The sequence below is a fragment of the Saccostrea cucullata genome, unplaced genomic scaffold, assembly GCF_032062105.1.
Source record: "Saccostrea cucullata isolate Sc308-1 unplaced genomic scaffold, CSIRO_AGI_Scuc_v1 ctg3302, whole genome shotgun sequence".
Taxonomy (NCBI): Eukaryota; Metazoa; Mollusca; class Bivalvia; order Ostreida; family Ostreidae; genus Saccostrea; species Saccostrea cuccullata.
This window is the reverse complement of record NW_026938348.1, coordinates 48,976-116,284: the sequence shown is the minus strand read 5'-3', so window position 1 is coordinate 116,284 and position 67,309 is coordinate 48,976. Positions and strand designations below refer to the sequence as shown.

Below are 67,309 nucleotides of genomic sequence, written 5' to 3'. Positions count from 1 at the left end.
GGATGTCCTAGATATTGACCCGCCTATCTAGGCCGTTTATACTACTTACACATAACTGGACTTACATCTCAGTGTATGGTTAAAAAGTGCCATCACATTTACATTGTAACAAGCCTCTTTCGTTACTCGTCACTAAGATATTGACAGAAGTGAAGGAAAAACTTTAGGAGTACTGTGCAACAATTTCATCAGGAAGTGGTGTGAATCAGATGTGTATCTCAAAAATTCCAAAGAGCTTTTGGATAATTTGAAATAACAAGATTTTACCAAATCAACCGTTTAAAAACATACGACTTTTCAAAGTTATATACCTCATTCCCCATTATAGATTAAAATCCAGACTTTGTGATATAATTGACAGCTGCTTTTTCAATAAAATTGAATTAACAACCGTTTTTCCGTTATCTCCCAATCATGACTAGGAGCACATAGCAGATGTGACCGATCAGCAGGGGATACTCACTCCTCAATGGCACCTGTTCCCACCTCTGATATTTCGAAAGTCCGTGTTTGTTCTGCTCGTATGTTGTATTGTTTTATGGACTTTGATACTAAATACTGTTCGTTTTCTCCATATCCTTCTTACACTGCGGACCGGAGATATTTTCAACACTACTGACAATGTCATTGCATCCAAACGGAAAGGTCCATGTGTTGTTTGTTTATCTCTAAGTAGAATATTAAAAAATGTTTACTAAAAACTCAAGTTAATAATGTAAAAGTATTTCTTCCTCTTTTTCAAAATAATAAATATACATTAATGAAAGTCGGAATTGGCTGTTTAAGATTCGTCATAAATCAAAATAGAGGCACCAAACTTCGATGAATATTTCATTTCGTGTATTGACTCAAAAACGAAATCCATGAAAATTGGCTTTCGGAAATAATGATGAAACCAAAGGAATCAGCGTAAGCGATATTGTGTATCTTTCTGTAATCATTACTGAATGCAATTTTAAGATTAAACATAAGTTACATTAACCCTTGAAAACCAAATTACATGTTTGAAAACATGTGAATCAAATGTAAATTTCAATGAAATTGATGAAGAAATATTTTCTATTAAAAAGAAAAATATATAAAGACTTTGTAAAAAGAGACCCAGGTAAGAAAGAACACGATGATGTGTACTGATTTTTATGTGAATTTTCATTTTGAGGGTATATCATCGCCTTCACACATTGCTTTTAAGGCTGATCAGATATTTGTATGTAATTTACGTAATATCAAATCGAAATATGCATTATTAATTATGAATTAAAGAAATTACTCATTTACCTTCTAAACCCTTAATTCCATTGTATCGTGGTACGGAAAAACACGGAAGCTTGCAGGTGAAATGGACCTCAATTTTTATATTTAAATTTTAGCTTGAAAAAAATGTCGGGAAAACTTTAAGAAAAGAAGTTCCAGACGGACACGATATCACTTCGGACGTATGCTAGCTGATAATGAGTTGATAATGTTGATAATGATAATAGTTGCTAACAATCTATAATGTTAAAAGGGCCAAAAGTAAGGGAACTGCAATCGTTTAACTGGTGTCCTATTTCTCTTATTCCCTCCGTTCTTACGGTCAATGAAGTGTACACATTGCATATCTCGTCACATGGTCCTCGATGTCCCTTGCAAATGCATAGTGCTGATTAGAAATCCAGGAAACAACGTGTTTATTATTCGGTCTCGGTCTTGTGTAATCAGTCCTCAAGGAGTCCTCTAGGTCACCACTACTGACAGCACCAAAGTATCACCATGTTATCACAATCATGTTTCTACAGGAACCTTCAACAATTGGTTAAAGACATATAGCAACAGACTGCCCCATAATACACTAGAACTGTCCAAACGGGACAAAATACCCCACGCTGGGTTTTTCAGAAGTAAGTTTTTCCATAATAAAGAAATGTATCAAAAACAAATAATGAAATTTTTATTCCAGTGACCTTGAACTTTCCCAAATGACCTTGGGTCAAGGTCATGACACACCCTTGGGTCATGGGCAATATTTGTGTGAAATGCGAATCTACCAAGTTTATCTATAAAAGATATGTATCAAACATGATTTATGTAAATTTTCTTCCAGTGACCTTGAACTTTCCCAAATGACCTTGGGTCAAGATCATGACACACCTTTGGGTCATGGGCAATATTTGTGTGAAATGAGAACCTACCAAGTTTATCCATAAGAAAGATATGAACCGAAAAACGAATTATGAAATTTTTCTTCCAGTGACCTTGAACTTCCCTGAATGACCTTGGTTCAAGGTCATGACACACCCTTAGGTCATGAGCAATCTTAGTGTGATGTAGTAGATTCTAATGTCCCTCTGTAAGAAAGATATGGACCGGACACGATTTCACAGACAGACGGACAGACAGACAGGAGGACAGACAGACAGACGGACAAGGTGATTCCTATATACCCCCCAAACTTCGTTTGCGGGGGGTATAATAAATGCGTGAAAAATTAAGTGTTTAATTAAGTGTTAAAATATTCATCAGTTTGAACTAGTATAAATCACTCTGTTTCGTACGCTAAAGCAAAATAATGTACATGCCATAATTTAATTAATCAAAAAAGTAAAAAAAATGATGTTAGTTTGTAACTAAGTGCTAACTGTTATAAAGATTAAAAGAAAAACATAGCTTTTACGCATATATTTCTTCATTACATTTCCAGAAGTAAAATAATGTGATTTATTCATTGAATGTAGATTATGTTCTGTCACAGAAAAGGGATATCAAATTGATATCCTTTTACAGAGTGACAAATATCAGAAGTGCGGAAAAACTTTCAATTTCCCTCCCGTAACGAAGAATGTTTTTTTTAAATATCCTATTAGCCTGTTATAAGATAAGCAGAGAAATTTAACATTCTCCCCGAATATGTCGTTGGAATCCATGTTTACAATGTAAATCTTACATCACGTAGTTTTGATGTCTCACCCGCTCATCTATGACTTAATAAGGCCTAAACATACAATGTATGCCGCTCTATTACAAAAAAGAGGCAATGCAAAATCAAAGAAAATGTAAGAAACAGAAAATTAAATGTTTTTGTAGTTAAATATGTAATTTATTTCACGAGTGGACAGGATTTGCACTCGTAAAAAGATATTTTGAGAAAAATCTTGTCTTGCTCGTGAATTAAAAATCCATATTCAGTTACATAATAATGAAAATCCTCTATTCATGTAAGCTGAAACAATCAGTGATGTTAAAAAAAACCCAGAAATTTAGCTTAACAACTACAGAACGCTATTTACTTAGGATCCACAATTCAATCAAACCGGATATACCCTGTATCAGCAGAACACTGTCTTCTAAAATTGTTTGAAATTAAAACTGTTTTATAGATGTTAATGGAGACGTACATGTACATCAGAGAAGTGTTTTGAAGTCCATTTAAATATTTAAAATTTTTCATTTTTGTTTCATCGAATCCAAGCTTTTCTTTCTACGGTTTACAACAAGTGAAATGTGTCTGATTGGAACAATTTTCTACATAACACTTACTCCTATTTCTTTTGATTATTTATCTTTTAAAATTCAACTGAAATGGAATTTTAAATGTTTGTTAAGTATGGCATTAGAGAAACAAAGGTTCAATGACGTACTTTGGATTTTATTTTTTAATATTTTCAATATTCCTTTAAAGACACTTTAGGTATCAAATGATTAATGCAAACAGTAGTCATGTAAAGAATTAGTAAAGTCATCATAAACATTGTCATAATTTAAAAAAAATGAAAAAAAAAAAAGAAAGACAAAACTTTCTTCACCGAAAAAGCTGATCCCTATCTTAAATATTAGTTAATGCATATTTTTGGTATACATGCAAAATCTTTTTCTGTCTGACCAAATAAAATTGTTTTTTTTTTTTTTGTAAAATTCATTTAATGTATTGTTAAAACGATCTTTCTGAATTAGTTAAGGCAAAACTAACAACATAAATATGTAGTGTTTCGGTTTATTGTAAGTGTTATTACATCTGATTGTGTCATTAAAACAGCAAAAAGATTTGCTTTTTCAACAAACATTCTGAGAGTATTGCATAAGCAATACATGTCCACTACCGGTATCCCCCTTTTTCTTCAGGATGTCATCTTATAATATGCAACAAACTGCTTGATTTTTAGGTTGTGAATGCCTTTAACCAAATAAAATAATCCAGATAAAGACGAAGATCCAATTCATTTTTCCAACGTCTTTTTCTCGCTTCATATTTATGTCGACCATCGAAAATTAGGCCCCGTGGGGATCCGAGTTAGAATAGGTCCTCAGTACCCCCTTGCTTGTCGTAAAAGGCGACTAAATGGGGCGGTCCTTCGGATGAGACCGTATAAACCGAGGCCCCGTGTCACAGCAGGTGTGGCACGATAAAAATCCCTCCCTGCTCAAAGGCCGTAAGTACCGAGCATAGGCCTAAATTTGCAGCCCTTCACCGGCAATGGTGACGTCTCCATATCAGTGAAATATTCTTGAGCTGGACGTTAAACAGTATACAATCAATCAATCGAAAGTTAGCGCAGAACGAACCCAATCTTCCGAAGAATTCAAAATGCCATAGTTTTGTCAAAAATCAATGAAGCGATACGAAATTTAAACTTGATTTGTAACTCATCAAGATACACATACATACCAAAATTTATCTCAATGTCTGCATGCGTTTAGGAAAAAGTGCGAAAAATTAAGTAGGACAGACTAACAGACAGACGGGGACAGACAGATGGACGGGTGGACGGACGGATAGACGGACAGACAGTTAGACAGACAGACGGACGGACAGACGCAGAGGAAACCTAAAGTTCCCTCCGGTTTCACCGGTAGGGGACTAATAAAAGATAAAATATCATAAGTGGTTTGATTAAGAAAATAGAATTAAGAGAATGCAACATTTTTCAGATCAATTTCATTCATTGTCAGCTTTCAGAAGTGGTTAATTATCTGATATGAAAGAATGTAATGGTTTTGTTTGTTTATTTAACATGCCTTTCGAGATTTATACCTCATGCTGGTGGAGCGCAGAACATTTTAAACAAACCAGTTGAAATCCTGCGCAATTGCTGATGAATTAATAATTTTTAATGTGACAAAACTATTCAAAAACTATCTTTCTGATTCTACTGGAAGTTTTTTACACTCTCACAGCATGACGAAATACTTCAAAGACCCGCAGTTAGTTGAGGAACAGAAATACACACCCTTATATCTCTTTTTTTTTTCCTGGAGGTTAAGTGTTCGCTGTTTTCAAGGTATGAAGAGACACCAACAATCTATGTACAACATGAAATGCAATTTTTTACTCATTTCTACTACAAAAAAAAACTTCAAGCACGAAATCAAATCCCTGTGGTTTTTGACCCTTCCAAAATATGTGATTTTACAGTATTATTACATATATGTATTCTTTCTGTAGATTTCTAATTATACACGAGGAATAAATTATAACGTAGTTTCTCGAGAAGCAATACTCACGAAATCAAATTACTCACTTTTATTTTTATGGTACTAAAATCCATGCAAAATTTCTGAATCTACTGTCCATTTGCTAATTATTATTCTCGCAATTTGCCGTAAAAGAGCCATTTTGCGATAAATACTTCCTAAAAAGTAATCTACAGTACATTGGAATGTTTATTACAGAGTGCCATCATAGTGTAGTGAGGGAGCTTATTTGTAGGTAAAAAATTCACACGGTCACTGTAGCCTAAAATGGTAGAACGTTCGCTTCGTGATCGGGTGGCCCAGGTTCGATTCTTGTTCGCGGTGCCACATCAAATCTAAGATGTAAATATTGGTAGTGACTGTTCTTCGCCAAGAGCTCGGCAGTAGAAGTGAAAGTCAGGGTTTTTCGGATATGAACTTAAAAACGTAGGCCCTGTGTCGCAGAACACGTTGGCACGATAAAGAACCCTCAGCCGAGTATAGGTCTCATTTTAAAGTCCTTCACCGGCATACGGTGACGTCCTTATATGAGTGTAAAATTGTCGAATGGGATGTTAAATTAAATGCAATCAATAAATCTAAGATCACAAAAAACATTAAATTTCCCCAGTGCTCCATACCTATTTGATCGATTGTATGTATGACAGGAATATATTTGAAAATATACGTTAGTTAATTTTTTTTCATCAATGGTCAATTCTTCTTGTTTTTCACATTTTTTTTAATGTAAGTGTCGGTACTTAATTTTACAAACATGCGTACTAGCTCTGTTTTCTGTACAGAAAATATATATTAGATAATAAAATTAGTACAGATAAGGAAAATATTTATTATCATTATTTTTCTAAATAAGACAAAAAATATTTTAATATGAATAACTGTAAAAATTTCAATCGACAATGTTTTTAGGTTACCTAACAATTTATCCAATGCAACACGAACGATACTATCACGTGAGACTTCATCAATCATAAACAGACCTTTGCATATAGGTATATATGATATGGGAGTAAAGAGAACTCGCATAGAAGATTATATCTAGTAAAAGCCACCGACAATTCTTACAGAACACTGTTAAAATGAAATTAACAGTGGACACTAATGTGATCTATGTTTTCCACATTGGACAAACATTAAGCCTTTTACAGACATGCTACTCTCAGTGCTTCTTTCCTAAAACTTTAATCGTCAGCAATTTTGAAAGTTCCTCAGTACCTGGCTTTAACCTTTTAACTAATGCTGAAATGGGAAGTTGCATGAGGGTTTGTCACAAGTTTGAGTTGTGTCGCTCAGTGGATTGGATACGAGAAACAAAGACATGTCGGCTAAACACGAGATTTGGCATCAATACTGTTAATAGTCTTATGACCGGTGGACGCATCATTCATGTTGACCGGGAAAGTTTTCCGAAGGTAAGCAACATACAAGATAATAAAGTATTTAGATAAAAGGCAATTTGGTTAAATATTAAACTAGGTGCCACTTTAGGATGAAATACTTTCAGCACATGACGGCCGATTGTCACAAGCTTGCCTGTACCGAAGATGCAATCTGTCTTGGGGGTAGTTGTATGCCTATTTTAAAAGGTAACATATAATGTGTTTAACATATTTCTTTGAATGATTATTACAACAGCTAGGTTCAAATCAATTTATTGGAGTTCAATATAACGAGCTAACGCCGCCGTGTAAAACCTAAGATTGTTAAAAAATACAGTGTATTTTCATCCCCAAGTGGGAATTGAATGCCCGACGCACTTGGGTTAGACTTTAGAATCCGAGGTACTTATGCACGGAAGGCATAAAGCAAAGCAATTCCTTCAATGCTACGGTCGAATGAAACATCCATTCGGCAAACTTTTTGGTACATCTTCTAAATCAGTTGCTATATGTATATGAGCTATTGATCTCAATTAACAGACATTAAAATTTAAAGATTTTTAATTGTGGTTCCGCAAAATATGTAAAATCAAAACTGAAATACGGTGAGTCATTTAATATTCGTTGAGCACCAATTTTCGAGCATATCGTTGTTGATGAGATCCACGAATTTAAATCTTCATTGAATTAAGAAATACGTATGTCATTCATTTATAAAGGCGAGGCTTTTGTCCACGAAATTACGCAATAACGTATGCTCGAAAAGACTTGTATTACAAAATCACGAAAATTGATGCTAACAAAAATATATGAAACAACAGCACGTACTAATTGAAGTTACATTCTCATTTATAAAATTCAGTTCAGTTCTTCAATCCGTGGACGTACATCCTATAAGCATTATAAAAGCATTCATAGAATTTATCTTTTTTATACAAAATAGAAAAAATATATAAAGACTGTTCAGATATTGTAAAAAGAGACCCAAGCAAGAAAGGACAAGATGGCGTATACGTAATCTACCCTGACACCCGGAGAGAGGTGTTCTGTGACATGACAACAGATGGAGGAGGGTGGACGGTGAGTAGTGTTTTAGATTTTGCTTACGTGTGGAAAAGACCGTAACACATGTTAAGGATCTTAAACACACATACCAAAAATCTATCATGATAACATTATGGCTATCCTGGAACACTAGCACCTGAATTAGTAGATGTAATATAGAAAGAACTATTATATTTTACTGTAGCATTGACCAAGCATTGAGTGACAAACCCTAGCATAACAAAGGGCAGTAGAATTTTAATCTGAAGTTCTTCGATTTAACTGTACTAAATAACAATCTTCGCTAGCCAAGGGTTTCTGATACGCTCCTCTCCTCATAAACTCTTGGCATACGGTGAAGTCTAAAGCCGGGATTATTTTCCGTCACGTGATCTCGAATCTACCAGGTACGCACATATTGCGTCATCGCCAGAAATAAAGACACGTGTTAAAAAATGAAATCAAAGTGTTTTCAAGAGAAATAAGAAGCAATAATTGAGTTATGTTTATTCATTATTTATAGAACAAATCTGAAGCTTCAATATAGATTCACAATCACATATTTATAAGATATTGGATGACACCATGGATATTCATAGAATTGAATGTTATCTTACGGATCGTTGTTTGCTTGCGTTTTTCATTTCCGAGATTAAAGAGTGAAGATGTATCCCGAACGCAAATATCGTCATTTACAAAAAAACAATTGCTGATTGGTCGACCTGGGTGAATTGAAATCCAATAAGAACTCTGGAAAAAAAAATCCCGATTTCTATGAACACCGTAGGCCAAGGGTTTATGAGGAGAGTAGCATATCAGAAACCCTTGGCTAGCGAAGATGCTAAATCACGGACAGGGGAAAATTAAGTAACTTAGCAAAATATTGATTCGGATTTAGTTTCTAAACCCCTTTGAACAATGATATTCATAGATGTTAAGACATTTCGATATTACCCAGTTTTATCCAGTAACGCCTCAGTATCACAATATAGTATAATAAACTGGCATATATTCTAACTTGCGTTGAGTCAAATGCTGATTGACGTTTTTCATACTAAATATTAATCCATTCTTTATACACTAAATTGACCACAGATTCTTTTTTGTTATTTCCAAATCACGACAATGATCACACGACGAGTGTGACCGGTCAGCATGGGATGCTCACTCCTCCATGGCACCTGATCACGCCTTTGATGTTTCGGAGGTCCATGTTTGATCTGTTCCTGTTTTGTATTGTTTTATTGACTTTTGATCTTAAAGACTGTTTATTATACCCTAAAATCTTGAAAATAAGACGGATTTAGTAATAAGCCGGTTTTGAAAATAAGCCACCTATTTCTTGCATTTAAAATTACTCGAAAATAAGCCAGTTTTGAAAATAAGCCGGTCATGACAATGCCATTAAGGAAAGATGTTGAACGTTTGACGATTTCCGCGTCTTGAAAATTTGACGAGTGAAAACTTTGACGATTTTTTTTTTTACTGTACAAATACAAATGAATTATCTTTCTTTAATTCATTAATTAACCTTTACCAATTTCTGCATACAACATAGTACGAGCGAGTACGAGTAATGACGACATAGTCCGAACTAAGTCTGTAACCACTAATGATGTAATAATGTAAAATTACAAATAAAGGATAGTTTTAAAGTTAATTCTTTTTACCAGTAAGCATGTTACGCTGGCTAAAAAAACTTCATTGCGGAACCAACTAACATGGTGAATTTTTTTTTCAGGAAATTGTCAGATTAATAATTATCTCATCTAGACCTGTACAAGCTAACAAGGTTTGTTCCCATTTTGCACACATTTAATTACAGGTGATTAAAAATGTGTGAAAAACGGGAATTTGACCAGGTGAGATAATTACTTAATTGCTATAGTCTATACTATACTTTGCTTAGTTAGTGAGCGATGAACTTATAATGAAAACATAAGAGAATAAATACAAAGTTAATGTATTCGATTATCTGATGATCTTATTATAACATCATTTCAAATTAATTTTTATTCACTATTTTCTTTATTATATGTAAATCTTTAATTTATTTAGAATTAGATCAAAATTGAAAGGTACATATTTTTTTAAGAAATTGGACTCAAAAATAAATAATATGAAACAAATATTAATAATTGATTCAATAAATTCAAATATTTTCCCATAGATATATATAGAATTTTAATAAAATGCTTATAAAATTGTAATAAACCTCTTAAGAATACATTAAGATAAATCAGGTATTCACAGGTAAATCCAGGTAAATCTAAACCAGAAATCAGACTAAAATTGCTATCATGGTGATCGGCAGGGCTAATGGTAGTAATTACATTTCAATGTACCGTATAATTGACTTGTTTAAATTTGTGTTTGTTTGATTAATTTATCAAGTGATTCAATTGCAAGCGGGTATCTTATATACCCGTATTATTTTGACTTTTTTAAAACAAGTTTATAATTTCATGTAAATTTATATGCTGCATACAATGAAATTATCTTTTCGGGATCGGCATTTCAAAATGTAAAGTAGACGGTTGATTACACCATAGACCTAATGAACGTACACCGGGAAACGCCAATGAATAAAAAAAAAATGACGATAGAAAACTTTGACGAGCTAAAGTGATTCGTAAATGTTTCCTCCTCGTCAAACTTTCCACTTTCACGGTATTTTTTCTACAAGCAAAATACTAAACAAAGTATTAATGTAATTACTTTATTTTTTTACATGTATGATTTTTTAATTTTAGTTCGAACAAGACGTTCTTATTCTATTGATTGCACTTTATTCAATGATTGCATTGAAAATAAACAATGATTGTGCTCTCTTCTCTTACCATTTTTTTTTTTTTTGCATTGATAATAAGCTGCAATTTGAAAATAAGCCGGTTTTGAAAATAAGCCCCCACTTTCTTACGAAAACTTAAAATGAGCCGCGGCTTATTTTCCAGATTTTAGGGTATCCATATGTTTCAACTGAAGATAATTACGGACAATGTAACATAGCCGTAGATGTCTATATTTACAAGAAGCAATTGTTTTTCTGGTATTGTTTATTAAGGAATGAATTTAATAGCTATCCATTTTATACGGTATAAACTAGGTTGGGGCAGTTTACGCTTTACAAACTGCAAAGCGCTTTATAAAAAAATTGTAAACTGTTTCAACCCAGTTTATACCGTATAAAATGGGTATATGAAATTCATTGCTTATAATTTAATTTTCATTCATTTGATGTAAGAAATAAAGATGATTGTCCAAACAAAATAACTTCAGTTTGTACAAAATTTGAATGTAACGTCAGGCGGATTGATACGTTTTTGACGTAAGTCATGTGACGTAGGCAACCCATTTCATACGATATGATGTACATTTTTTACCCAATCAAATACAGCGTTACAACCAGAATTAAACATATAATAATAATAACAATAAAACTTTATTTAAAGAGGGTAACCTGGTTAGTGCATGCACTATTCTTCCCCAGTGCCCTCTATAAATCAATTACAAAAATATACAAGAGATATACAAAGACACAATTCATCATAAATAACAGGATTTACAATCACAAAATTATAAATGGAATGTCCATGTACATATATATGACGATACAGTTATATGACAATCACAAAAATGCTCAGATAATTGTGCGACAGCTGATGATGTAATTTTCTACATTACGCCTAAATTCTCGTAGAGATTGAGAGAGTCTAATGTGTTATGGAAGTTTATTCTAAAGATGTACACCTGTGTACTGAAAAGAGGTCTTGAATAAGTTTGTACGAACTTTTGGTATTTTAAAATCGTAATTTGTTTCAGATCGCAAGTTATAGAAATTTGAAGAATGGAATTTAAATAAATTATTAAGATATTCGGAAGTCATTCCGCTAAAAATTTTGTATAATAATATGTACTTGTTTAGATCAACTGGCTCATAAATAGTAAACCATCCAAATTTCTCAAATAGTGGTTTAGAAGAAGAATCAGGAATTGCGTCAAGAATACTGTATACAGGGAAATTTTAGCCCCTGTTTTAATTTCGCCCCTTTCGCCCTCTCCTTGATTGGGCGAATTTAAAACGGGGCGAATTCAAATTACACCTCATAATTTCTTAAACAGAATTATGACTGGGCGAATTTAAAACGGGACATTATTGTTCATAACTTCAAAAAGGGCGAAAATAACACGGGGCGAAAATAACCCTGTTTACAGTAATCCTTGCTGCCTTTTTTGTGTAACTCAAATATTCTGTCCCTGTCCTGCTTTCGGGCATTACACCAAAAAGTCAAACAATAGTTAATAGATGGTAAAATATAAGCATTGTAATAAAGTTTCTGGTATGAAGAGGGAGATATTTCTTAATCCCACGAAGAGTAAATAACTTATAATTTAAGGTTTTACAAACTGAATCAATATGATTCGCATACTGTAACTTATCATCAATATGTACACCAAGAAGTTTTCAGTTTCAACCATTTCAATCGTTTTGTCTGAGGCATAATGTTGTATATTTGGATTATCTAGTTTTGATTTTCTTTGCTGTGTTCCCATTAACATGTATTTTGTTTTATCTACATTTAATATCGTTTGATTTTGAGCACACCGTTTCTCAATTTCAAAAAGATCTAAATTTAGTGCATGTTCTAAACATCTTGCATTATAATTATTACAGGTCATTCAAAGACGACAGGATAGTCAAGTGAGCTTTTACAGAACATGGATATTGTACAAATCTGGATTTGGGGAAGCCTCTACAAACTATTGGATAGGTATAATTTATTTTATATAAAGGAAAGAAAAGTTGTGGATGCACATATTGAAGTCAATTTGCCCAAATGATATTAACAAGCTAAGTGACTTTACCGAAATGAACGTGATTTAGCTATAGATTCAACCCCTGATGTTAACAAACAAAATCATTTTTCAGCATATTGTAAATTTTAGCGTTATGCTCATGCGAAAATCACATGATATAGGCAGTCATGTGACCTCCTCTATAACGTTCTGCCACAAAAAGTAAAATATTTATAAGAGTTTTATATTTTTTTCTATGTGAGTTAATTTTTATAACAAAAACAGTTAATTTGTCAAAAATGATCAAATCTCATCAACAAAATGGTCGGATAAGAATATCCTTTCTAAAAATAAACATGGCGACCATCAAAACCCAAATCTTCTGTCTGAGGAGAGACGTTTTTTCTAGGTGGATATAGAGAATGGGTGCCTCCTTTTTATCATATCTTATATGATTAAAATCTAAAGTAACCGATATCTTGTAGGTATTTGATGATTACATTATTGTTGAAATATATAACTATTTTGTCAAAGTGCTGATTCAAGTGATGCTTAACATGCTTTTTGATTAGAAATATAAATTAGTATCTAACTATTACCAATAGAGAACGATTTGGTAAAATATTTTAATGTAATTAAAATGGCACATAAAAAGGGTTTATTAAGCATTGCTTAAGTGCACTTGTCCTTTAACAGTCGTTTGTTGAACGAGTTTGACAAATACAACCATTATTCGTCACAAGTGACCTGCATAGTGACGTCATTTTCACATTGTGACGTCACAAACAAGGAGAAAACCTTTATTTAGCTTATACTATTTATAAAACTTGTGTATAGCTATGTGTGTACTAATTTTTTTTCTAATTTCAAATGTGGTTTTGTAGATAAAGAGATTGTTCGCGAATGTTTTGATCACTCCTCGTATATTGAGATGCCACCACTTGTCAGTAGAGAGTTGCAAATTTGTCCTATGCTGGGCATTTAGGTTACAGCATACAGCATTTGTGGAAATTGTTTTACGTGTTTCTTTTTTTTCTTTTGTTCTCATGAGTTTATAACTTCTTTTTCTTTTTCTCAAGGAAGTTTTGACAATTTAATTTAATCTTTAAGTTTGTAGTTTTCAGTGCTTTATAAATAAATATATAAAAGAATAGAGAGATAGAGAGAGCATGAAGGGATTCACTTTTATTTATAAGGATACCCACTTCCGCTTTAACCCGGGGTTGATCTCGGAATCGTTTAGTATTTTTTGTAATAGAATATTTATAAAGTGTTAAAAAGTGGTTTTATTAAAATTTAGGGAATGACGCAATCTACGCTTTAACAAGAGATAAAAACCAGGAACTTCGAATTGATCTCGAGAGACATGACGGCGAACAGGCTTATGCTGTGTATTCTACATTTTACATCGGGGATGAAGACAATAAATATACGCTTACAGTGTCTGGATACAACGGAACAGCGAGTGAGTAGTTTTATCTGCCAATGTTTTCGGATATAGGTATTCTATGGACTATAAGATTACTGTATAGGGAAGGACCACATTCCGAAAAAGAGTAGTCAAAAATTATGTTTTAGATTATTGTGAAAAAGATGGCCGTAAAAAAGAAGTATAAGATATGTTATGGGAGACAGGGCACATGTCACACGACTCAAAAGACAAATTACGTCATAGTCGATGTTGATGTGCATGTTAAACGTTTTTAAATTCAACAGTTCTTGTGTAATTTTATCCTAAAATTGTTTTTTTTTTATTTTGAAAATAATATTTAAGATTTTTTAAGATGTTGCGAACATTTACATAATGTGTAATATTGCCAAATCCACGCATCCGCTCTCTTTACCCTGCAGTCTGACGTCAGTGACATCATAGACGTAGTGTTTGAATTCTCAGTGCAGCGAGATCAAGTACACATTAGCTACACCCGTCATCATCAGTTTTATTTCATAGTATATATATTTGTAGAATTTCTCATATTTTCAAATAATGCTTGATTGCAAGTACACTGACCCGGTAAAGTGTTTCCAGCCCTCGGACCCATCCATCACTTTCGCCGACCAATCACGTGATTTGATCACGTGACCGACCCACTTCAATTCCCACTGAAATTTTTAAACTTGTACGTAAATGAACAGGTTGACGTCACATCGTGATTAATTTCTGAAGCAGATTTTTTAATTAATATTTTTTTGTGCTTGATAGCAGATATTCCATGAATATAGATAATTTAGATAATGTTGCACGTTTATGTTTTCGTGTGACGTCACAATTTTGCACTCAGAAAATACAAACGTGAAGCGTTTTTATCATGTTTAAATTCAATTAAACGATGCCCTGTGCGATATTGAGGTAAGATTCTCCCTGCAATATTATGCTGTTAATAATTATGATAAAGAACTAACATTCAATCGTTAATCCAGCAATATTTATTGACATAACTTATTACAAAATGAGGTTTTTATCGTTAAAACTGTCTCAAAAATGTAGAAATTACCCCACTCAAATCAATGTGAAATTAAAACAAATGATTTCAGATAATTCAAATACTATGAATAATCTAAAATATATGAATATATAGTGTTATCTCACATGTTTTTTTATTTGTGCGTAAAAATTCGCAATATTGACTCCGTAATTAAGGGACCCTTAACCCCCATCCCCGCAATCACGCGATTTAACGCATATACCGTTGCACCGCAATCACGCATTTTAACGCATATACCTTTGCCCCGAAATCACGCACTTTAACGCACATTTCGTTTTCGACGTCTTCTGCTCTGATTACGCGTAAAGTTTTAATGGTAGGATAATAAATGATTAGATTATAATTTTTGTAATTCCATTCTAATATATTTCGCATATACGAATATTTTCCCTCAATTTGAGTCGTTCGACTTATTTGACGAAACTTGGGATGCGAGACAAATATTAAGAATGTCTTTATTTTGACACTAAATAAGCTCACAGACTTGGTCCACTGGTTTAGTGATGTGGAAGTCCCTCAATCTTGTGTGAGATGGAATCCTTGATCCAGAATTTATCAAAGTTTTTTTATGTAAATAGTTTGATAAAACCCGTGCAGAAATCGACAGAAGGAACGTATAGAATTATAAAGAAATATTTAAGTTAATACATACACTTTACGCATACAATTGATGAAAAAGAGGTTTTGTTCATAGAACAAAGCTTTGTTTTAATTTACATTTAATCGTATTTCTTGTTCGATTTAAATTCAAATTCGTAAAAAAATACAACCTTATTATTTCCGCCTTACACAGCAATAAAAAAAATACACTTTTGGAAAGGGAAAAAACCTAAAGAAACGACAATATCATGTTGAAAAAGATGTAGGTTAATTTAAAGAAGAAGCTATGGTTTTAGCTTTATTGCGCCCTAAAAATGTAATGACATCAAAAAGTTTTGAAACTGGCTTAAACATTTGTTAGATAAATGAATCTGATAAATCAGGAAAGAAATAGCATGAAGGTTTACCATTCTGCAAATATGACGTTATTAATGTGAAGCATTTCTCTATTTTCAACAGAAAAAACCTCAAAATTGCACATTTCCAGGATGGTTTTCTTTTAGAAAACAGTGTCCACAGCCGTCGCCCACATTAATTTTTGTTGATATTTTGTGCAAAATTTAATAACAAATCACATATCTCAAGATCTTTGTGGGCGATGCCTGTGGACAATGTTATCTGAAAGGAAATTCCATTGAAATTGGTGTCTTCTGCAATTTTTAAAGAAAATACGGGAAAATGCACATGTTTATGACGTCATAATTAGCATTTAATAACACATGTGAGAAAAATGACTTAAATGATTTTTCTGCATTGAATTTCAATTATTTAAAAAGCATGAGTTTTCAACTTTTACACCAGTTTCATTTTTTAGAAAATCACAGGGCAAGATTTGTATGGAAACCATACCTTCTTCTTTGAATGATTTCGTTTTCAAGTCAACGTTTCCAATATTCGTAAATAAAAGTGTTGCACTTACTCGTATGTATTGATTTTTAAAAATATACGTATATGTATATACATAAAACAAGGTATTCGGGAAAATTTTATGCAAGTATACTACATGCTTGTTTGATATTTTTTAAACAGGACTTGACAAACAACGTTTGCTAGTTATACCCCGCCATGATGTGAAAATACACTGGTATGTTGATTAATATTTACACAAGTTCAGTTACGGGCATTGCACGGACAAATAGTCAGATTCATACAAAAATATTATAAATCTCATCATATGGCATGCCACAACAAAGTATCTGCTAAAATTTCAAGCATCTGCAATACACGTAGTTGCTGGATAAAAATGCGAAGGAATTGTATTATGTATTGTACGACAGACGCATGGATTAACAGGCAGTTGACATCGGAGTTTTAAAAAAAAATGGATCCCACGATATAGCATTCCTCATTGAAGAAAATGCTAAATTTTCAAGCATCTGTGTAGTGTAGTTGCTGCAAAAACTATAATCAAAACTTTGTTACGGACAGACACACAATCAGACAGACGGACAAACACACTAGGGTAAAACAGTAGGTTCAAGTTTGTCAACACTGCATACACTAGAAAAGATAGTTTTAAGAAAAACTTATTAGAGGAGTAAACTCTCAAAAAGAGGACAACGATGTGGTCTGATATGATTCTTCCAGCAGCTATATGTCTATGTTTAACACAGAAAAAAAAACATTTAATTGTCATCCACCTTGTGAATGGAGAGTTAACGTGTGATTGTATTCAAAGGGAGTGCAGATATACATGTATGAGGAGCAATGCATACAGGCGCTAAAAATTCCATTCTCTTTGACCAACAGCGATCTAAATTATTTTCTACATCTATCTCCGGAATAGCCTGTATATTCAGCATTTCTGGCATTTTTTTCTTCGATCAATAGCTTACTATATAAAAGAACTGATTATAAATTATGTACTTCATTGATATAATCTCAGAAATTATGCTCAGCATTTCCGACATTGTTTATGTTTCCGGTTTGTTTGTTTGTTTGATTGATTTTTTTTTTTTTGGGGGGGGTGGTGAGTTTTATGTCTACCAAGTTTATGAATAATCGATAGGTAAGAAAAAAAAACCCAAGTACACTTGAATATTATAATGTCAGTGATTGAACTTCAAGTTGGTCGGAGACACATGATACTGATCTCAGATTTAACATGGTTTTCTTTAAAAACGAAGCAAAGCTTTTACCTTTATTACTTTGAATTAAAGTCAATAATTTATTTTTCGATTTTGATTTTAAGTTAGGAAAGTCTTCAGTGCCAGTTTTACGCTTTCATAATGTCGAAAATAAAAGTTAGCAAATTATTGCCAATAAACTATGAAATATCGATATAGGAAAGAAAAAGTAGTAAAAATATATTTTTCCATTATGATACTGATATAAAATGCAGCCATATTATTGAGATAATCTGTTTATTCTCCATTCTGATTTATATGAACATTCATTTCGGTCAGAATTGCATATTTTTTACAAACACAATCAATGCTTTTTATGCCGTTGACTTGTATATTTTAATAATATTATGATCATAGGGATAACCGAGCGATCACAAAAGTAAAGATATTGAAAAAATTTGTATATATACTACGCACCAACTCCTGATAGATCCTGAGTAATTGATTAATTTTTTTTTGTATACCATGTTTCTTAATTTGACTTTATTTTCTGCAAGTTTGAATAAATTTTATATAAATAGGCTATTTTATTTTCTTTATAGACATGGAGAAGTTTTTTGTGTACATCGACACTGCATTTTCATTAATTCATCGTGTCATAGAAATTTTTTGGCAACCCTTGGGAAAATTTTGGAAATACCTTCTCTATTTCTCAATAAATACAGTTACAATTAATGCTTTTCTATAGAAACATTTTAAGATTACTGACTGATTTGCTCAATCCACAAAAAATTGGAATACTTAGGACAACATTGGAAAAAATATCGAGTACTGATCGCTACGTCCGAGGAGTTCTTTGACTCTTTTGTAAACTATTCTATTGTTTTTAAATAAGTGTTCAAATTCCATTTGAAAGAAATACTTCTTTTCGATTTTTTTTTCTTTTTCTTTATCAATTTATTCACTTTTTGCCTTTACAAATGTAGCCCCTCCTCCCAATTTTTTCTTTATTTTTAAACATTTAGTCCACATGTACCTGTAGGTGTAATGATCCCGATGCGCCTCACATCTCCACTAGATATCGGATCGGAAATCCTTGGCTACAGACATACACTGCTAATTTAAGTCTAATTATTTTAATGCCGAGTCCGAAGGCAGTATTTCATCCGTACATCGGCCAAAATGTTAATAAGAAGATGTGATCAGTTAATTTTTTACTTTATGTCTTTTAAAAATTCAAATGTCTCCATCGACAGTACGCTGAATTGTATTGTTCAACAGAAATGAAGCGATATTCCGGTAAAATTTTAAATTTAAAAAAAAATATCGAACAGAAAACTATCGAACAGATACGGATAAATTAACTTTGAAGTTGAATGTGCAAAAAACTATAACTCTTTTTTCTGTCCGAAAAAATCTATAAAATACTGTTATAAAAAAAATTCTCAAGTGATAATCCTTTTCTTCTAGACTTCATTTCTATTTTTATTTATAATTGAAAGATTTTGCAAGTTTCGAAAAAATGCTTATGCATGTGACTGAAGAAATAAAAGAAAAGTAGGGGGAAGGGGGAGGAACCTCAATATAAATACTATACATAGCGATATCTTTTAATAAGTCAAGAAATCTGATGACATGACTGTATTAAAATGCTAAGTACATTTCAAATTTATTTAGTAATATATAAAATACGAAAAAAATCATAGACAGGATTTTGTTTAGCTCAAGGCCCTGTTCCTCCTTAATGCAGTATCATATGGTCGTTGTTATGTTCCCCAAACGGAGTTTGGGAACATATTGTTTTTACTCGGTTTCTTATTAAGGTCTTCCGTTTCCAACGGAAGACTTTCTACTGATTCTGTTAATAAAGATTATTATTCTTTTTTTTTCTTCTACTTCCTAGACGCCAACTTTGAAGCCTCATGTCTCACTCATTTTTCAATTGATTTCGCTCATATTTGTAGAGATACTAGAAATTACTAAACTCTATCAGAATGCAGTCAAAAATTTCAAAATATCACTTCCGGTTTTGAGTTATTTCCTTTCAAACAAAAATTTATAGGCTATCGTTTCCAGACAAAGGCTCAGAGACGGCTAAAGCTGGAGCAGAAATTCTACTGATTTAAGATAATAGAAAGATTGAAGTTGTGCACATCGGTTTTTGTTTTTCAATTTCTCTTTTCAAAATGAGGTAAAAAAAAGAGGTAAAAAATTAGAACGCTTAAAAGTTTTTTTCCAGATATCTCAAAAAGAATTGAGAATTTGTTATACATCAAAGAAGCAAAGTTGTTGAAAATCTCTGGTAAAATCTACTGATGTCATCAAAATACGTCCTGTGACGTCACTTCCGACCAACCGGAAGTAGTCCGAAACTGCATATTTTTGCGGTTTTTGACATGTTTTGGGGAAAAATTTGTCACTGGAAGCATGAAGCTTAATTTTCCATCCGTCGACATCATTTCCGGTCAAACAGGAAGTAGCAAATCAAAGTACTGAGACAGTACTGAAAGACGGGGTCAAAATAATCTTCCTGCAAGATACATAAATGTGATTTTTTTTATGATTTTGATAACAACCTAATTTTTTTTAATTAATTAACAATCTAAAACAAAACTTGATAATATATCTTCACTTTTTCATTTCTAAGTCTATAAACCTTTTTGTCCGAATTTCACCGTGTCCGAATTAATATTTTTTTCGGAAGTAAACAATGGATGATGTGCACGCAATCGTAATACTATGCAGAGGAGTATTCTGTTTACTTGTGTGATTTTCAATTAATGTTTTCAGTTTTAAATTTTTAAATATTTTAAATAAAATGTGTCTTATTTAATAGAGCTTACAGGGAATATGGCACAAAAAGGGAGTTGGGGAGCGTTTGGGGAACATCTGTAACGGTCCTCGTTACAATTAGCCCTAGTTGAGCTTATATTGGTATAGATTGACACTCGCTGGCGGTACAAACAGTGCATGCAAAACACAACACTATTTTAATTTTATGCTGACTGTTGCATAAGATTAATTTCTCTGTTTCAAATGTTTCATCACCTCTTTCAGCCATCATAGTACACATGTGCACGTCACACGTTGCTTTTTTCCTTGTGTCATGCAATAAGGCATAATGTATAGATAGTTTCAAGGAATTTTACTTGAGTGAAGGTAAAAATATTGGAAGCATTTTTTTTTTTATTTTTAGTATTAAATATTTCAAACGACAGACAACGGCGTCTTTGGCGTAATCGATAGCGCATCAGAATGACAATCTCGGGGTCATGAGTACAGTCCCTGGAGTGGGCCGTGAGTCAGATTTTCTTTAGAAAATGAAGCCGTGCATTATATAAAACCTTAGAACATTTTGCAATAATGGATGGGTATGGGTTACATAGAGAGAAACTGACAGGGATTATAATAATTCGGCATAGTATGCTTTCACTATTAAAATCCTTAGAATACTAGGCCATAATAGATGGATATTGATTACATAAAACTTAGATATACACTGACAGGAAACATAATAATAATCAGTATCTACACTTTGTTACAGATGACAGTTTATCGTATCACAATGGAATGAATTTTACAACAAAAGATCAGGACAATGACCTGCGGAGTTATGAAAACTGTGGTGTATTATATCGAGGAGGATGGTGGTACAAAAACTGTGCGCTACCGATCTAGGTTTTACGCCCAGTCAGCTCTGTTTGTTGGAAATACACGATATGGTATTACTGGAAAGGAATTGAATCATTAAAACAGACTTCGATGATGATTAGGAACAAAAACTATTTAACTATCAATAATGCTGAAACGTTAATACTATATATGAATGTTAACAGTTGCTATATATCTCGCTTTGCAAACACGTAGTTCCATTATTCAGAGGATGGGGGTGGAGGGGGGAATAATTTTTTTTTAAAGAAATATTTCTCGACGAATTGAATTTTAATAAAATTTTTTACATGAAAGTATATTGGTGGTTATACCTGCAGATACCCGATTTGCATAGTTAAAATGGCACGAGATAAGCTGAGTTGAATTTAAACAAGTAATCGGATATCTGTACAATATCAACAATATTATATAGACTAAGCAACATGTACCATAGTATGGTAAAAATGACCACATCTAAGTTTTTTATATGTAAGAATTATATATATTTGTATTATCGGAAGATTAATTCCCCAAAAAGTTGGGGAACATGAATTGTTTTAAATCTGTTTCTTATTATTATTATTATTATTATTTTTCTTCTCGGGAAAATTTTCTCTGATCTTGTAAAGTACACATCCGATTGGGGAAATTTTTGGGTAAGTATTTGTTATGTAGATTTGCGGAACGAAGGTCATTTTGCGCGCACGTGCTTGCATATACGCGCACGTGCAACACGTGAAATGACCATAATAAATTGCCGTAACTTTTACATTTTTTGTTGTAATGCTTTGATATTTAGAATATATAGACATATTATAAATGAAGATTTGACATTGTCAACATGCAATTTTGTGTGCACGTGCTTGCAATGAGCGCGCACGCAACACGTGAAATGACCGATTTTATTGATATAGGCGTAAATTTTTACCTTTTTAATGAAATGCTTTGAGACTCATAATATAAGGATATAGTAGTAGCATAGACAATATGACATGGTCAAAATAGCAAGATCTCACGCGCATGCACGTGCGCTTCGCTCTGATTGGCTGAAACTAAAGTCTCAATATCTTTCTTGTTTTTTGATGAAATCCTTTGAAATTTTGTACATAGCCATGCATTAGGATATCCTACAACATGATATATAGCAATTTTCGTGAAAACACGTGCATGCACGTGCGTTGCAATCTGATTGGCTGTAACTTTAAATAGCTATATCTCCCTTAGTTTTCAACCAAACAGGATGAGATTTGGAACATAGATAGATATAATGGACTTCTACAACAAGGTATGGTCACCATGCACATCCATACACGTGCGTGAACGTACGCTGCAATCTGATTGGCTGAAATTTTAATCAGCTATAACTCCCTTGGTTTTCAACCAAACGGAGTGGGATTTAGAAGATAGATAGATGTAATGAACTTCTACAAGAAGGTATGCCACCATGCTCATGTATGCACGTGCGTGCACGTGAAATAAGTAAAATCAAAAATACACTTGAATGAGCATATGTTTTAATACTTTTAGATTAAATACTTTAATATTTAGTATATCAAAGTATATAGATTGTGTAGACAAGATGATATTTTCATTACGCACATGCATTCACATGCGCACGCGTGCAATGCTAAAATTTGAATGAACTTGGTACCCTTCTGGGTAAACGTTGTTAAAGTCTCAAATGCATAAAGTTTTCTTATTTAATGAAGCTTACAGGGAATATGGCACCAAAAGGGAGATGATTTGTATTACCGGACAATTAGCACTAGTTGTACTTGTTTTTAAATTAGGCTTGTTGATTTTTCCATAAAACCTTAGTATATTTTGACCTTAATATTTTTATTTACCAGTTATAAAAATAGAAGCAAGATACATAGACTTTTCTTGAATATATAGTTGCACAGTACTCTTGAAGTTTTTCCTTCACTACTGTCAATATCTTAGTAAGGAGTAACGAAAGAGGTTTGTTTGAACATTGACTGGAGCCTGCAATGTATCTCAGTGTGTAAGGATTCTTATGAAGTTTCGGAATCCAATATATCATTAAATCAAAAACTTACTGAAGATTTCGGACTACTTGTTTGGCCATGTACACACTGAATTTTCAACTGAATTTTCTGTTATTATGCCAATCATGACAAGGAGCACACGGCGGATGTAACCGGTCGGCAGGGGATGTTCACTCCTCCATAGCACCTGTTCCAACATGTGATGTTTTAGAGGTCCCTGTTTGCTCTGCTCCTATTTTGTATTGTTTTATGGACGTTGAGCTTGCATATTGTTTGTTATCTCCATATATTTCATAAAGTAATGCCTATATATGAATGATTAGGGCAAAAGTCAAACTACGATATAGAGTAATTAGTAAACCTAAATTTTTGAGGAATATTTTCGAATTTTGAAGATTTAACAGTATTTAGGACATTACTTTTGAATCAATCCTTGTAAAATATTCTTATGTTTGAGTACTATTACTAGCCCATTTCATGTTCTAATATATATATATATGTTGTTTACTTGCTAACTATATTATAAGGTTCTTTAAAATGTTGTGCATTTTATGAAAAAATCTTTTCTTTGGTTTATCTTGTCATTGACATATGAGGAAAGGATTTTTTATTTGTCAATAATATTAAGAGCTTATTACATTTATTCTGTTGCATTAAAGTAAGAGGGAAAATCAGCGTTGATATAGAAGGTGTCGGCATCTACAGATCTCTGTAACTCACGGGATTAGGAGGCTCTTGAATCAGTGGATAAGTGAACAACATCAAAGTACATCACAAATGTAATGACAAAAATATATTTATCCCTTGGGAAAAGTAGATGCTTAGATCTACTGCCACCTTAGAGTTAGTGGAAACCTAAAGCTACTAATTCCCAGGGACTAGTAGAGACCTTCATTTGGTTATACTGAAAACGTGTAAAGATAGTACAATAATCGATCTCCCCAAAAAAATTCAAACAATAAAAATTTGTACTTAGAACACAAACAAGATCTCTGGAAATTCCAAAGATGAGATGAGGTACATAGGAGAAGTGAGCATCCCATGTCACAACCGCTGTGAGTTATGTATTGATCAAGTGCCAAGGCTCGGGGATAAAAAACACACATCACTCGTCAGATAAAAATCATATCCAACTACAAATCACGGAGATCCTAAATATTCCCAAGAATTATAAGTCATCATTACTTATATATAAAGACATATATTTGGACTAGCTCAGATCAAAATTAGCAATCCTTGTAATAATGACTGTAGACAATTCAAATGAAGTGTTGTAAAGTATTATTAGTTTTATCATTTTGTGAAAAAATTAAGATATTGTGAAGATACCACTAGTTGAGACCTAAATCAACCAGTGTTCACTCTATCCTTAGTTTGGTTATACTGAAACAGAGAAGAAATAGAATATACACATTTTAAAAATCAAGTTCAGCTCCACAACTGGTACATTACTAGCATTTCAGTTACCTGCTTCTAAAACAAGAAATGTATGTTAAATACTCAACATAACTTTTTAAAAATTTTTACTTGTATAATACCCAGTGTTCTCTCTTTCTTTATTGTAGTCAACTAAATGACGAAATTAACTCATGATTACTTCTTTTAATGATATTAAGAGGCAGTCCACGGAAAAACCAGGCAGTATTGTATTGATAGGCGGCACATCGAATGTGACGAATTTTTGATATTTTATTGAAAACAATATCAATGTAGTCCAAAACGAATAATGTAATTGAAGATTTGTTTGAAATTTACTTATTTAGTAAAATATCCTTTTGTTTTGTGTTCTTGGATTCCCCTATATAAACCATTGAAAGTAGGTCAGAAACAAAGATCTGTAATTTCCAATACATTTTTAACAGGACTATAATTCACGCTTAACTAAATCTAAAAATGTTTTATCTTTTTGTTTCAAAAATAAAATTGGTGGGAAAAACACTTTTGATAGTAGTTTTCTGGCAAAATATATATACGTTTTTATGAAATTTGGCGATGCAAGAGTTATCTCCCGTGGCATCGGTAAATCTGTTAAACATCTTACTATCGGAATCCTAGTGATATATTTAGAATCGATACACTAAAGAAAATTATTAAACAAAAAAGTACTACTTTATTTTCAAAAAAGGATTCATTTTTATCTCCAAATGTAATTATTTAGATGAAAATTGATTTTATTACGCAGGTTGAATCCACACATTAAGCAGTCAAATTGTTTGCATGATTGTAATCAGCATTGAGTCCTTTACCAAAATTGTGAAATTCATGGCCCCAGGGTAAGGGTTATTGATTACATAGTGAACATGTATTATTTCTTTAAAAATCTTTTTCTCTGCTCCTGGGTATTAAACAGACTAACTAAGTACATAGTTATGATCAGTAAGAGTGCCTATACCAACTTTGTGAATTTTATGACCCCGGGGTCGGGGGCTCTGGTGTAAGGACGGGGCTCTATTGACTATATATTAAAAATGCAATAATTCTTTGAAAATCCTCTCTGTTCTTGGGTATTAAATAAACTAACTAAGTACATAGTTATGATGAACAAGAGTGTCTCTACCAAAATTGTGAATTTTATGGCCCCAAGATCAGGGGTTCTGGTGTTAGGGCGGGACTGTATTGATTATATAGTAAAATGCAATAATTCTTTAGAAATCTGCTTATCTGCTTCTGGGTATTAAATTAACTTGCCAAAAGTAGATGGTTACGTTGAATAAGACTACCTCTACCAAAATTGTTAATTTCATGGCCCCATCGTCAAGGGTTCTGGTGTTAGGGCGGGACTCTATTGATTATGTAGTGAAAATACATTATCATCTTTTTCTCTGCTCCTGGGTAATAACCAGATGAGCTACTGATATAGTTATGATGTGCAAGGGCAATTCGTTCAGAATTATGAATTTCAAGGCCCCTGGATCAGGGATACCAAATACTTATACACTGAAAATGAATTGTTTGAAATCTGCTCCTTGGTATTAATCAAATATTTTTGAAAACCAAGTGTACCTTTTAAAAAAATGTGCAATGTGTAGACCTAGGGGAAGGGGCACTTCTGATTATTGCTAAATATTACTGACTAGTTGAAATACATGTTTTGTTCCCCTTCCCTGCCTATGGGTATTAAGTAAACAAACTAAGCAATTGGTAAGTGTTTGGTTATGATTAGCAATAGTGCGTCTTTCAAAATTGTGAATGCCATAGCATAAAGTAAAACAGGAACCAAGTTCAATCATTTGAAAGTTGTTGCATGATGCTCAGGTGACCTATAAGGCCCATGGGCCTCTTGTTGATCATGTGATTTTCGTTCTCTATAGTTGTGTTTAGAAATATAAAACTCAAAATCGACTTATTCAATAACCAGTTTAATATTTTATTCCATTAAATAAATTTTCTTTTTCGTAACTGTACTCCTTCATATAAATGTGCATCAGGATGGAATTTTCCAAACACCAATGAGATATAACTTTTTTCATTAAAGAAAGTGTTAATAGAAATATATTCTTAGGTGACAGTCTTCTTTACCACAAGGGAATGAAATTTACCACAAAAGATCAAAAGAACGATAAATTTAGTACCAACTGTGCATTACGATATAAAGGTGCATGGTGGTATAAAATGTGCTATGTTTCCAACCTAAACGGTCTCTATGAGAAGTCCGTAACAACAGATGATAGATTTCACAGATGGAACAACTGGTATAGAGAAGCACTAAAACGAACAACAATGATGACAAGACCATCAAAATAAAAGCAAAGCCTTATATTAGCTACGTATTATCAAATATTAATAAAACGAAAAGCAGATAGGATTTAGATTTTTTTTAATGTTACCGATGTGGATAAATTGTTTTACAGAGGCTCTGAAAGAAGCAATAATACTGACCACGTCATCAAAATTGAAAAGGTTTTAACATAAAAAATACCAACAAGAAAAATTGTTGTGAACATTGGTGAAAAAAACAGACATCTGAGCTGACGTAACAAAGGAAGCAGATTGTTGGATCACTTTGATAAATTAAATGATATTAGTTAGAAAAAAAACTAATATTATTAAAAATTCAATTCAGTGTAATTAGGTGATTCTCACCAAGTTAAAAAAAAGCTGTGAATATTTAACATATGACATGCCCGTAGGAGGCAATTTCAAGGGGGTCAACCAAACATCAATTTAGTTTATGTAGGCACTCATAACATTTTACCATGCAAATGAACCTTGCCAAGCTATAAAAATAATGAGGGGATACATTCATAGAGTAGTTTTATATGCAAAATATTAACATAACATATGTTTTTTTCATATAAAGTGAATTGAAATTTATTGCATTTAAAACACCTTAACAAAGACATGGTGTCTAGAGGTTACTGCAGTGTTACAACGCGAAATGTAATAACAACGCGAAATGTAATAACAACGCAAAATGTAATAACAACGCGAAATGTAATAACGCAAAATGTAATAACAACGCAAAATGTAATAACAACGCGAAATGTAATAACAACGCAAAATGTAATAAACTTGGATTATTACATTTTGCAATTTTACATTTTGCGTCGAGATCAACGCAAAAGGTAATAACGCAAAATGTAATAACACGATTTTTAGATTATTACTTATATATAACCAACATGGGAAACACACTGTACAAAATATTTAGAACTGAAACAATGAAATAATGATAACCTTAGGGCTTTTACGGACATAAATACTGTACATCAAAATGTATTCTGACTCTGACTTTAGTTATATTGAATACACTGTGCTAAATAACAAAAAATTAATTTAACTTTGATTTGCATATTTTTTATAGTCTTATAAAAATTTCTAACAAATAACACATGATTTATTTAATTACCAAAGATTGACCATAGGTTCATTATTAGCTCTTGATATGCATGTTTGGCATATGTACATTGGTTAGCAAAGAAGTGTATGTGTGTGTCAAGCGAGGAAGGGCAGGGATAGGGTGGAGTGTTTACTTAGTATGTTTATCATTGTATTACTATGGACATGCAGAAGCAATCTATTTTATTATTGGATGGAGAGAGAGGGGGAGGGGGAGTTTTGTGTTTTTGCATGTCTGCAATGCTGGTGATTTGCATGGAACAGTATAGCATCACTGTCAAAATGTCAAAAAACCGTACGATATATATTTCACCTTCCATTACAAATAAACAGGTTTTCTTTTAGATTCACTGCATTTGTCTATAAAAAAGGAAAAGTATAACTGGTCAATACCCCCAACAGTCCCATCTACACACGCGCGTTTCTAATGTGCAGTACCTACAATCTGAATACATTAATTAAACTAATCTTAAAAACATGTAGCTTATTAAATCAATATACTAGTATTATTAAATTTATTAATTGTAAGAAATTGCATTTATCCTTTTTCTTTTTCTTTTGTTTTTTTTCTCTTCATCGGCCACTATTCTATTAAAATTGTACTCAATCTGGCTGACCAAAGAGTGTGTTATTACACTTTGCGTTCTTGCTTTTTGCTTAATCTCGACGCAAAATGTAACAACGCAAAATGTAATAATCCAAATATCGTGTTATTACATTTTGCGTTATTACATATTGCACTGATCTCCACACAAAATGTAATAATGCGAAATGTAATAATCCTCAAAAGTGTGTTGTTACATTTTGCGTTATTAAATTCTGCGTTGATTTCGACGCAAAATGTAATAACGCAAAATATAATAATCCATGTTTATTACATCTCGCTTTGTTATTACATTTCGCGTTGTAACACTGCATGCGTTTTAGTTTGGCGTCAAAATCGTTGAACACGGAGGAAGTGCAACGTCATAAGCGAAAATGAAAAAAATATCACGCTCAAATTGACCAGGAGATGTTAGGTTGGCTGATCCATTAACTGCAACGCACGTTACTCAATTTGTTTGTACACATCATTGCAGTTATGAGACTATATCTTTCAGAAAATAAGGATTTATTGCTTATTTTAACATTTTATTACTTTTTATTTTTACTGCAAATTTTAATGATTAACACTAGTACACAAAGCAAAGTTTTTCGGAACGCCCATCCTGATTCAGGACATGCCTCTACAATGCCTTTCAGAAGCCATAAATGATATGCATGCACTTTTAAAATAGAATTTTAGCGGTAAAATATATTTAGAAAGCAGTTTTGTTTGATTGATTGATTGATTGATTGTAGATTGTTTAACGTCCCTCCCGGGAATTTTACACCGATATTGAGACGCCACCACCTGCCGATGGAGAGCTGCAAATTCTGTCCTATACTCGGCACTCGGGGCCATTGAGCAAGGAGGGATCTTTTTCGTTCAGGTACCTACTTCGACACGGGACCTCAGCTTATATTGACTCATCCAAAGGACCGGTCTCCATGTCCTACAGTGGATTGAAACCCGCGATGTAAGGATTGACTTTTTTCACCAAGAATCATTTTTTTCAAATTAATATGTACTGCTTCAACATTTCCCTTTTTACATGAATTTTTTCAAGTAAAGATTCATTTTTTTGTTATACGTTTCAATATTTAATTTAAAAAGTACATTAAAAACAATATGTATGTGGCCTGATTCTGCAGACAAGTATTAGGTATGTAACAAGCATGCTATAGAACATTATGTTGCATTTCAATTATTTAATCTGCAACATCAACATAATTTTTTACATATACACGAGCGGTGTTCGAAAAGTTTGTAAACTTCTGTCATATTTTTATTTGATGTCATGTTTTATCTAAAGGACTTTATTCATTAATAACCAATTTTTGTCTCAGAGACAGGCTTTGATGGAGAAATTTATGATTATGTTCTAAAACTAATCCGTTGACTTGAAAGCACTGAATATTTTCATAAACAATGATGTCATTTGTTTGAAATGGGGTCAGGAAAATGACGTCAATTTAGAATTTCCATTATTTTGACAGAAACGAGTACTGAGTATATACTTAATCGATATTTTGAGTAAAAGTCGCCAAGCACAGGTCTGTTCAAGCTCAATAATTTGATATAATGTTTAGAATAATTATATCAATGAAATATTGTTCTTGAGCAGGCCTGCACTCTAATTCTCAGATGTCTAAATAAAACAAAATAATAATTGTACGAGCTCGAGGTAATGTACGTTCTTCAGATTACAAACACGAATAGAAGACAATCTGATTAAAATTAGATGTTAGATCCGCTCGCATACTTGCTACACTTACATCTTACAACATCCCATAGAGGGTCATGTCAAAAGTCATATTCGGAACACCTCTAGACTTATTAGATTCGATTACATCAACAAATATGCGATGATTTTGCCAGCGACAATTTGATTGGTTGATAGATTTTGACCTCTGACGTGACCCTTTATGGGATGTTGTTAGATGTTGGTGTAGCGAGTATGCGAGCGGATCAAACATCTAATTTTAATTAGATTGGAATAGAAGATATCTGTGTTTTCTGCGAAGTAATTTGAAAAAAAAAACATAGCAGATAAGATATTGAGAACATTCATCATTATAATTTTTTAAAAAGAGATAAAAGTTTCAAATATAAACAAAGATAAATATCGGTAACAAGTTTTCAACTACATAACAAATCAATCAATAACACGTGATACTATCACGTGACACCTCCTCAATCATAACTTAACAGACATTGGCAGGAGACATATTTGTGTAGAATCCCAAACAGATTATTATCCTTGTGGTGCCCACCACGTAACCGCTAATGTGATGAAGAAAACCGTTAAAATGGAACCAGTAGCAAGTCCTAAGGTGATCAGTGTATACCTTGTTATACAAACATTAACTCTATTACCGACATGCTACTGCCAGTGCTTTGATCCCAAAACTTTAATCGTTAACAGTTATGAAAATTCCTCAGTACCTGGTTTTAACCTTTTAACCAATGCTAAAATGGGAATGTGTACGACGGTTTGCAGCAAGTTTGAGTTGTGTCGCTCAGTGGATTGGATACGTGAAAAAAAGATGTGCCGTCTTAACACGAGATTTGCCATCAGAAAAGTCAGTAGCCTCACGACCGGAGAAAAAATCATTCATGTTGACCGGAAAAGTTTTCCAAAGGTAAGCAACGTATCAGATATTGAAGTATTCAGATTAAAAGTAATTCGGTCAAATATTGAATCAGTTATCACTCTAAACTGAATGACTTTCAGCATCTGGCGGCCGATTGTCCAAAGCATTCCTGTACCGAGGATGCAATCTGTCTTGAGGGTAACTGTGTGCCTGTTTTAAAAGGTAATATATAAGATGCTTAACACATTTCTATAAAAGATTATTACAACTGTAGGTTCAAATCACATTTTATTGGATTTCGTAAATTGGAGTTAAGAGCATCACATCAAATCTAATATTTTTAACAAATGTATTCCTTCCTCAAGCACCCGGGGTCCTTGTAGAAAACCTTAAATTCCGAGTTTTCTTTCATAGAAGGTATTGATGCGAAGCAGTTCCCTCACTGCTACTGCCGTAAGAAACATCCTTAGGTTAAAATTTGTGATATTTCATCTAAAGCAGGAACCATCTCTCTATGAGTTACAAGTTCTCAAATGAGACGTTCAATTCTATTAATCAATTTTATGATGATCCTTTAAAACAAATCTGTCTGTGTGTCTGTGAAGATGACTGGACATCATTTTCTTCCTAATAGCTTACCTGAGCCGAATGCTCAGGTGAGCTTTTCTGATCATAATTTGTCTGTCGTCTGTCGTCGGCGTTGATGTCTTTGTCGTTGAAGTTGATGTCGTCATTTTCGTCCTTGATGTAAACTTTTTATATTTTCATCTTTTTCTAAAGAATCACAAAACCAATTTCAACCAAACGTGCCACAAAGTATCCTTGGATAAGGGGATTCAGGTTTTATCAAAGACAGCAGACCTCTGATTAGTCATAGTTATATGGAAGCCTCCTCTGGTACAGAAGATTAAAGTTTGATCAAATTATGATCCCTTGGGCAAGGGTAGGGCCATTATGGGTCATTAAAGTAGGATTTCATGGAAATAACTTTTTTTAAACAAATCTTGAAAAGAGCAAGTTGTGATTGGTCATGTTTTATATCGAAGCAGCCTCGGGTAATGTAATATAAGGTTTGATCAAATCATGACTCCCGGGGTAGTGTGGGGTCAAAATGGGGTATCAGAGTTTTACATATGAATACATATATATTTAATATTGAACTGATTTTTGCCATTACCTAGCTAGTTGCTCAGATGAGGGATGTGTAAAGAAAAGTATCTATATTCAGTAGATATAGAAACAGTCAACTCAAGTGAAATTACTTCCTAAGAAAGAAAATTGATGGTCATTCAATTTTTACTATAGCTATTGAGGGGCAAACAGGGTTTTACAAAAAATCACTGCTTTTCATTCTGATAAGTAAACTAAAGTATTGTGATGCAATCATGCCATCGCAATTTCCAAAAACAATACGTCACAATCATTATAATAAGTGAAACTAGTGCTAATTGTAACGGGGACCAATACAGATGTTCCCCAAACGCTCCCCAACTTCCTTTTGGTGCCACATTCCCTGTAAGCTTCATTAAATAAGACAAACTCTATGCATTTGAGGCTTTAACAACATTTACCCAGGAGAAAGTACCAAGTTCATTCGAATTTTAGAATTCCACGCGTGCGCATGTGAATGCATGTGCGTAATGACCATACTCTCATTAAATACTCTCATTAAACTGTATTTTTGATTTTACTCATTTCACGTGCACGCATGTGCTCACATGAGCATGGCGACCATACTTTCTTGTAGAAGTCCATTACATCTATCTATGTTCTAAATCCCACCCCGTTTGGTTGAAAACCAAGGGAGTTATAGCTGTTCAAAGTTTCAGCCAATCAGATTGCAGTGCACGTACACGCACGTGTATGCATGTGCATGATGACCATACCATCTTGTAGAAGTCTATTATATCTATCCATGTTCCAAATCCCATCCTGTTTGGTTGAAAACCAAGGGAGTTATAGTTATTTAAAGCATAAGCCAATCAGATTGCAGCGCACGTGCATGCACGCGTTTTCAAAATAATTGCTATATATCTTATTATAGGATATCCTAATACATGCCTATATTTAAAATTTCAAAGGATTTCATCTAAAAACAAGAAAGATATTGAGACTTTAGTTTCAGCCAATCAGAGCGAAGCGCACGTGCATGCGCGTGAGATCTTGCTTTTTGGACCATGTCATCTTGTCTATGCTTCTAATATATACTTCTAATATGAGTTTTAAAGCATATCATCAATAATTTAAATAGTTACGTCTGTATCAATCATATTAGACATTTCTCGTGTTGCTCGTGCGAGCTCTTGCAAGCACACGTGCAAGCACATGCTTTCATGATATTTCTTTTATTACGGGCTGTAGATCTCCCTAATGTATGACTATGTTCAAAATTTCAAATGATTTTATCAAAAAACAAGAAAGATATTGAGAATTTAGTTTCAGCCAATCAGAGCGAAGCGCACGTGCTTGCACGTGCGATCTTGCTATTTTGACCATGTCATCTTGTGCATACTACTCATATATCCTTACATTATGAGTTTCAAAACATTTCGTCTAAAAATAGAAAAGTTACGGTTATATCCATTATATATTGGTCATTCCAAGTTTTGCACGTGCGCGCTCTTGCAAGCACGTGCGCGCAAAATGACCTTGATTCCGCAAATCTACATAACATGCCTACTTACCCTAAAAAGGTTTCCCCTTAATCGGATGTGTACTTTACAAGATCATTCAAGGACAAAATTTTCCCGAGAAGAAAAATAATAATAATAATAATAATAATAAGAAACAGAGTAAAAACAATATGTTCCCCAACTTCGTTTGGGGAACATAATAAAAGAGGAAACACAGTCAATGCAGTTGATTCGCTATCACTAAAATAAACGAGTAGGTAATGCATTTGACACAGTTGAATTGCTGAATGTAATTATTAATAGTGGTTTCTGGCAGAAATTATATGTTTTTCCGCCTGCTTTGCGTCGGGTAACATTTTGTCTCTTGGGGGCTATCATAAATAATTTTGCACCCAATCGGAATCAATATTTGCACTACTTCTTACCATTCACCATTATTGATTTCCATGAATTCTAGAATTAAAATTTAATCTCTTCAATAAAGATTCTGGCCTATGGGAATTTAAAAATACTTTCTGAATGACACGGTGTATGTTGAAGAGGTAGAGCAAACTCCTTGAAGAGTATCTCCCTTAGATTTCAATCAATATTTTTCCCCCATAAACTTTTTATTGTAAAAATAATGGTTTAAACGTTTTTTTTTTCTATTTTTTCTATAATCAAATACATCTATTTACCAAAGCATTCTTTTTATTTTCAAAGTATTTAAAGTATTTTCATAGACGTCAATACATTTTGTATTAAATGATTATTGCTTGGGTAATTATATCTATTAAAATATCGAGTGGTATAATTACAAACCTATTACCTATTTTCTGGTGTCGAGGAATCAATAAATGGACTTTCCTTGAACTTTTCAAGAAAACAATTTAAAAGTTTCAAAGGGACAGAGAAAAGTTTGGTGCAAATATGATGCAGATCTAACATTTGGTTTACATGAAGTAAAAATGGATCAAAATAGACATCGTGTATTAAAGGTTTATTTGCAAGAGCATGTTCTACGTATGAACAATTTCTAAAACGTGGTAAATTATTGACAAACAAGTTGTTGAGCAAACAAGCTGTCTCGTTCAATGTCATCATTTCGTTAGTTCTATGATAGACACAATGACCTTGACAGCAAATACAATTTATCATTGAGTAGAATACTGACTGACGTTTTTCATACTAATTTTTAGTCCGATATTCATACAATGAATTGAGGACGAATTTTTCCGTTCCAGATTTTGACAAAATGCCCACGTCGGGTGTGATCGGTCGGCAGGGGATCCTCACTCCTCCATGGAACCTGATCCCATCTCTAATTGTTTTGGTAGTCCTTGCTTGCGCTGATTCTATTTTAGTATAGCTTTATGGACTTTGATATTGGATACTGTTTGTTCCATATACTTCATTGGAAAACCGATGCCCATAATTACTCTGACGTCTCTGTGTATGGTTAAAACTCCCCATCACAATTACATTATGAAACTGTGAAAAGATTTCAAACACTATTGACATTGTCATTACATCCATAGGAAATAGCTTTACCAAGCTTTCTAATCCAAAATTATTTTTGTTAAATTCGGAAAAGTGTACTCAGTAAGGGACTTTTGGTATGAAGGCAATTTTTTTTTTCATTTTAGAATTCTTACTGTGAGTGAAAGAATAGAATGATCATATAAATCAAATTGCTTGTATAAAAGCTTCAAGTTCCAATTTTTTATTTGAAATCTATGACCTGATATTCTTTAATTAGGTTTTCCATTGGTTTCTCCAAATCAACACGTCCACACAGATTACGTTGTATTCCGTAAACAACATTAGAAGATTTTCAGTTCAAATTTTCCAAAGTGTTTTATGTTATACAAACAGTTGTGTGAGCAGATTGACTAAAATGCTTTTTTATATATACATTAAATAGAAAAAATATACAATGACTGTTCGGAGATTTTGAAAAGAAACCCCAGTAAGAAAGGAAAAGACGGTGTGTACATTATTTATCCCGACAGTCGGAGAGAGGTCTTCTGTGACATGACGACAGATGGAGGAGGATGGACGGTGAGTAGTGTTTTTTATTGTCAATGTTATACAGTCATCGACAACACCTGGAGAGAGGTCTTCTGTGACATGACGACAGATCGAGGGGTATGGAGGGTGAGAAGTGTGTTTTATTGTCAATGTTATACATTGACAACACCTGGAGAGAGGTCTACTGTGACATGACAACAGATGAAGGAGAATGGACGGTGAGTAGAGTGTTTTATTGTCAAAGTTATACATGGACAACTTCTGTAGATAGGTGATCTGTGACATGAAGACATGTGAAGGAGGGTATGTTGTGTGTTTCATTGTCAATGTTATACATAGACAGCACCTGTAGAGATGTAAATTGTAGCATTACGACAGATGGAGGGGGTGGAAGATGAGTAGTGTGTTTTATTGTCAATGTTATAGATCGAAAACACCCGGAGAGAGGTCATGACTACAGATGGAGGAGGGTTGGCAGTGATATTTTAATATTAGAATGATTATCGAATGATCTATAAAAATGTTGTACCTAGAAGTGTCGCTCATAAGTAACGCAAAAACTGTCTATCTAAATAAATTTAAAAGAATTGAATTTAATCTTTTCACATTTCTTAATCAATCCCCATGAATTTTGTCATCGAAAAGAAATTCGCATTTAAAGTAAGCATGGAGAATGCACTGAGATGTAAACAGTAAAGAAAAGAAAAAGGAGATCAAATTTTAAAAATTGTTCTTTTATACATAAAAAGCTGCATAACTCATTTTAGAAATGTAATTTTTATATGGGAAAAATTTAATCCTTAAGGCTCTGCAGTTTACAGGCGGATTTTTAAAAATACAAAAGGTAAAAAAAAAAGGAGAGTCAAAATATAACGGTCAATTTGGTCGATTGAAATTTGTAGGGACACCATTGATGTGGCTGATGTAATGCGCATGATATCAGAAAATAATATTGACGTTGAAAAATATTTAGACATTAAACATACCATTATCACAATATTTTACAGACAGAGGAAAATCTATTGCTATTTCTTTTAGAGAGGTGTCCTATTTCCTTTCAAAATGCCCTAGAGAAATTACGCGATGTATGTGCTGTCTGTTACAAAAACAAATCTTTTAATAAGATGATGAACATGAAAGCTCTAAAGATGCTTTTTTTTTTATTTTTTCATATATTTAAAGAGGCCATATAAATCATGTACATACACCCTAATGTAGGATTAGCAATGGTAACTTTAAGTTTCAAATTGCATTAATAAGCGTTTAACAAATGTTCTGCAACGTTCGACTAGCGGTCCTTGATATGATGTTCCTGAATCTGACAACGCACCTGGAAAAAGCTTAAACATTCAATAATATGTTAGAAAAAAGAACGTAGACAGTTTTTTCCATCATTCATATAAGCTGGATATCAGCAATTGTGGGATCTTTGAGGTAGGTCGCGGTTTTACTGTTTAAAAATACGAACGAGAAAGCATATCCTGAAAATTTGATATAACGTTCCTCAGAACAATTCTTACCTGCATTGTTCTTTCCTATTAGTGGCAAGCTTGTATATAACCATAACTCTCAAACATTTGTTGATTATAAATTCTATTAATCAAGTTACCATAGGTAAAACACATTAACATGCATTTACAAAGTAGCTTGCAAACTTAGAGCTTCTGTTATAAGATATACCAAGATCATTCAATAAGTGATGCAATATATAACATATCTCTAAATTAAAGTTGAAGCATTTAATTTAATATTTTCATATTTGAAAAGTATTATTAAAGACCTCCTAAACACAGAAAATCCCACAAAGTCGCATATTGTCCTCGCAAGGAAATTCATTTGTTAAAGTAAGCATGGTCACTACACTGAGCTGAAACGGATTATTGATGATCTCTGCCAAAAAGATGAAAAAGAGCTAGCTATTTGAAAATTGTGCTTTTTACAAAAATCGCCGAAAAACCCATATTATGATATGATGTTTTATATGTGGAAAAATTATCTTTAACGCTGTATACTTTTCGGACGGATTCAGTAATTCAGAAGAAGAAAACGAGTTCAAATATAACAGTCGATGTGGTCAATTTAAATTCATGGAGACACCTAAAATATCGACTTTGTGTGCCACATGAAAAAATTAAGTACGTTACCTATTATACGGAGGCCCACTATTTTCTGTAATTTAATATACAGGTTTGCCAAATTATAAAGTCTATGTGCATGTACTAGAAGATTGGTTGTTTTAAAATATGCGAAGCAAAATTTCCAAATTCCGTTAATTAGACGTACAAACCATGTGTAAATATCCATTTTTTTCCGGAAATTGCTAGTTTTTCCATTATTTTTAACAGATATTTCTAAAATTGAAGTAGTGCCCATCCCTCGAGCAAAATAAAACATGTATATTTCAAAACATTTTTATGAAAGACGGATGAAAACAAGATAAGATTTTGCTCGAGGAATGTGCAGTATGTTTATTTTTATTTTACATTACTATTTCCGGTGGCGGATTGATGGTTCATTGAGAAGTGTTATTTTATATATATGTGAAATTATGTCGCCATAGTTTATAAAAATGTTTTAGATAAATACTTCATGCATCGTCAATATATTTATTTTTCATGTAAATCTATTTGTCATGAAAAATAGCATACAAACTGGAAAATATGTAAGGATAATTAGGCAGATGACGATGGGTCCTGTGATGTGTAGGCCTAATAATATGAATCTGACAAATATTACCGAAAAGGATAAAGAACCAACGAAAACGCTTAAGGTAGGTCGCGGGTTTACTGCACAAAAATTCTTACGAGAAAACATATCCTGAAAATTTGATAAAATGTTCCTTGGTATTCACAGCGTATTATCTGCAATTTTTATTAAATTTGCCTACATATTTTTAATGCTTTATTACTGTAAACGCGGTATTGTTGTTCGTATTTTTTTTACGCTTTACTATTGAAATGTATGGGAAAATGACTTTTTTAAGCCAATTTTGTGAAAATAAGTTCTTTTAAAAAGATTGGAAAACTTTTTAAAGGCGTAGACGAATTAGTCAGGAATTTCAAAATGTGAAGATGAGGTAAAATCAAAACTATTAATATAAAAAAATCAATATGTCTTCTCGCTAGATTTTTTGCTAAATAATTTTAAAGTTATTCTTTTATATTGCTACAATGTTGCGTTTACGGCGTTATTATATCTACAACGTCATTTTGTTGAACGTAGTCAGGTGTACAGTACGAGTATAAATATCTCGACGTTTGGAATATGCAAGATTTAAAAGGAGACATAGATACAGAAATAAATTTTATTCATCATTTAATTTATTGCGGAGACATATTAAGATGAGCAGAAACTTATTTTCACTAGTATTGTGAAATTCATATTCTGATCACAAAGTCCGAATGAACGGTATAAACATCGTGCATGAGAATTAACATACAGCGAAAACAACGCGAGTGATAAAATATTAGTACCTGTGTTTTTAGGATATTTATGGTCGATAGGATTTCAGGCATTACACAAAAACCTGATCACTTTATTCGAAAACGGTAAGATACACATCCCGATACTGAGGAAATAAGCGGCCGGGGGGGGGGGGGCTGTTACCTACCCACAATGTTCTTTCTATATTAGTCGCAAGCTATAGTATATGGTCCTAAATCTCAAACATTTGTTAATTTCAAATTCTTTGAATCAAATTTCAATACGCAAAATGTAAAACATTTGCATTCAAATTTTAAACGTTGAGCTTTTGTTATCACAAAAATATATAGAAAAAAAGATACTTGTAAATTGTTTAGAGTGTCTTATAGGTCTTACAGTCCAGGATTTTGTATAAATTTGATTTTTAAATGCATTTCACAATCTATTAGCCAGCAAAACAAGGCGAATACACGGCATTCAAATGCATAACAACCAAACAATAATGATAATGATGATGATAATTTTAAAAAAACCCAGGAAAATACATGTAATTAAATTAAACCCGATTTTAGTGATAATGGTTGATTCCATCCTGAAAAGTATACACACATTTTTGTCCCGGCTTTGATTGGAAGTCATGATGCAATACGCATGTTCCCCTGAGTTTCAAATAACGTGCGCACATACAACCCCTCAAGTTTTCCGCTAAGCAATTTTTATTCATGATAACTTTTTTTCTGCATACCATAACTTTTACGCTGATTTATTCTGATTGACTTTTAGCAGTTTAGTGTTACACTTACAATATACAGTATTCCTTTCATTTTGTAATGTATTTAATTAGTCCTATGACATTACATATAATCACACCAGAATTCAGACTGAAATTTAATTATAAAACATGTACGAGGTTTACCTACAATAGCATGCACTTTGTATTATTAATCTTCTTGATTCGTACAGACTTGAAGTCATTTGCAGAGAATTAAACGGGAAGCAACGTAACGTTGCCTTTGTGACGTAACCGACGTCATAATCAAATGTGCACAAAACAACCGCTCGAATCGTCGAATTTGTGTACCAAAACTGATGACAAAAGCAAACCCGCGACCTACCTTAATAATAAAAGGTGTAACTGATTAATCGTATCAGCACAGAAGAAGAAAACAGGCTTGTATTTTCTACCAAAGGTATATTTTTATTTTGGAAACTGAGAGAGTTCATAGCTACCGTCAGCAGATGTAAATAAATTACGTAAAAGCTCAAAGATGACGTCACAATAGATCCCGTTTGATTTAAGGAATGAAGCTAATTTCAACTTATGTTATCCGATATAACATAACTTGGGGCAGTTTACGCTTTATAAACCGCGAAGCGGTTTATAAGAAAGCGTAAACTGTCCCACGTTTTGTTATATCGGATAACATAAGTTGAAATTAGCTTCATTCCTTATAATTTAATTCCAGTGTAGACAATGAGACAATATTTCCACCGGAAAAAGACTTCAAATTGAGCATTATTTTAAAAGTAACGTCAAGCGGAGTAATACGTTTTTGACGTAACTCATTGTGACGTGGGCAAGTTATGTTATCCAAAATATTATATGTTCCTCTGAATGATTCAGCCAATGAAACTGCTTGATACAAGTGAAAATAAATTATTTTCTTATAATTTTTTTCTTATTCAAAAGACATAAGGTATAAAATATAATAACCCTTTGCAAGATCTGTTCAAATTTATCAATATTCTGAGGCCATATATGGTTACATTCTCACATAAACGCACATGTATATTATGTACGACACAAATGTACGGATCGAAATAAAAATATAGCATTCACGCAGCAAAATGGTTAATATTAAAAGTGATACTCTGAAAATGTTGATATTTAATTTCCAGCTCTATATTTGTTGCTTAATGCCCCTCTAGATAATTTTTTTATGCACCAATCTATTTTAAGAGATGTTGATTTTATTCCAGAATGAATTAACGAAATGAGGCCTATATTTCACTAAGGCCTAGTATTATTTCTATTAATTTATATAAAAGTTGCTGCATAAACTAAAATTACTGTCATTTTTGAATTGTCTGACAGAAACGTCAAAAAACGACGGAGTTGGGAAACAAAATATAAGTGAAAAAGAAAATTCAAGCACAAAACATTTTCGGGGGGGGGGGGGGGGGGGGGGGGGGGGCACTTTTGATGAAGAGGGTTTGTTGAAAGAGTTATTGTAAAAATTAGGGGGGGGGGGGGGTTACCCGGTACCTTGCAAGGCAAAAAAATGCTCTGCGCAGCGGCCCTTAGAGATACTAGTATATTGCCCCTCCTGATCAGTCCCAATTTTCATCAAATGTTTTTGTGTCTAGGGAAAGAGTTGTAAAACATTTCAGACTCACTAGCTGATCGCTTTTATTTAAAGAATGAACGTTTAATAAACTTTGTTCTCGTTAATCCGTATCCATTTTAAACGTTTTCATCATCATCTTGTAAAGGTATATTTTCAAGTTAACATTCATTGTAAAGGACGGAGTGTTGTTAAAACAATTAGACGCAATGTTCACAAAGAACATGTATATATATTCATTTAACCCTAAAAACCCGTGTTTAAATATCTTTCTAATTGTTTTGTTATTTTATACATTTTAAGGTAGGGATTTCTGTAAGTTACAGAAATTAAATTAATCGCTTTTTATAGATATCCGAGATTTAAAACAAGGATCTATTTATTTCTGGCTCGGATAAAAATATCAGACACAGTTGAAAGTCAATTTAACCCACAGAAATTTGAGAATATCTAAGTTCAAATTCGTGAAAAAATAATTTGAACGTAGATTTAATCAGAAATATACAAAAAGGAGAGATTTGCAAACTCTGAAGAATCTATATGGAACATACTTATTCATGATCGATATACACATGTACAGTTATTTGACCAGTTCCGAATAAGAAACCGATTCGGCGGTACTATAATCATACTAGGCATTATTTCAAAATCCAAGTGTTTTGTCAAGGTAGTTCGATGACTTGTTGAATTGAACATTGCTTCATAAAAGTTCAGCCTTCCCTCAAAAACATTTTTTTTGCAAGTTACCATAGGTGTCTATTTTACCAGTTACGAATAAGCTGACGAGTTCCGGATACCCTAGAGATTCTTATTCAATTCAACCTAAATTTAAAAATATATACGTTATCCATTGGCATGCCTAAGAAAAATTAAATTAATTGCTTACCAATTAATTATTTGTGTTTCCAAGGGTTGAAGAGAAACTAGAGTTACTGTGATAATGATAATGATATGTTTTAATGATACCCCACACCTCCTTTATGATTATTTATGGCAAAGTCCATGTTTTGTTCTGGGAAACCCGAAATAAGTGTCAAATCAAAAAGTAAAATAAAAGGTCAAAATGTCACAATGTACTAAAGAATCTGTGAAAGTATCATAAAATCTTATTCAGTGGTATGGGAGGAATTGCGGATAAGAGATGGATGTACCTTTTAATATTACAAAAGAAATGGCAGTATCTATATGTTTTTTCAGGGAGCCCAAATTATGCGCCAGATCCAAAAATAAAATAGGTGCACTTTGTCACTGTTAAAGAAAGATTCTGTGAACGACTCATTAAATTATCTGAAGCATCATTAAACTTCATTCAATGGTAGAAGAGGGGTTGCGGATAAGAAAAGGATCAGGTCTTCTATATAATATTTAATAATAATATAATTATATATAAATAAGCTGTTGATCGAAGAATTAAAAAAAAAATGCGAAAAATGCTGAATATACCGGTAATTCCGGAGATAGATTTAGGAAATAATTTAGATCGCTGTAGGTCAAAGATGTTTACCCCCCCCCCCTCACAAGGCATGGAGTTTTTACATGTACATGTATCTCTACTGCACAACCCTTTGAATACAGTCACGAGTTAACTGTCCATTCACAAGGTGGATGTCAAGTGTTTTTTTCGGTTTATTACATATAGAAGTCAGAACCGGGGGGTGTTGGGGGAGGGGTAGAGGGGTTTATCCCACACTTATCTGCAAATATATACATAATACATGTATAGGCATTGAAAATTGGGTTTACATTTTTTTGTTGGTTTACCCCCCCCCCCCCCACTTTCAATTACCCCCCCCCCTCCCACTTTCAATTTGCTTCCGACGCCTACATGTACATGTATGTATAACAAAAACATATAGCCGGTGGAAGAATCACATCAGACCGTATCGTTGTCTTTTTATAGAAAGTTAATACTTAAACCTATCATTTCTAGTGTATGCAGTGTTGACAAACTTGAACCTACAGAGTACACGTATACATATATATAATTATATTCTTAAACTACATGCAACAGGGATTAGTGAATATTTTTAAATACACTGACAATTTAAACCTACTCAAGGTGGATCAAGGAATATTCCTAAGGGACTAATCAGTAGACACGTCTTTTAATCATATTCCCGTTCTAGAGCCAAGGAGAGGGAGGGGAAAGGGGTATACTGTTTTACCTAGTGTGCTTGTCCATCTATCCAGCTGTTTGTGTGTCTGTCTGTAACAAAGTTTTGATCGCAGTTTTCGCAGCAACTTCTCATCAAAGATGCTTGATATTTTAGCACATTCTTCACTGAGGCATGCTATATCGTGGTATTATTTTTTTAATCCGATATCAATTGCCTGTTTATCCGTGCGTCAGTCGTACAAAAAATAACACATTTCGTTGCAGTTTTTTTCCAGCAACTACACATGTACATATATTGCAGTTGTTTGAATTTTTTTTAGCACATACTTTGTTATGACATGCCATATGATGGGATTTATTTTTGTATGAATCTGATATCAACTTCTTATTTGTCCGTGCATATGCACGTAACTAAACATGTGAAAATTTTAATTAACATATCTGTATTTTCACATCAAAGCGGGGTATTACTAGGATTACTATCGAGTATTGGCTCACAGACTTCTTGTTTGTCCAGCCCTGTTTTTAAAAATATCAATCAAGTATGTAATTTACTTGCATAAAAAAATCATTCAAATTTGAATTAACTTACATCTTTTTCAACATGATATTGTTGTATTTTTTTCCTTTCCAATTATGTATTTTTTTATTGCTGTGTAAGGCGGAAACAATAAAGTGGTATTTTTAGGAATTGGAATTTAAATCGACCAAGAAATAAGATTAAATGTAAATTTAAACAAAACTTTATTCTATATGAACAAAACCTTTTCCTCTTCAGTTGTTTAAGTATGAATTAATTTTTTTTTTTTTTTAATTTTATCTATTCCTTTTGTCGATTTTTGCGCATACTTTTATCAAATATTTACATTAAAAATTGATTTTGTAGAATTTTATAAATTCTGAATCATAGGACCCATCTCACACAATATTGGGGGACAATCATATCACCAACCGAGTGGTTCAAGTTGCGGGCTTATTTAGTGTCAAAAGAAAGACCTTCTTAATTTGTCTCGCGCATATCGCACCCAAAGTTTCGTCTTATAAATCGAACGACTTGGACATATTAAAACGAGGAAAAATATTCTTATTTGCAAAATATATTAGAATGGAATTAGAAAAAAATATTATCTTATCATTTATTGTCATACCATCAAAACTTTACGTTGTATCAGAGCAGAAGACGTCAAAAACGCAATGTGCGTTAAAGTGCGTGATTGTGGGGTAAAGGTATATGCGTTAAAATGCGTGATTGTGGGGCAACGGTATATGCGTTAAAATGCGTGACTGTAGGGGAGGGGGTTAAACTTCATTCAATGGTAGAAGAGGGGTTGCGGATAAGAAATGGATACCCCAGAGCGTGTCAGACGGACGGACAACTAGACGGACGGACAGACGGACAAACATTCCTATATTATTATACTACCAACATTAATATATATACCCCTTCTTCCTATTTTTCCATGGGGGGTATAATAAGTCACGTTTACAATGAAGAAAACAACGAAGAGTGAATTTTTAATAGTGTTTAAAATGCGTATTCGGAACTGGCAAAATATCTTTCAGTATTCTAAATATTTATTTTTGACAAGTTTTTAGTGTATGTTAGAGTGCATATCAAAACTTCACATAATTCAAACACTCATAAAAAAGCCTTCTTACCATAGATTACAAATTATTTTTACACCGTTGAATTTATTAATTATCAGTCCTTAAATTACTTATTATTCGGAACTGGCAAAAATCCGGAACTGTCGAAACGACTGTATCAAGGTTTAACGTTTCACTGATTTCACTGAATTTTTCACTGATATGAAGGTCAATTTTATTAATATCAGATCTCTGTTTCGCTCCGAAATTTTGATTGTCGCTATACAAAATGTTTAGCAACTATCAGAATTTCGGATCATAACAAAGATTTGAAATAAAATTTGAGCGCAAGTCGTTAAAAATACTCAGGTTAGATATATTAGCATTTAGTAAACATGATGGCCGATCAGTCTGTATTTAAAAGATGTGCATTACGTGTGATCCAAGAAAAAGGGAAGGAGGGGGATCCGGAGGTTGTTGTTGGGGGGGGGGTGTTCTCATATATGTATTCAAATAAAGAAAAAGCCGAAGCTGAGAATTGTCTTGGCTTAATTCATATTTCATATACATGTTATCAACAAAAATCAAATTAAGATTTCATTTAGAATCATCAAAATAAAACATGAACAATGACGTATGCAGTAAATTCATACATATATGATTATGTCCTCGTGTTTATTGTTCAAACTTAAACTGTATACACACTCTCTCTCTCTCTCTCTCTCTCTCTCTCTCTCTCTCTCTCTCTCTCTCTCTCACACACACACACACACACACACACACACACAACAAGGTTAATAAAAGAAAAAATAATTCGTTTATTAGGAATTTTAAGATTTAATCGTGGGCAAAAAATTGGAATAATGGAATTCAAGCTATAAATTATGTTCCGTGGACTTTCTAGATGAAAGATCGTTTTCTCAGGAAAAGTAGCAAAATCAACACATCGATGACCAACAATATTTCCATTAAAGAAAATTAATTTTTAAATTCAGCAAAATTTAAACTCGCTCCACATCTAAAGAATAGCTCACAAAGGGAATAGAAGACGTAAGCTACTTTTTTCAGTTAAAAATTTTTTTTGCGCTGTATCGGGATTAAAACGTTGAAATCCGATAACGTCAAGTTGACGTCATAACGGCAAAGCGTTATTTTCTGGGTACTAAGGGATGTCGTTTCATTATGATAAAGAGAAACAATGGTTTCATGTTTTATTAGTTTTTGTGTACTAGTATTTAAAGAAGTCTATCAAAGCAATGACATACATCCAAATGAAGGACTAGCAACGGTAAGTTTTATGTTCAAATTGCACAAAGGAAAATTGAATTGATTTCCTGCAATGAAGTCCAAAATTCGGTGACCAGGGTATTTTTCTCGTGCCTGTCAAAGCAGCTGCATAAAATGCATAAACGCTTAGAAAAATAAATAAAATTAAAAAAAAAAAAAAGAGAGAGTATACAGGACTTTTCTATTACCCATATTAGCTTGATCGCTGCCACTTTGAGATCTTTCATCCCCAAAACACAAGAAAACAATCAAAGGAATATTGTACAATGTCAGATATGTCATGGGAAATGATTTTCGTCAGTGTTTTTGAGGCATCCCTTAAGATGAGTTTGTTTATGGATGCAAAGACTTAAGAGATGCATAAAGGGTAACAGGAAATGGTTTACCGTGTCATATATATACGAGTATATAGGTCTTACAGTCAAAGTGTTGTATAAATTTGGGTTTTAAAAGTATTCCAAAATTTGTTAGCCACTAATGCAAGATGACAAAACTGGATTTTTAAAAATACACAATAACCAAATAATTATAATAATGATGACGATAAGAAAAAGAAAAGGAAGATACATGTCATTAGTTTTGAACTTTTTTTCAGTTTTGAGGATTGATTACATCCTGAAAATTAGAAGTATATTTTCCCCCGGATATTATTGGCAGTCCTGATGCAAAAGGCATGTTCCTCTAAGTTGCGTGTGTACATACATGTATGCAAGCTATTTTATTGATAATAACTTTCTTTTTGCATAATATAACTTTAACACTGATTTGACTTATTCCGATTGACTTTTAAGTGGACTGAAATTCATTTATACAACATGTACGATGTTTACGTACAATTGCATGCACTTTGCATAAATCTTCTTGATTCGTACGGACTTGGAGTCATTAAACGGGAAACAACGCAAAGTTGTCTTTGTGACGTAACTGTCTTCATAATCAAATGTGCACAAAACAACAAAACAGCAGCTCGGATCATTGAAATTGTGTACCAAGAATTAATGACAAAAGCAAATCTGCGACCTACCTTATATTTCCAAAAGCATGAAAATAATCAAAGAAATATTGCACCATAAATTATATTTATCAGTGTATTTGGATAACCCTAAAGATAGAGTATGCTGACATTTTCTGTTCATGGGAACAGAGATCTAAAACATGTATAAAGGGTAACATTGAATGCCTCAAGAGATTGAAAGATTAACAATATGTATTACGTATTTTTTTATAGGAAATTTTGCATTATTGTGAAAACGAATCAATTAAAATATTATTATCGTGGCTTTATGCCTTTCATTCAACCTATCTAGAAACCAATTCCCCAGCAGAGCTCCTAAGTAAGTAACAGCATTCGAAACACAACCATTATTCTGGAGTTTTACATTAACCAAACACTGAGAAGGAAACCTGAACATAGCAAAAAAAAAACACTTGAATATATATATTTTTAAAATTTACCGTAATCAGGGGGCAAAGAACAAAATAACTACCCACAATAATAATTCTTGTTTCTGAATTGGTTTCTAAACAATTTACACAATGAGTATAATGTATGTTCAAACAATTTTATATTAACTTTTGTTATAAAACTCTTTTATATAACACAAAAGTACACTGGCACATATTTTAACTTGAAACTTTACTCATAATTAAAACAAATGAAACATAGTGGTTAATTTTTCTTTTATTTAAGAATTAAAAATGAAAAATTTAGCATTGTTAACAGGTGATTCAGAAACGAGAAGATGGTGATGTTGATTTTTACAAGACATGGATAGAGTATCAACAGGGATTTGGGAATGCGACTAAAAACTATTGGATAGGTATGATCTTATGAATATTTTATTTAACTTGATTAATTTGAATAGAACACTGTAAACAAAATATTCGCATGCGAGACATTTTTTGCGAGGGAGACGTCACCGCAAATATTTCTTGCCAAGAACCGGTCCTTAGAGTCTTTGTGTCTATTTAGAACAAATTCAAAAATGTTTGATTGCGAAAATTTATCGTCGCAAATTAGTTTACCCGGTGTAAATTGAGAAATAAAGTATTCGCGAATAAAAATTGGTTTACAGTATACATATATTCATGCTCAGTTCACCTGAAATGTTTAATATTTTCAATCATTAAAGAAATGTTGAAAATATTGATTAAAAAAGCAAAGACGTCCAACAACAAAAAAAAATCAATAAGCAATATAATGTCTCGAAACGGGTATAAAAACAACACTCACAGGACATTTCGGAGGTTGAATCAGGTGTTTAATGGACTGTGAATCCCCAGTTGACCGGGCACACCTGCCATGACCCTATGCATTAATTTACTAGCGCTCTGGATTCCTTTTTTTTACAAAAGTTTTTAAACTTCAAATGAAACAGTTAACACTCTAAATATTCTGTGTCTGGTCGATTATTCTGGCCTAGTTGGTTTTATTTGTTTGTTATTCTATTTCCTTTGTTTTTCATGACTTTAAACTTTTTTTCTTTGACCTAAAGAAGAGACAAGTCATTCCAAAAATATACTGAATTCATTTGTTCGTGTTGTTTCTCCTTTTTTGTGTTGTTTTATGGACTTTGGTATTGAATACTGTTTGTTGTCTCAATATCCTTCCTTAAAGTATATGTTGTTTTGCTTAATATATATGTAGGGAATGAGGCAATTCATACCTTAACAAAGGATAAAAACCAAGAACTCCGGATAGATCTTCAGAGGCATAACGGAGAAGAGGCTTATGCTGTGTATTCCACATTTTACATCGGAGATGAAGACGATAAATATAACCTGGCAGTGTCTGGATACAGCGGAACAGCGGGTAAGTCGTTTTGTCATTGTATGAGTTATGTTCAAGACATGATGTAGTTGCAATATCGACAGAGTAATCTTTTACAGTTTGTTAAAATATTTCTCTGAAGTTTTGTGTAAAATATAAAATTTTCTTTTTTCTTTTTTTTTTAATTCTTATTTTTAATACCCACGATACCGTGTCGATATCGAATAACTTTCGTCATAACTTTTGTTGCTGTTTTTCTTTATGGAATACTTGTTAGAATGTACTTTTTATTATTAGCTGGCTTAGTTTCGATATCAAATCATAATTGTTAAAAGTGTTACATTTCTCAACATTCACCTTAACCTAACTCTTCATCTTACCAAATACAATGACAATTCGATTCGTAATCGTTGGTTGTCATTTTGTTCACATAACGATATCCCAAACGATATCGATATAATAATATCTATATAGTCAAGATTTAAATTAACTTATAAATCGTATACACATCAATCATATCTTAGATATTTTGAGCTAAAAATATCTCTTATATACTAGTATTATCAATTTCGTAAAAAAGATCAAAGGATGACTCATTTAACCCTAACGTTATATAACGCTGAAGATCAGGACTGAAAACTACAATGGTCGTTACTGTAACATTACATCAAACATTTCATCAATAATTAGTAGACTTTAATTACCAGGGGGCTAACACGCGTTACTCAATTTGTTTGCACACACCATTGCAGTTATGAGACTGCATCTTTCAAGAAATGATAATTCATTGCTTATATTAACATTTTTTTATCCCTCGATTTTCCACAATTTTAATTTTTTTCATTTAAATTCCTGCCTTATCCTTCATGTAAATTGCAATTGATAGAACAGCCTTTGAAACATCCTAATCAGGAAACAAAAACAAGTGCTCAATGATAACAGATAACAAGAATCAAAGTTTTATTTATTTTTCAATCTTAAATGATTAACTATATTTTTGCATCAAAGAAATACGAATGAATCGTATAACAGACATAATTTTTTTTAGCTTTGTTTAAACAGTAATTGTGTAATCACTGTATTCAAACAGCAGACAGACTGTGGTGATTAGGTCTTGTGTGTTATGTGTAATTATCACTTGTAATTTTATAATGCTTTTTATTAATAGGGTCAAACAAAGTAAATATAAATTTTGTTTTTCATTACACCGTTCTAGGTGACAGTTTATCTTATCACAATGGTATGAAATTTACAACAAAAGATCGTGAAAATGACAACGACCATATTAATGGTAACTGTGCTATCCAATGGCATGGAGCCTGGTGGTATGACATTTGTCACCAAGCCAACCTTAATGGACAGTATGCACAGTCTGCATTGTCTGGTTTCAAATACATGGTATGGAGAAAGTGGAAAGGCTCTGAGGCATTAAAACGGTCTCAGATGATGATAAGATAGAAAAAAGTATAAACAGTCCTGTGATATTGTGATATTTACACAAGTACTGATATTGATATTTGACATTTAATAAAAACACAATTTTAAGCATTTCTACATGATAAATTCTTCTTACGTATTTACAATCATTCTTTCGTCGCCTGAGAATTATAAGATTCTACATGCCAAATGGTAAAAGAAAGAGTTACATGTATGCATATCGTTTGAATCGGCTCGCTGAGATCTACCAATGAACTCTTTTTGTTCCTTTAAACAGAAACACTTATCATTGTTTTTAACTCGACATTTAGATACAAGTATATCGACGACGTTTTGTCAATTAACAATGGTACTCTGTTTTCTTATGTCGATACGATATATCCTAGTGAGCTTGAGATAGAGGATACCACAGAATCCGACACATCCGTTTCCTTTTTAGCTCACCTGAGCCGAAGGCTCAAGTGAGCTTTTCTGATCAAAATTTGTCCGTTGTCTGTCGTTGTCGTTGTTGTCGTTGTCGTCGTCGTCGTAAACTTTCTCATTTTCATCTTCTTTTCAAGAACCACTGGGCCAATTTCAACCAAACTTGGCACAAAGTATCATTGGGTGAAGGGGATTCAAGTTTGTTCAAATGATGTGCCACGCCCTTTTCCAAGGGGAGATAATTATGAATTTATTAAAAATTAATGGCATTTTTTAAAAAAAATCTTCTTCTCCAGAACCGCTGAGCCAGGAAAGATCAAACTCATGTGGAAGCATCCTCAGGTAGTGTAGATTCAAGTTTGTTCAAATCATGACCCCCGGGGCAAGGGTGGGGCCAAAATGGCCGACCAAAGTTTAAAATAGGAATATATAGGAAAAATCTTTAAAAATCTTCTTCTCAAGAACCACTGAGCCAGGAAAGATGAAACTCATGTGGAATCATCCTCAGGTAGTGTAGATTCAAGTTTGTTCAAATCATGACCCCTGGGGCAAGGGTGGGGCCAAAATGGCCGACCCAAGTTTAACATAGGAATATATAAGAAAAATCTTTAAAAATCTTCTTCTCAAGAACCACTGAGCCAGGAAAAATGAAACTCATGTGGAATCATCCTCAGGTAGTGTAGATTCAAGTTTGTTCAAATCATGACCCCTGGGGCAAGGGTGGGGCCAAAATGGCCGATAAGTTTAACATAGGAATATATAAGAAAAATCTTTAAAAATCTTCTTCTCAAGAACCACTGAGCCAGGAAAGATGAAACTCATGTGGAATCATCCCCAGGTAGTGTAGATTCACTTGTGTTCAAATCATGACCCCCGGGGCAAGGGTGGGGCCAAAATGGCCGAAAAATGAGTTTTACATAGGAATATATAGGAAAAATCTTTAAAAATCTTCTTCTCAGAACCACTGGGCCAGGAAAGATGAAACTCATGTGGAATCATCTTCAGGTAGTGTAGATTCAAGTTTGTTCAGATCTTGACCCCTGGGGCAAGGGTGGGGCCAAAATGGCCGACCCAAGTTTAACATAGGAATATATAGGAAATATAATATCTTAGCCGACCAAATTTTACATAGGGATATGTAGAGAAACATTTTAAAATCTTCTTTTCAAGTACTTCAAAGCTATGTTTTGTGATATTTTTTTGGAATCATCCTCCGGTAGTGTAGATTCTAGTTTGTTCAAATGATGAACGCCTGGAGGGGGGGTGAATTCAAGTCCGATGTGCTCAGGTGAGCGCTGTGGCCCCTGGGCCTCTTGTTAGATATTTTACTTGAAAAGAATATTAATGCTGAACAAATTACCAAGTGTTTGGCAAGTCAAACGTTGCAATATTTAATCTTTTCCATTTGTATTGTGAAACTTTCTATTTGTATTGCATAATTTTTATTTGTATTCTATAATTTTCCCTTTGTATAGTAAAATTTTTCATTTGTATTGAATAAGTTTTATTTTCCTTGTATAATTTTCCATTTGTATTCTAAAGTTTACATTTGCATTGTATACTTTTTTCATTTGCATTGTATATTTTTTCATTTATATTGTAAAAAATCATTTGTATTGTATATTTTTTATTTGTATCTATGTTTCCCATTTGTATTGTAAATTTTTTTATTTGTATTGTATCCGAGGAATTGTTTATTTTCGTTTTTGTCATGAAGGATTTCATTGGTTTAATATAGATAAAATATACTTTGGTATATACCCCATATGTTCCGGGAAGTTTACACGTGTTATTTAGTCTGAGCATAGACTGGCTTGCCTTCCTCATCCTCGATCCTCGATATACAGACAGGTGACCTAAAAACATATTTAAAAAATAAACCTACATAAAAAAGCCAAAAAATAAATAAATAAATAAAATCCACCAAGGATATTTTGAACAAGTTGAGGGCAAAATATCTAAATATTAGTACAATATTATGCTTCCAAAAGCAAAAAAACCTTTAATGGAAAAATATTTGGGCTGAAATATTTAACATTGATGATTTCCACTTGTTGTAGAACATTTACTGGGACAAAAGTCAATGAAATATTTTATAAGAATGTGTTTAGTTTCAAATTAATGCATGACTTCCTGGCTTGGAATAAGTATGTTTGTAAATGAAAATAAAAGACTGTTCAATTTGTAATGTAGAAGAAGACATGAAGCACCTGATATTTGATTGCCGTGTAGTAAAAACTATTTAGTGTAAAATAACATTGCTTTACGAAATAGCGAAACTTTATGTCATTAAATGATTTTCTCAAGGACCAATGGGTGAGAAAAAATAAGACTCATGTAGAATCTTTGTAAGGCGACATAGTAAATCTTCTAAAATTGAGCAGGAAAATAATTGGTTATATTTATGCCATAGCACACTCAAATAATTAAGATTCAACTTTATTCAAGTCATGACTCTCTTGGTTAGGGTGGAGCCATCATGATCAAATTTTAAGTTTCAAATAGGGATTCATAAGAAAAATCTTTTTAAAAATTCTTCCCAAGAACAGGAAAGTCATGGTTGGTCATATTTATATGGCAACATCTACAGGTGGTGAGATTCTAGTTTGTTCATGATCCCCAAGGGGTAGGTGGGTCCATAATGGTCTATCATTGTTTTACATAGAAATATATAAGAAAACTCTTTTAAAATCTGTTCTTCTGGGACCTTTTCTGCATTTAAGCTTTTCAATATTAAACAAATGTTTGATTTTTGGAATCACAGTGCTAAAGTTAGTAAATTGACTTTTGGGTCTCTTGTTTTTGTTGTAATATTCCATTATGGCCATATCATGATGTTTATGCTTCGCAACTAATTCACTGCTCAAGAACTTGCTTTGAGTGAAATCGTATATTTTTAAGCGAGGCCTTCTACTCCATGATAAGTTGATTTTAGAGGGATTTAAACAACTTCATTTAAAGAAGAAGGTATGGTTTTAGCTTTATTGCGCCCTAAAAATGTAATGACATCAAAAAGTTTTGAAACTGGCTTATATATTAGTTAAATAAATGACTCTGATAGATCAGGAAAAAATATGGCATGAAGGTTTACTATTCTGCAAATATGACGTCATTAATGTGAAGCATTTCTCTATTTTCAACAGAAAAAGCCTCAAAATTGCACATTTCAAGGGTGATTTTCCTTTAGAAAACAGTGTCCACAGCCGTCGCCCACGTTAATTTTTTGATATTTTGTGCAAAATTCAATAACAAATCACATATCTCAAGATCTTTGTGGGCGATGCCTGTGGACCATGTTATCTGAAAGAAAATTCCATTGAAAATTGGTGTCTTCTGCAACTTTTTAAGAAAATACGGGAAAATGCACCCGTTTATGACGTCATAATTTATATTTAAAAACACGTGTGAGAAAAAATGACTTGTATGATTTTTCTGCACTGAATTTCAATTATTTAAAAAGCATGAGTTTTCAACTTTTACACCAGTTTCATTTTTTACAGGGCAAAATTTGTATGGAAACCATACCTTCTTCTTCCTCATTTTGTAAAAGACAAGATATGGTAAGAACCCTGTCTGGTCCCCGATTTTGAGTGTCTTTCAAAATGATGCAGCAGTTTATCCATAAAAAAAACTCTTGTTACCCCTGCCACAAAATGAGTATTGATTCTAAGTTTTGGAATAAACAGAGGGCAGGACATATGTCAATTTTCGATTTCTCTCTTCTTCTTTTTTGTGCAAATTTCCATCCATAATGCAGAACATTTAGTTTCGGAAAACATAGAACACAAGCTTGCCTATCTACCAAATTATTATATTTTATGCACTAGTATCAGATGCAGTTTATGTGTAAAAATCTCAGATAGGCAAGTTTGTGCCTTTGTTTTCCAAAGAGAAAAGTATCTCAAATATGATGAAATTTTACCAGAATTGAGGAAATTCGGGAAAATGTACTTTAAAATATTTGCACCCTCTAAAGACTTAAAGCAGCTATCATGTCAACTTCTTAACTACAAACTATCACAATTTTACCAGTGTTCTCATTTTTACATCAAGTAAGGGGCCAGATTCGGTTGTCACCCTTTCTTGTCCTTTATGGTAGTTTAATATAATGGCCTTGTTAGCAAAATATTCTATCATTGTACATCTACCTGAAAAATGCATGCGACCCTTGACGGATTTGACCGTTCAACGGGGGATTACATGTAGTATATTTAATTGAAAGTTGTTTGAAATTATAACTTGGACTTTAAGAAGTGTAATTTACCTGAATCCCATTACAGAAGAGATCCTGTATGAATTCTGGAAAAATTAGAAGATCGTTTTGGGTTTGTTGATATATTTCTTTTTCCGCTTCAAATTCAAATGCTCGGAGATTCTTATCGGAATCAAACAATGCGATTGTAGGCGTCTCTAAACATAATAATCTCGTTGTGGAGTTTATCCACTGTGCACTCACAAAAACCGGATCTTCAATGGATTATTTATTCCATGCATATAATTTATATATATTATGACGCATAATTTGTACCTATGCGAATTCCCACCGTGACGTTATACTCAGCCATTTTCTGTAAAATCTGTGCATACAATCATTTGAAATTATCAAATGAATCTGAATCATGAATAATATACTCGTAATTTTTAAGTAAGGTAAGGGTTAGTGTACCCAGATCCCTTTAAGGCAATTTACATTGATATTTCTCATTCCAGTCTCGATGAATTCATGTTAATTTGATTTATATAAACAGTTTTTAAAAAATATCACTGTCAATGTTTAAACATAATTTATGGAAATTTATTAGAAGCAATATCAAGAATACTGAACCTAGAGTGCTTACAATTCATGAATTATAAAACGAAACTGGATTATTCGCCTGCTTTAAAGATAAATGCATATATTTAGAGAAAAAGGATGAGATACAAAAGTATTATTGCAATAGACGTTTTCCTTACTCATATTACATCTCTTTTTTATGAAAATAAAACAAAATCTAGAAATCTATTTTAAAACGAGACTTACGTATTGGACTATCAGGGGCGTAGCAACAGGGGGGCCAGGGGGGCCTGCCCCCCCCCCTCTTTTTTCCCAGCCTTACTTATACAATAGGAAATGTTAATTGAAAGCCTGATGGGCCCCCCCCCCCCCCCCACTTTAAGACGTAAATTGATTTACCGAAAATGTAGTATTAGAATTGGTACTAAAAGTAGTTATCACTGAGAAAAAGTTTACCCCCTCCCCCACGAAATAGGATTTTAAACTTTGGGCAACTTTTTCATTTTTTCCATTCTTTATTTTTTTTTTTTTTTTTTTGTTTCTTTGTTTTTTTTTGTTTTTTTTTTTTTTTTGTTTTTTTTTTTTTTTTTTTTTTTTTTTTTTTTTTGTTTTTTTTCGCTTTGTTCTTTTTTTTGGTGTGGGGGGGGGGGGGGGCGGGGCCGCCCCCCCCCCCCCCCCCCCCCCCCCCCCCCCCCCACTTTCAAAAACGATGCTACGCCATTGACTATGGATGTCAATATCGATCCTGAAAATATCGGTCTACTGGTGAACTAAGGCCACATTTTTATTAAAAGGTAGCTCAATTTACTTGCATTTCTGTCGTAAATATTTTATTGCATTTGTTGTACAATATTTTCATACCAATATTCGACGATATCGAGATTAATGATTTCGTACATATATAATATTTACACTCAGTTAAAACTCCATGTTTTGTTCATAACATGAACGGCATTTATAATCAAAGAAAAATTCATCATTTGAAATAAATCAACCTGCATGGAGAGTTTTGTATTGCGTATTCCTGTTACATGTAATTGCATCGGTTGACAAAACGTGTCTGTTGTAATAAATGTACCTTTCTAGGTACCAAGGGGTATATAAATTTGGCAATTTTGTCTATTTACCTAAGTCTACGATAATCATTTCTGCCTTCAGTTTTTTTTATGGGACAAGCCTTGTGTTTTATGTATTCATTGCGATATTTCTGGGTATATGGGTATATGGCAGAAAACAAATTGCAGATTTATTCTCTGGGTTTTATTCTCTTTCATACGTCCCTTTATAGGGTGTATCAGTTACTAGCTCCAATATATTACCTTTTGAATAACTATACTCGTAGACACGAGTCAAGGGTCCCTTTTGGGGACTTTGGTGGTGTAGTACAAAGAATGACTGCACTTAAGCTATGAGAGTTGGATCCCGATGTTTTGCGCAAAATAAAATTCCAAAATTCATTAAATTTATGTTTTAAAGGTATTAAACAACACCTTAAGAGCAGGTTTTGGTATATTATATTACATGAAAGTATTAAACAATGCCGAGCGACACTAGCTTTTGAGACGGGAGTCTAACAGTTTTGTCTCTTTTCTATTGTTATTCATTATAATATCAATCGCTGATTCTCGGTGACCGGTTAATTTAGTGGCTATCTCGACCCTAGTTTGGGGACATTTTTTTTAAAAATTAGATATGAGCCGCAACTTGGCCAACATTGTCCTTTGGATATGTATAAGTTTTAGTTAAAATACACATTCTGTGCAAATAAGAAAAATGGCCAAGTTGCGGCTCGATGTAAACAAAGTCGTTGAAAACCGGTATGCATATGCTGTTCGATACGCTTACGCTTTCATTGAAAATTTCATTGTGTTGAAGTCTCTGTTGTGACAGTATCTATCGTACATCCAACTTCAAACTATGGGAGATCTTTGCGCAAAAAAGTGGGCGCTTTAGATGGCGATTCGGCAGGAATAGTGGCTCATAAAAAGAATGAAAAATTATCATTGATTTATACATTTTTTTCAAAACCTAGCCAATGACTGTGTCGTAGGTGAATGTGAAATGGGCAAATTTTCAGTTAAATATGTTGGGTTTTATTTGAATATGCCCATGAATATAGCCATACGAGTCAAATGATGCAAAAATTGACTTTTATAACCGTTTTTTATTTATTTTGTTGTTTCTGGGTATTCTCTCCATGAATTTTAAATGCGTTATCAGTGTATTTTTAACCGTAAAATTTATTCCAGTTGTTTACAAAATGGAGAGACGAGCCAGAAATACCAAAATCTAAACTTTTTCTATTTATTTTCTGGTAGAAAATTGACTAAGTCCAATAATATAGGGCTTTGGATTTAAATAATGATTAAGATACTAGCTATGGATAGTGTCCCGCGGTAGCTACATTGGTTTGTCGCTAGATTTGAGCAATATCGACGCAGCATTTTAGGTTCGAATACAGAGATTTTTATTTTAATTTATCTTTTTTTAATTTTTGCTTAAAATTTTTGAATTGGTAGTAAAAAAAAATACTTCTTGAATAAACTTTCAAAATTATGTTTTATAAATAATTTTACTTTAATTGTTTTATATTTCAATGCGTTCACATTTTGTCATTTATAGTGCTAAAGTTCCCAGACTGTAATAAACATTGAGAATTTGTAACTACAAAGTTACACCTGATGAAAAAATATTGAATATGTTTAAAAAAAAAACTAGCAACTTCGATCGTTCTATTACATTCATTATTTTCAGTGCATTTGAAAAGTGAGCACAAAAATCATTTAGTGTTAGACTTCTATTATATTCTATTAAATGTATCTAGCATAGATAATTTATCTTTCATGACACCTTTTAATTGAAAAAAAATTTTACAAATAAACAAACATAAGACAGAAATCCATTCCCATGAAGTTTCTAGGTTATTGTATAAGATATGTATTTGGTTCTTGGACATTTAAATCTGAATTGTTTCGTGTCAATGATTCCTGCTGACTGCCCATCTTGTGCGCCCACTTTCTTTTAATAGGGTTTGAAGATAATATGTCTCTTATTCAACTTTATGCTTTCCATTAGGGGTGTTGTGAAAGAATTCTGGTATTAACAGTGTCATTAGTAGGTACATGAAAATCAGCACAATCTCTCTCTTCTCCATTTAAATTCTTATAGTGCGAAAAAATCATTTGTGCCAATGTTTACATTCCACAACCATGCGGTTTAAATGTCTCCGCCTATTTGCGGATACCTTAAATTCGAAAGTGGTCCCGTTCAATTTTCCGGAATTTAAGGCTTTCACGTGTTCTTTTCAATTACATTTTCTGTAATTATAGAAATTATATGTACGACAAAAATTCTAGAACTAAATATCAAAAGCATATACTTGCACATTAATCGTAGCTTAATTTAGTGATATATTGTAATGTTAAGCTTATAATGGGTAGCCGAAAAGGTTCCAAATTACGTACTTAAGTGCAGTCATTCTTTATTCAATAATATGATTTGATACATATACCGAAAGGAAAAAGAAACATTTATACCAAACGTTTTAACCTCAAAACCAAAAATAGCGAAAATTGGTCAGGTGAGATACCTGGTTACTATGCACTAAAATCCGTGTTCAGAAGTACTCAACCATGAAATTTATCACGTCAAAGGAAAAGTGCTAAAAAGCCAAAAACACGTGCAACTTAACGACAAAAAGTCTATGAACAATCTTCTTATACCATTTGATGCACTTTAGATATACACATTTGTTTTGAGCATTTATAGACAAAATACATTTCTTGCAATCCTTAAACGTTCACGGAAGTTCCATGGGGTCTGGCTTTTACGTTGACTAAGTTAGAACAAAGGTAACAACGGCTTGCTGTGCAGTTGCTAGTAAATTTTCCCCCATGGAACTCTTAATCGTCGTCAGAGAGGGCCTTGGATGGTTTTCAATCAATTGTGACGATAACGTTGACGCGTAACAGAGCCATGTCAAGAGCAGGTTATTCGTCTTAACATCTGTTTAATCGCCACCTTACTATCACAAAACTATCACAAAACTTCTTTTAATAATATAGATTATCATAATCATTACATTCAACATGAAACTCATTTTTACGTTGGTGTTCCTCACTTGCACATGTGCACGCCGTTTGCCTTATTTTTCGGCGGGTTCAACTCCGGCCTTATGTAGTCTAAGCTTATCAAGACCTTCTAGCAAACAATCACATTTACCTACTCGACTGGTAAAGTTCATCTTTTGTTCATTGAACATCTGTGGTGGTGTGTGAAAGAAAGGGTTTGAAATGCCCAAGATGGTCTCATTCAACTAAGGGCTATCTTGTTGAAAAGGTTGAAAAATATCCTTATTTGTAAGATAAACACACTGATGAACCTCATGCAACAGAAAAACAAGAACTTGGAGACATTGAAGATAATGAGAATTACTCATTTTCACTTTAATTTGGGCGGTGGTTGTTATTGTCATATCAGTTTCAATAACTTACGAATTATAAAGCAAACTCAAATGGAATTTCTGTTACATTTTTATTAAAGATGATTTTAAACGATAGATAGAAATACTAGAAAAAACATGAGGAAAAATAAAGTTATTTCACTTCAAACATTTATCCAGCCTTTCTTTTTCCTTTCAGTATAATTCACAAAAAGTGTTTTTCGAAATATATATATTCTTTTTATATTTTATGATATAGATATAAAATATGTATTACAAATAAACCGATCAAATGACCACACAAATTAAAAACTTCCCTGATCGAACATATAATAAAATTTAGTGCCATATAATTTTGACCTATATTAGGTACATTTTCACTCATAAGAATGTTACACTTGTCGTCTTTTATGCACCCCTAAGTGGCATATGTAAAAAGTCAATATAAAAAGTCTAAATGACAGATCCTGAAAAGACACCATTTTCAAAAAGTTATCCAGGTAAAACAGATTATTTAATTTATCTCTATATTGTAAAGATATTTACCAGGCCTTGCACAATTTATCAAAGTGCGTAAAATATGGTCGATATCAACGCAATTTGAAGATATTTTTATTTCAAAGTGCATTAAACTAGTTCAAAATTTAACGCAAGTTTTGTTTTAAGTGGATTGTAACTTAACATACATTTTTTTCCCTTTAGGTCGTTTAGCAGTTTTCATTGTACAGACAAATTGGTTCAATCATGATTTTTATCATAATAGAGTGTTTACATGAAACTGATACAACACAAAGCTGACAATAAAAATAAAAAGTAGGTTTTTTCTTTTTTTTTATTTTGTTTCCGTTTCACCATGTTCTTTATTTTCCATGGGTATTTCCCATTGGTTTCTCATGTTTTTATCAATTACTGAATGACACATAAACGACTTCTATTTCTTCTCTCAGAAGGAGGCACGACTCTTTGTAAATCTGAAAACGACTCATTTGTCGCTGATAAGTTTGTAGCCTCATTCTTTCCTGCTCTGTAAGACCTTGGACTTTGAACAACTTCCTCCAGTTGTCCAGTATCGTCAGGCTCGGGTGTTCTACTTCTTCGTGGACATTGCTATAAAAATAATAATAATAAGTATAATAATATAGTATAATAATTCAATTGTACTTAAATACTTTTAAAAGTAAAACCACTTTCAAAGGCGTTCACGTTCATTACAAGGTACATGAATTCCTTAATTCAGTAAAAATTTCAAAATTAAAATAATTTCTATTTTAAGAGAGAATGAGAAACCAAAACTAAAATATATATGAAAATTTATAACTCACCACGGTTTCTAGAAAAACATGATTTTGTCCGAAAAAGAACAGCTCCTTTCACTGCAGCCATGCCTGCTTCTGGAGGGATCAAAATAGTTTTGGAGGGAAACGATTCCTTTATGATAGTCTGCAAAATGGGTGATTGTGCAAACTCTCCTACAAGAATGATATGTTCCACATCTGGGTACTTTGCTAATATTCCTTTCTCCATATATTTAACAATGTTTCCCGGCGTCAGAAAACAGACTTTGGAACACCTCAGATGATATCTTACATTTATCTAATTTAAATTCAATGTTGTCTTTAAGTACTGTCTTTCGGCCGGCCTTCTCAATGTTTTTCCCGGTCTTTCTTTTAAATTTTTCGATCAGACAAGCTGGCATTTTCATCGTCACTTTTTCGGATTCTGACTGAGTACTGTTGATTTTCCTCTTAAGCTCCTGGATGTTATCATAGTACTCCATCGGGTATTTGTGAAGAAAATAATTCAAAAACGACTCACTGACAATCAGAGCAAATAGCTCCTCGAAGTCTTTTTGAACTTGACAACTTGCCCAAATTTTCGCGTTATCTCTGTAGATTATACTCATAGTCTCCTGGCTGGGACATTTTAGAACCGAAATGTTGGTATTGTCGTCTAGAAATGAGAATACGTAAATAGTTGTGAAGTTAAGTTCAGTTATTTTATTTAGTATAAAAAAAGTGTTAAAAAAAAAAAAATAATAGAAAAATATAGCAAAGAATACAAACTAAAAACTTTTCTTAAAACAATTTGGAGCAGAGCAAACATGGACCTCTGAGATACATTACACATGTAGGATAAGATGCCATGAAAGAGTAAGCAATCCCCGTTGACCGGACACATCCTTGTCAAGATTGGAAAAATTGAAACTCAGTGTATATAATAAAAATTACGTTGCAATTCGTATTAAAGCATCGTTCTATACTCACTTATTTATATCAGAGATAAATTGGTTGTTATTGCTGACAAAGTCGTAATACCGACTATTGATGATTGATTGTTATTGTGTTTACGTCGAAATCGAGAATTTTTCACTCATATAGAGACATCACTAAATACCTTCGATAGTCTTCAAATTTAGACCTTTACTAAGTACTCAGGGCTTTTCAGAAATCATTTGAGGGAACTTTATTGTGCCAACCCCGGTCGTGACACGGAGTATAGGTTTTTTAACGTGTAATCCGCAACTTTCACATCAGGAGGCTGTGTGCATGGCGAAGAGACGGAACAGTTGCTACTTTTTAAAAATAATTTAGGTCAGTTGAGTCTGAGATTTGAACTCTCGGTCTTCAAAATCACTAAAAGAGCGCCCAACTGCGTGAGATATTGTAATGGTAGCTTGAAAGAAAACGGATAAAACCCCCAAACAAATGCAATTTTCTTTAATTGAAAAAAGATCAACAGACAAGATTTCTGTACCTTAAAGAATTATGATTCTTATTGCTTATTTTTGTTAACTGTATAATGAAATTGAACTTAATGGAAAAAAGAACTCAATGTCTCGGCATCCTCGCTGCTTTTCAAATTCAGTTTTGATTCATAAATATCTAAAAATGTTGTTGATGAAATGTTCATTCTGCCGGAAAATCGAAAGGATGACTACACTTAACGCCGGTTTTTGGGTCTTTTTCAATCTCTGTTGTCACATTTATGTTTGTTTTTATTTTTGCCTTAAGTCTTTTGTTATAGAGTTTGGTCTATTTCCAAATGAAAGGCAATGTCATAAAGCTTATAAACTGCGTTGCAATAAAATAATTTGTCGTTTTCTTACCCCTTCTCTCTGCAAATATCGGGGAATTAGACTTCTCTGCCCTTGATTGAAGATAAGATTTATAAATATGCATAAGAGGCGGAGCTAATATTGTGAAGAGTGGTGATCTAAAATTAGAATAGTTACTGTATTTACTAGTATATTTAGTGCATTCTCTCTCTCTCTCTCTCTCTCTCTCTCTCTCTCCCTCTCTCGGCATATGTTTGTCACTATTATTTTTTAAGTTTTAAAATAAAGTATATAACTAATAACAAATAACATCGACCGGTAGAAGTAGTCATTGATAATCAACAGCAATGACTGATTTCAACAATTCGCGTGTTCGAATATAAGTGCCGACTAGCTCAGTCGGTAATGCACAGAATCAAGGATATTGAGGTCTGAATCGAGACCCGTTAACAACATTAAGACTTGCTTTGTTTTTCCCTTTTTATGAAAAAAGAAAGAAAAACGTCACAATTACTCTTTCTTCTCTCCATAAATCAACGTGCTGGGAATGATATGATTTCATTTTTATTTAATGGATCTTACTTTGGATGTTCATGATAAGCGATGGTTCAAAACATAATAAATAAATCTCTTTTTTCTGGTAGACTACGAACATGTAGAGACATATAATGCACTCGAAAATATATAGATGTAGTAAAATGAAACGCTTTTGAGATAAATATAAGAATAATCTTATAGATATCTAAGAGAAAAAAGAATAACCCTTGGCTCGATGGGAATGGATTGAAACAGATATGGACAATCACTATCGCCCAGCACAGTGCGTGTTTCCTTACACGTCACGTGATGGAATTTTAGTATTCACAGAGTTACCTGGGTATAGAAATCACGTGGTTAATTATAATATTCAACAGGTAACAACGTGGTCAAAATGGCCTGTTTACTACAGAGAAAGTGAACACACGAAGAAACAGGTTTTTTTCATTTTAACCATGAGCGCATGTTTGTCTATTGATCTCCTTTTAATATGAGGTAATATATATAAATATTATGCTTTCATGTAAATTACTTGAATCTGATTCGTCGAGAAACATTTGATAAAAAACACTACTACCCGCTGAATAATGAAGCCACGCCCTCCTGCGTAGCAACAGTCAACATTGCCTGACGACGGGTGGTATTACAAAAAATAGCGACTGCGCGGAATTTATGCGCGCACGGTTCACTGTAATATGTATTTGTATAAAACATTCAGTATAATATAATAAATATTGCATGTAGTTGAGTGTAACATTGAAAATTTTCACCCCTCAAAAACCATGGTCTACCATAAAAAGGAGAACAATAGACAAACATGCGCTGACTATGTATTAAACCTGTAAAAAGGTGGGCGTACTCATTCTCCTATGGAGATTCCTGGATATGCGATGACCCCTCCCTATAAAAACGACTTCGAACTTCGTTAATACGAACTTTTAATTAACGTAATTACACAAAGTTGCAGTTAAGACATTGGTCAGTTCTACCATTAAAAGAAATATGCCCATTTTTAAAATTAATTATGTCGCAATTTCTAAGGTTCCTTAAGTGCAGTCATCCTTTATGAAGAAGATACAAACCTTCGCATTCTACAAGCACATATGAATTGGTTTGATTCCTTGTTGGTCTTGGTAGAGCTGAAAGTACTGGGTTTTGTATGCAGAAGTAGAGAGCGGCTGCAGCTTCCTCAACTATTGTTATTTTATCAGAAGGAAAGCCTGCCTGGAATATACAATATAACGTGTGATGTGCATTGAATGTATTGGGAAAAATAAACAGTTTCCTGTACAATCTCTAGTTCTCTCTCTCTCTCTCTCTTTCATCAATTGTTATTATTCTCTGAAGAGAACTAAACTTATAACTTGTTCTGCAGCTTTCAGCATAAAACACTTGGAATCGTCACATGAACATGTCGGCACCGTTAAAACATACTTCAGGGATACGTCTATGGAACGTTTTTGTATCCCAGCTTTTATGTGACCATCCATATATGATAAAACTGCTGACATAACATCAATTGACTTCATTTCTTTTTCGTTTACTGCCTTTATATTTTTTGGAACCTGAAAATAAATGTTACCAATATACTTTCCTACTCTCATAATTAAAAAAAACATTACACTTTAACTGTAGAATTTATATTTTACTGATCTCATATTAATTAAGTTATTTTTTTCAAAGGAGAAGCTTTGAAGAGCATTGGAATAAACTGACCTCATCAGTAACACAGAAAAGATCCCAAATAAAGTCCCGAAAAAGCAGGTGCTTGTCATTATCGCCTTGTTGCAGATTCTGGTATTCAGCATCAAATCCGTACGACTAGAATACTCCGTATTCAGTAAAGAGAGCTACTGTAGGGGTGATGAGCGACATTGAACTAGTAGCGTGTTTCTGGAAAGGGACGGTGTACACTTGGGGTTCCTCGGGTTCGGCCATCATTGATCATGTAAGCGTTCGTGCTGTAGTTTGTTCCGAATTTGATTGCAATGATAATTTCTATTCCAGACATTTTATTTTTGGATGAGTAAAACCAATGTACGGATTAATTAACTGGCATTCAGTGATTCATTGCTATTCATTTTCTAATGATGTTATTGTAGAAAATTCTTATATATTTTAAGCTTTCTGTTGCAACTCTGAAATATAAAAGATCTTTGCATGATAAATCATGTTGAAGTCATTCAGGAAAGAATACTTCATTATCTTTATGACACTTATGTTCTGGTCCTAAACTTACCTGGGGCGCACTTTCGTTTCTCTTTCATTTTAAGTAAAACAGTAACCCTGGAATTTCACAAAAATAAGACAAATATTTATTACACATACTAAAATTTAAATTAAATGCTGTTAACATTTAAAGTTTTTATTTAAATTATTTCATTTTACAATACAAATGCACAATAATTCTGCTTTCAACTATTTATTTTAAAACATAAGAAAACCTTTTTCAAATTTAACCATTTTGAATAATGAATGAGAAGTAACAATAATTTGCTTTTCTTAATAAAATAAATGCTACGATAAATGACTTTGAGACCATATCGAATGGAAATCTAATTACCTGTTAAAAGATCCTAAAGTGCATCACAAAACCCAGTTCACAAAAAGATAGGAAGTCATTTCACGTCTGTATACATATAGGATTTAAAAGCCTGGGGTATTCAATACTTTAAATGTATTGTTGATTTTCTCGTTACACTCCGGAGAAGTGATCAAACAGGCTCAGACTTACCCAGTTTTACTTTGGTTTAAATGATTGTGCAATTCTGTTCTGTACGAACTTTATGAATTATCTGATTGAATTTCACCATAGGTAAATATAATGTACATTATTTCTCTCTTGTTTTTATTAAGCATGATTTGAGTAACTGATTAAGAGAATGTTTAAGTTTTTATTGATTTTGATTTGCTGGAATGTCAGAAGATATGCAATTTCAAATGTGTTCATAATTAAACATTGCTAATCAAGGAAA

General features: G+C 32.9%; 3 protein-coding genes across 4 annotated transcripts in view; 2 read left to right on the top strand and 1 right to left on the bottom strand.

Annotated features, from left to right (window-relative positions):
- The first annotated feature begins 6,692 nt into the window (after window positions 1-6,692).
- LOC134250014 (ryncolin-2-like) lies at window positions 6,693-51,125 on the top strand. The gene is made up of 9 exons (XM_062732353.1): window positions 6,693-6,860; window positions 6,953-7,034; window positions 7,771-7,907; window positions 12,547-12,643; window positions 13,969-14,133; window positions 36,033-36,169; window positions 48,621-48,717; window positions 49,545-49,709; window positions 50,884-51,125. Exons 1-9 carry the CDS (start codon window positions 6,693-6,695, stop codon window positions 51,123-51,125), a joined length of 1,290 nt encoding a protein of 429 aa, XP_062588337.1.
- Window positions 51,126-61,033: 9,908 nt separating this feature from the next.
- Window positions 61,034-66,962, bottom strand: LOC134250018 (uncharacterized). Of its 2 annotated transcripts, none has more exons than XM_062732356.1 (6): window positions 66,574-66,614; window positions 66,051-66,472; window positions 65,699-65,899; window positions 65,417-65,558; window positions 62,065-62,692; window positions 61,034-61,849 (listed from the first exon to the last, which is right to left on the bottom strand). In XM_062732356.1, the coding sequence occupies exons 3-5, from the start codon at window positions 65,861-65,863 to the stop codon at window positions 62,271-62,273; spliced, it is 729 nt and encodes a 242-aa protein (XP_062588340.1). In that variant the 5' UTR covers window positions 65,864-65,899; window positions 66,051-66,472; window positions 66,574-66,614; the 3' UTR covers window positions 61,034-61,849; window positions 62,065-62,270. The 2 variants fall into 2 exon arrangements, with proteins under 2 accessions (XP_062588340.1, XP_062588341.1); XM_062732357.1 differs by lacking the exons at window positions 61,034-61,849; window positions 66,574-66,614 and adding exons at window positions 61,939-61,969; window positions 66,898-66,962.
- Window positions 66,963-67,078: 116 nt separating this feature from the next.
- Window positions 67,079-67,309, top strand: part of LOC134250017 (heat shock 70 kDa protein 12A-like) — a 10,252-nt gene continuing 10,021 nt past the window's right edge. The window contains exon 1 of the mRNA XM_062732355.1: window positions 67,079-67,149. The gene's annotated coding sequence lies outside the window, so the exon portion shown is untranslated. The remainder of the gene's footprint in view (window positions 67,150-67,309) is intronic.

Excerpts from the sequence above, each read along its gene's own strand:
- LOC134250014 (XM_062732353.1), top strand. The coding sequence starts at position 6,693 with ATGGGAAGTTGCATGAGGGTTTGTCACAAGTTTGAGTTGTGTCGCTCA. Across the intron at positions 6,861-6,952 it reads ACCGGGAAAGTTTTCCGAAG|CACATGACGGCCGATTGTCA; the intron begins GTAAGCAACATA and ends AAATACTTTCAG. Across the intron at positions 48,718-49,544 it reads GACTAAAAACTATTGGATAG|GGAATGAGGCAATTCATACC; the intron begins GTATGATCTTAT and ends ATATATATGTAG.
- LOC134250018 (XM_062732357.1), bottom strand. The coding sequence starts at position 65,863 with ATGAAGTCAATTGATGTTATGTCAGCAGTTTTATCATATATGGATGGT. Across the intron at positions 65,559-65,698 it reads TGCTGAAAGCTGCAGAACAA|GCAGGCTTTCCTTCTGATAA; the intron begins GTTATAAGTTTA and ends TGTATATTCCAG. Across the intron at positions 62,693-65,416 it reads TGTGCTTGTAGAATGCGAAG|ACGACAATACCAACATTTCG; the intron begins GTTTGTATCTTC and ends TCTCATTTCTAG.